We start from the raw sequence: 72,089 nt of genomic DNA, 5'->3' as shown, positions 1-72,089 counted from the left end.
TCACCTGCAATGACCAACTCTGCCAAACACCTACACCCCACCCACCCCCACTCCCAACACTACAAAACCCATTTAATCCGTTATTTTATGGCATCAGTGTGTGATTTAGGAAACATCAAGACACAAAATGATGGACGAATAGACTGACTATTGTTTACGGACTTGCATGCCTAAAGAGCGTGCGTGAAGGAAAACATCCTTCCATTTCAATTCTAACTAAAACATGATCCAGAGGGATAGAGAGAGGTGAAAGAGCACAATTTCATAAAGTGTGAGTAAAAACAAAACACGCCATCCTTATTATACAATGTCAAGACCAAGAGACACTTACGTTTTCTTTCTGGTCTATTCTCTTTTAGAAGGTAGTATGAAATTTCACATCAGGGCCAACGCATCGGCTCACATTGTCAATTTTTCCATTTCCATGTTTTTACTGGCACAAGTTCTTCATCATCTTCAATTTCTTCTTCTTCTGAATCCCTCTTCTCTGTTTCGTCTTGTTTTTGTTTCTTCTCTTTTCTCGTAGGGCACTCTGAATTCCAGTGTCCTTTCTCCTGACAACGATATTAGGTATCTTGACTTTTGTCTCTCTTTCTTAGACGAAGCAGGTATTCTGGAGACAAATACCCATTTACCTTTGCAAATATAGCAAACTTCATTAGCACTTACACACTTTCGTATGACTCTCATCAAATCAACGACCAAAAGAGTAAGTTTTGTTGCCACTTTCGCATGTGAATTATGCTTTCGTATGACTTTTAGCAAATATTTGACCAGCAGGTCGATCTGTGCTGACTCTTCCATCTTCTTGATCGTTTGAGAGCGGAATGAATACTCTGACGCTAAGACACTCTCCTTATATACATGGACCTGCTGCGTATGAAACCTAGTCAAATGTAATTTTGCAATAAGATGAAACGATTTCATTGAGGAAGTAAAAAGCAATGATGTACCGTATCGCCTCACACAAAACCTGAAGTTTTAGTTCAAATCCGTGTCAGCGATTTCGAAGACGACATAACTGAGCTTTAATCGATGCTCTCCAATTATGCCACAAAACCACGAGTCCTGATTCACGCCAAAAGAAATTTCGTTCGGTCCATAAAAAATAGTATCACATCTGAGAAACGCAAAAACGAACTTCCAGAAAACTGAGAACGACGGCTTACACCTACAACGTAAATGTGTGAGTTCAAGTAGTGCGTAAAACTTAGTCAAATTAGATTTTTATAGTCAAGACGAAACGATCTCTTTTCGAACAAGAAAGCAGACACCAAGCGACAATGGCGATCCGTGTCACACAACACTTTTCAAAATGTATATTATCAGAGGTTTGTTCTAGCGATCTGCACGGTTAAATTAAATGTTGATGTATTTTGCAATAAGACGGACACAATTTCCATGGGATCGCCCATGGTACGATTGTTCGTGCATTAGTTTAATTTTTAAAAATATTTTTTTATATAAATCGCCTATAGGATAGACCCAGTAAAGCATGGCCATTCTCGTCACTGTCTGAATAGCTACTCAAGTCAATTCGAAGCGAACGCGGTAAGAAAATAAGTATAGCCAATGAAATGGCTTACAACGGGTGATGCATTGTTTTGTTCTAGGGCTGTGTGGCATAATAATCCCTATGTTCTTGCGTTGTTACCATTACAGTGCAGACAGACTGAAATGTGAACTTACAAGCCCTCTTTGTGTGTGTTGTACCATTTCCTCTTACCACATCAAAATGCTGAGCGTCACAGTATTGGTTCGCGTTTTCAAGCTGACCATTTTTTTATATCTCACTTAAACATTTCGACATAAACACTCACATCGGTAGAGTCAGAACAGACGTGTTACAGTATTGAGGGGCATGTTATCTTTTCTTTTTCAAACTAATAAATTTGGGGTTTGTATGAAGTAAAGAACCGAAAGTACAGTGAAACTCAAGGATGATGACCCAATCTGTCTGTCTATTGATGCGTGTATTTACTTAAGAAGAAATATGACCTCTAAAACACAAAGAGATACGGCAAGCATGATTAGATTAAACACAACGATGTTTTCCTTCACGCCCGTGTAATTTAGAGTTTCAATCGTCTTTGAAGACAAACTTGGTCTCCTTTTGTAGGGCTTGAAATAATAAAAAAACTGAAAAATCTTAAGCACTTTGCTATAGATAATTTCATCAACAGACCAAACAACATAAATACCGTTACAACAATAGAAAGCCTTAAATCTTCTTTCAAAAAGAAATGCATGAAAAAAATTAAAGATTAACGATAACTAACCAATGAAACCGAATTTAACAAAGGCAATGACATGTGAAGAAATGCCTCTCACTTTGGAAAGGTAGGCGAATGTACTCTGTCATGCACCGTCAACTTGAAAAAAAATTATAAACAGAGAGAAACCTGAATTCAAAATTCAGTTGTTTCTTTTTCTTCAAAATTATTTCGTTTCTTTTTTCTTTTTTTTTTTTTTGGAACAAATCTAAGCACTAATATAGAGTGGAAAAGGGAAAATGCACATACAAGCTTTGATATTTCTGAAAAAAGGAGGGGATATTCCTAACGTTCATAACTACCTATATATGCTTGGACTTGTCTGTGACTTATCCACAAAACAAGATATACATATTTCTGGTCAAGCTGCAAGTGTGTACGTGTTTTGAAAATGGTAAAAAGAAACACTTATTCACTTTTTACAGAACATTACTATTTTTAAAATTTTGATAAGCGACGGAAACGAACAACTTAGAGTCACACTTTCTAACCAAGATAAAGAAATCATGTGCTGATAGACTCACTTCTGTATTTTTTCTTCTAACTGACTAACGTATCATAGGCAATGGAATGTGATTTCTTTTCGAGAGTATGGGGTAGCCCTGAAATTTTTTTTTGGGAAGTTGAAGCTATGGCGATCGCTTAGGTTATAAGATGACGGCCTCCTCTGACGACAGGCTTTCTCACAGGATAAGGTCTGCTTCTTCGGAAAGAGAAGAAGAACTCTTTGGTGTCGATAATACTGTTAACAAAGCCTCTGCCAGGTTCATGCTGCTGCTGCTGTTGCTGCTCTCTCTGCTGTTTATGAAGTCTGTACTTCTCCGTCCATTCTTCTTTCTCCTTCTTGAATTCCTCCTTGAAGAGCTCTTCTTTCAGGTCTTCAGTGACTTTCAACATTATGATATTGTCTATCTCTTCAGGTCTCGGTATCAGACTTGTCATGACCCTATGCAAATTCACATAGGCTTCGTTCAACTTGGCTTATCTTGAGCACATCTTCGTAGGAAGATGAGTCGACAATGGATGGACAGACTGGAGACACAACACAACACAACAATTTTGAATTCAAAGAGTACTTTACCACGCTCGGACAGAAAAATGAGTGTGTGGTGAGACAATTCCCACTCATGTTTAAAGTCTTTCAGTCAGGTTGTTAAGGACTAGTTAGTCCTACACCTGAGTGGCTAAATTTAAAAATAGTCTGTGAGTACATAAAAGCCTGGGGGATGAGGCTCTCTTTCCTTCCCCAGGAGTAATTAAAAATCACGCGGTGCGTTATTAAACCAGTGATACATGCTCCATTAGAGCGAAAATCACTTTAATTCAAGTAAGCAGGCAAGCAAGTTCGGGTACCGTCTCTAGCACTCTTGATGACACCAACTGTCTGGGTTATTTTCTTTCTTGCAAGCCCCTATGTTCCACTTCTGTTTGTGATAATAACTTGTGATACTTCACATTTTCTAAAGTAGAAATCTTTACAAGCCGTACAAAATACAAAACTTATATGACTTTGGCTTTTGACACTTGCACAGACTCTTCACTTTATAAGTGTCACGAGAAAATTGTATATCCAATTTTTACCATTTTCAAAAACACGCACACACTTGCAGCTTGACCAGAAATATGTATATCTTGTTTTGTGGATAAGTCACAGACAAGTCCAAGCATATATAGGTGGTTATGAACGTTAGGAATATCCCCTCCTTTTTTCAGAAATATCAAAGCTTGTATGTGCATTTTCCCTTTTCCACTCTATATTAGTGCTTAGATTTGTTCCAACAAAAAAAAAAAAAAGAAACGAAATAATTTTGAAGAAAAAGAAACAATTTTGAATTCAGGTTTCTCTCTGTTTATAATTTTTTTCAAGTTGACGGTGCATGACAGAGTACATTCGCCTACCTTTCCAAAGTGAGAGGCATTTCTTCACATGTTATTGCCTTTGTTAAATTCGGTTTCATTGGTTAGTTATCGTTAATCTTTAATTTTTTTCATGCATTTCTTTTTGAAAGAAGATTTAAGGCTTTCTATTGTTGTAACGGTATTTATGTTGTTTGGCCTGTTGATGAAATTATCTATAGCAAAGTGCTTAAGATTTTTCAGTTTTTTTATTATTTCAAGCCCTACAAAAGGAGACCAAGTTTGTCTTCAAAGACGATTGAAACTCTAAATTACACGGGCGTGAAGGAAAACATCGTTGTGTTTAATCTAATCATGCTTGCCGTATCTCTTTGTGTTTTAGAGGTCATATTTCTTCTTAAGTAAATACACGCATCAATAGACAGACAGATTGGGTCATCATCCTTGAGTTTCACTGTACTTTCGGCTCTTTACTTCATACAAGCCCCAAATTTATTAGTTTGAAAACGAAAAGATAACATGCCCCTCAATACTGTAACACGTCTGTTCTGACTCTACCGATGTGAGTGTGAGTGTTTATGTCGAAATGTTTAAGTGAGATATAAAAAAATGGTCAGCTTGAAAACGCGAACCAATACTGTGACGCTCAGCATTTTGATGTGGTAAGAGGAAATGGTACAACACACACAAAGAGGGCTTGTAAGTTCACATTTCAGTCTGTCTGCACTGTAATGGTAACAACGCAAGAACATAGGGATTATTATGCCACACAGCCCTAGAACAAAACAATGCATCACCCGTTGTAAGCCATTTCATTGGCTATACTTATTTTCTTACCGCGTTCGCTTCGAATTGACTTGAGTAGCTATTCAGACAGTGACGAGAATGGCCATGCTTTACTGGGTCTATCCTATAGGCGATTTATATAAAAAAATATTTTTAAAAATTAAACTAATGCACGAACAATCGTACCATGGGCGATCCCATGGAAATTGTGTCCGTCTTATTGCAAAATACATCAACATTTAATTTAACCGTGCAGATCGCTAGAACAAACCTCTGATAATATACATTTTGAAAAGTGTTGTGTGACACGGATCGCCATTGTCGCTTGGTGTCTGCTTTCTTGTTCGAAAAGAGATCGTTTCGTCTTGACTATAAAAATCTAATTTGACTAAGTTTTACGCACTACTTGAACTCACACATTTACGTTGTAGGTGTAAGCCGTCGTTCTCAGTTTTCTGGAAGTTCGTTTTTGCGTTTCTCAGATGTGATACTATTTTTTATGGACCGAACGAAATTTCTTTTGGCGTGAATCAGGACTCGTGGTTTTGTGCCATAATTGGAGAGCATTGATTAAAGCTCAGTTATGTCGTCTTCGAAATCGCTGACACGGATTTGAACTAAAACTTCAGGTTTTGTGTGAGGCGATACGGTACATCATTGCTTTTTACTTCCTCAATGAAATCGTTTCATCTTATTGCAAAATTACATTTGACTAGGTTTCATACGCAGCAGGTCCATGTATATAAGGAGAGTGTCTTAGCGTCAGAGTATTCATTCCGCTCTCAAACGATCAAGAAGATGGAAGAGTCAGCACAGATCGACCTGCTGGTCAAATATTTGCTAAAAGTCATACGAAAGCATAATTCACATGCGAAAGTGGCAACAAAACTTACTCTTTTGGTCGTTGATTTGATGAGAGTCATACGAAAGTGTGTAAGTGCTAATGAAGTTTGCTATATTTGCAAAGGTAAATGGGTATTTGTCTCCAGAATACCTGCTTCGTCTAAGAAAGAGAGACAAAAGTCAAGATACCTAATATCGTTGTCAGGAGAAAGGACACTGGAATTCAGAGTGCCCTACGAGAAAAGAGAAGAAACAAAAACAAGACGAAACAGAGAAGAGGGATTCAGAAGAAGAAGAAATTGAAGATGATGAAGAACTTGTGCCAGTAAAAACATGGAAATGGAAAAATTGACAATGTGAGCCGATGCGTTGGCCCTGATGTGAAATTTCATACTACCTTCTAAAAGAGAATAGACCAGAAAGAAAACGTAAGTGTCTCTTGGTCTTGACATTGTATAATAAGGATGGCGTGTTTTGTTTTTACTCACACTTTATGAAATTGTGCTCTTTCACCTCTCTCTATCCCTCTGGATCATGTTTTAGTTAGAATTGAAATGGAAGGATGTTTTCCTTCACGCACGCTCTTTAGGCATGCAAGTCCGTAAACAATAGTCAGTCTATTCGTCCATCATTTTGTGTCTTGATGTTTCCTAAATCACACACTGATGCCATAAAATAACGGGTTAAATGGGTTTTGTAGTGTTGGGAGTGGGGGTGGGTGGGGTGTAGGTGTTTGGCAGAGTTGGTCATTGCAGGTGAGGGCTTAGGTGCTTTCAAAAAACTTTTTCTTCTTCACTCTGTGTTGATGGAATATAATGGGTTATTTTCTTCACTCTCTGTTGATAGCATATATATATAAAGGGTTATTTCTTCACTGCGTGTGGATAGTGTATAATGGTTTTCTTCTTCTTCCCTCTGTGGTGTGCGTGTGTGTGTGTGTGTGTGTGTGTGTGTGTGTGTGTGTGTTCGCGTACGTTGTGTAGATTGCATATTTGGTTGTTTTTCTTCTTCTTCCTCCCGAGTGTGGATAGTATATTTGCGGTTTGTATGCGTTAGCGACGTTGTGTGGATAGTATATTTGGGGTTTGTATGCGTTCGCGTACGTTTGTGTGGATAGTTTATTTGGGGTTTGTATTATCTCCCTTCTGTGTTGATAGTGTATTTGGGGTTTGTATGCGTTCGCGTACGTTTGTGTGGATAGTTTATTTGGGGTTTGTATTATCTCCCTTCTGTGTTGATAGTATATTTGGGGTTTGTTTTTTCCTCTTCCCTCTGTGTGTGTGTGTGTGTGTGTTCGCGTACGTTGTGTAGATCGTATATTTGGTTGTTTTTTCTTCTTCCTCCCGAGTGTGGATAGCATATTTTGGAGTTTGCATGCGTTAGCGACGTTGTGTGGATAGTATATTTTGGGTTTGTATGCGTTCGCGTACGTTTGTGTGGATAGTTTATTTGGGGTTTGTATTATCTCCTTCTGTGTTGATAGTATATTTGGGGTTTGTATGCGTTCGCGTACGTTTGTGTGGATAGTTTATTTGGGGTTTGTATTATCTCCCTTCTGTGTTGATAGTATATTTCGGGTTTGTATGCGTTCGCGTACGTTTGTGTGGATAGTTTATTTAGGGTTTGTATTATCTCCCTTCTGTGTTGATAGTATATTTGGGGTTTGTATGCGTTCGCGTACGTTTGTGTGGATAGTTTATTTGGGGTTTGTATTATCTCCCTTCTGTGTTGATAGTATATTTCGGGTTTGTATGCGTTCGCGTACGTTTGTGTGGATAGTTTATTTAGGGTTTGTATTATCTCCCTTCTGTGTTGATAGTATATTTGGGGTTTGTATGCGTTCGCGTACGTTTGTGTGGATAGTTTATTTGGGGTTTGTATTATCTCCCTTCTGTGTTGATAGTATATTTGGGGTTTGTTTTTTCCTCTTCCCTCTGTGTGTGTGTGTGTGTGTGTGTGTTCGCGTAGGTTGTGTAGATCGTATATTTGTTTGTTTTTTCTTTTCTTTCTCCCGAGTGTGGATAGTATATTTGGGGTTTGTTTTTTCCTCTTCCCTCTGTGTGTGTGTGTGTGTGTGTGTGAGTCTGCGCGCGTATGTTGTGTGTGTGTGTGTGTGTTCGCGTACGTTGTGTAGATCGTATATTTGGTTGTTTTTTTTTTTCTTCCTCCCGGGTGTGGATGGTATATTTTGGGGTTTGTTTTTTCCTCTTCCCTCTGTGTGTGTGTGTGTGTGTGTGTATGTGTGTGTGTGTGTGTGTGTATTGGTCTGTTTGTCCCTATAAAACTCACTTTATCCCTATCAGATACACTCTACCTACCTACCTACAGTAGCGCGTATTCAGGTCAGCCACTTGCAACACTGTTGCCATTTATCCCCTAGTGTTCAGTACAGTGACGTCACTGACGCTGGAAATGTTGAGACTATAAATATCGACTTGGGGATTTCCACATTTTGTAGCTATACATATATACTAGAATTCATAAACAGGAACGTCACTCAAGCTGAGGCTATAAAAAGATAGTGGGATTTTCCAAAGGAAAAACCCACAAGTTGGAGCTATAAATAGATAGTGGGATTTCATAGGAATTTCAGCTGATGATAGATACATAGGTATTTATCCACGATCGTCACAGAAGTTGATATTGTAAGTAGTTACTAATTTTATCCATTTTAGTCTACACCATTGTAACTTAATTTTCGGGGATATGTTTATTTTCCTTTAAATTCTGGGACAATTTCGTCATTTTAACGTTACTTTTAGTCACATTCATTTTGTCGTTGAGCATTTCCTTGATTATAGCTATTTATAGCATCATTACAATTATGCAAATTTTTGAACACCCCAGCAAGATTTCAGGTCTTGGTAATGCTTTATATATAAATCTCACGCTTGTACTAGTGTATGTATGTTTGTGTCTCTGTTGTGTTTGACCTTCTACCATCATTGTCCCTAGACAGTCCCACCATGTTCAATTCCCCTTGACGCTATACAGATCCACCATGTTCAATTTCCATATGTTAAATTCCCTTGAGGCTATATCCCCAGGGGTTTCCGTAATGTTAAATTTCCCATTGTCCCTAGACAGTCCCACGATATATTCCCCATGTTAAATTCCCATTGTCCCTAGACAGACCCAAACTCTATTCCCCATGTTCAATTCCCATTGTCCCTAGACAAGCCCAAACTCTATTCCCCATGTTCAATTCCCCTTGTCCCTAGACAGACCCAAACTCTATTCCTCATGTTAATTTCCCTTGTCGCTAGACAGACCCACACCATAGTTCCATGTTAAATTCCCCTTGTCGCTAGAGTGACCCAACAATTTTCCCCATGTTAATTTCCCTTGTCGCTAGACATACCCATGATTTATTCCCATGTTAATTTCCCTTGTCGCTAGAGTGACCCACGATTTTTCCCCATGTTAAATTTCCATTGTCGCTAGAGTGACCCAGGGGTCTCTGTAATGCTAATTCCCATTGTCGCTAGGGTGACCCCATTTACTACTCACATGGACCTCGTTCCTGCACAAAAATTCAAAAAATTTATAGAGTCATTTTGGAGTCACCCCCTCTGATGGTGTCACCCGGTGCGGTCCGCACCTCCCCCACCCACCCACCGCTAATGATGCCACTGCTTTTTTATATGTATGGATGTTATGGATTTATAGTCCTCGTTCTCCCGTAAATGTATACATATATACCTCAATATAAATTTATATGATAGATAGATAGATAGATAGATAGATAGATAGATAGATGTACAGACCTATACGTCCATTTATAATTAGAGAGATATAAACATGTTGAGATATTTAGATGTTCCCGGACCAGGCACTGTCAAGAAAATACAGGTGGCTAAGATACGCGAGTTGGATCTACATAGAAACAGTCTAACTGGTTCAGTAATATGCACGTCCATCTGCCGAGAAAGCCTTGTAACGGATTGTGTGTGTGTGTCTGTGTGTGTCTGTGTGTTGGGGATGGGCAGGGGTAGGGACCTGTCGAGAAAGCCTTGTAACGGATTGTGTGTGTGTGCGTATGTTAGGGATGGGCAGGGGTAGGGACCTGTCGAGAAAGCCTTGTGGCATATAGTCATGTATACATAAAATATTAATGCATGCAAACATATCAACAAATACATTACGTTGAACAAAGTGGCATATATATATATATATATATATATATATATATATATATATATATATATATATATATATATATATATAAGTTCATATTCAGTTTAAAATAACGGTTTTGTTTTCCATGTATATCTTACCTTAATCAAACCTGGTTTAGCATTAATGATAACGACTGGAAATAAACAGATGAGCAAACAAAATACAATATGTTTTGACATATTTGCAATGCAAGCGGATGCAATGTTGTAAGCTACATTAAGTAAAATAAAATGGGACTTCCTATACTGTTTTAGTTTATCCCCTTTTGTTGCTCTGCCATAATATGGGCAAATATGCCTTTAAAATAACTTTTTAAAGAACTTACCTAAAAACCCATTTGATCACGGGCTCTCTTTACCTAGCATGCATTTCAGACTTACGGTTGCTACTGTTAAACTCAAAGGACCATTTAAAAAATTCTTTATGGGCATTGTCTAGTTTAGGAATTTCCCTAAACTTGATGATAGACTCAAGATCCATTGGATCTATTGCGTAATGAGGCTGTATGCTCCGATGACATAGATTGCTTTCATCCAGAATTTCTAGCTGATTACCTCTATATGTTCCTTCTGATTCTAACCAGACATTATTGTGTTGATGTAGTTTTTATTTTTCATAATACGGAACTATTATGATACCCGCTGTCCTTTTTCAATGCCAATTGCCTTTGATCTTCCTCTACCACCTCCCATTATTTCCTTCAATTTTCCACCAATCGATTCTTTTTGCTCCCTAAATTTTTAATTGATAAGTTTTATTAATTTAGTCCGAATAATTAACTTCAGTTGTATGCTATGTCTCCAGTGCTACTTCTTGTCATTTGGTCAAAGAGAAAAACGATTGTTTACCACCCTGCCGATTTGTAACAGTGTCATTTCAAATCTATCCCACAAACTGTAATTAGCTATCCCACAAACTATAATTAGCTATCCCACAAACTGTAATAAGCTCAAAGTTAATAGTAAGGGTGGAGTTCTGAAATTGTCCACCAGTTTTGATTTGTTTAAATATCATGGTACCCCTGTACGAGAACAACTATATAAAAAAAAATACATTTCTAAAACGGTCAACCAGTTTAATTATCCTGAAGAAGCTATTAATTTGAAAACATCAAGGAGTTGACACGTATGAAAATATTATAGTAAAATTACAATAATACGTAATATATCTAAAACTGAAATTCGAATCTGTTGATTTTTTAAACAGCGTCGTTTTGCAAAAGACATTTATGAAAATGGGTAGTATCGTCGGGTACAAAAACAATTTAAAAAATGCCAGCGACTCGCTTATATCTTGTTTGAACCTTAATATCAATACCGTAATCACACACATATATATAGCCAATACAATAAAACAGACAGAGGAAAAAAATCAAAGTGGATGGCAATTATATAGAGATAAAGGATTGTGGTTACATGATGTTCTTCTGCTAGATTCACTAGTGCGATCCGATTCTTAGACGTTCATTGGGCACGTGATATTCACGATTTGTCGAGAAAATCTAATTTAGAAACGCCAGTAAACAATATCGCCAGTTAAATAAATCTTCATACCAACGGTTGTGTGAGCTGCTATAGTGTGCATTTTTTAAGAGTGATCTTGTGGAGGAAAGCTAGTTATACGGGCGAAATACGGACAGGTTACGAGTACGGACAAGTTACGCGTGCAGAGCAAAATTAAGAACCTCTAATACTTCTAGATAATTTGCTCACATCTTAGATTTAAAATGTCAGTTTTAAACCCACTAATGCCAAAACAAGTAATACAATATTTTAAGTAAGTTAAGAAAAAGTATTCGCGGGACTCCTAAGCAGACAATTTACCCCACAACGTGTAGTTTCAGGCAAAACTGCTTTCGAAATGTTCAATTGTCATAATTATTTCTGACCTAATAATGTTTGCATTGCCTAATACTTTTTACATGTAATATATTTTCTCACAAGCTTTAGTTTGTTCCATAATAAGGGAATGATATACGTTCACGCAGAGAATAATACACGTCCACACAGAGAATAATACACGTCCACGGGCCTGAACTATGCATGTCTACACATGACGGATATATGCATCCGCACAGGAAACAATATGCGTCGACACAAGACTGGATTATGCATGCCCACACATGACGGATGTATGCATCCGCAAAGGGAACAGTACACGTCGACACAGGACTGAATTATGCATGCCCACACAGTACAAGTCCACAACAACAAAATATCCTCTATCTCCACAGAGGGGAAAATTATGTTTCTTTATTTGAATTACATATCTTACTTGCTTGTCGGGTTCATACGCATGATGCGGCACAAAGGTGAGACTATCCGGATGAACATTAGCAATATCGTAATAGACTGACAACCAAACTAGCAAGCCACATATGAATAAACTCTCAGGCTGAACTAGGTACTAAAGTATCCCTAATCCTCGTGAAATTAATTAATAAATTTAATACTGTTAATGTGCAAACCATTTCCTAAAAATAAACATTGTGCTTCATTACTCATCCAATGTATATAAGTTGTCAGCAATTTAAATCAGTAACATTTATTGCTTAAACGATTACCGTCAAGTCAATGGGTACATAATAAACGATTACCTTCAAGTCAATGGGTACATAAGATGCATACAAATTATTGGCCTAGAACCTAGAGCAATGTTGACGTTTTACCAGACATAAGTAAAGGATACATTAACATTCAACTCAGATCAATTGGCACGAATTCGCTCTAATCAAGGAGAGAGAAAGACGGATCAAAAATATGGCTGAGCCTATTTGGTTACATGAAAACATGTACATTTGGATCATCTAAATCTAAATCGATAAAGGAAATATAATTTCCAAACACAAACCAATCTTTTTATATGACAAACTTCCTAATTTAATTTACTGAGGAAGTATTTTAAATGAGGCAATTACGTTTTCGCGAGCAAAGAGTATGCAAACTTGTGGATCTAACGATAATTGATACAAAGGGTATTAATACGGTAATGGATACAAAGGGTATTATAACGGTAATGGATACAAAGGGTATTATAACGAACGAGAGATATACCTATACGTCGACCAGATGAAATCATTAGACCAGTGATTCTCAAACTGTGTGCCGCGGCACACTAGTGTGCCGCGAGAGATTTGCAGGTGTGCCGTGGGAGTTTTGAAAACTATTTAAAATAGCGTTTTGAAACTTTGAACATATCGAAAAATTAAATTGTAAATCAATGTCACAAAGTTAAAAAAGTAACATATATAAAAACGAAAACTCTGTCAGTCTGTCATTCATTGGTTTCTTTTGCAACGCGAGACTTGTGCGAGATCTCGGGAGAACTCGATCGCTCTAATTATAATAATAGTGTAATAATAAATACATGCAGCCCATTATACAGGTGTGCCGTGAAATTTTTTAGATTTTTTTGGTGCGCCGCAAGACAAAAAAGTTTGAGAAACACTGCATTAGACAATTAAAAAAATGAGAGAAGAAGAATACATAATTAGTAAGGAACAATTTTGAACTTTCAAAACATAATGAGTTTACAGAATGTGTCAGATGTGGAAAACAATAGTGCATTAGAGCACAAAGAAGGTAAAGCCTGCACAGCCTGATAACGCTCGTCAATCACAAACACAGAGAGAAAAACGAAAATACACCCAAACCATGGCGGGTTAGCGGGATAATAAATTATATCACAGAATAATGATCAAGAGATATTTCTCAAAAATATGAAGTTAGTTCCAAAGAGCTATAAAAAAAACTGCCAAAAAGATGGTCAATGAAAGATTTGAAAAAGATAAAAGGTAGTAAAAATGGCATCAAGTTCTTTAACAGTTTATTCAATGAAGATTTACCTGCTTCGTGACAATATCAGACACACTTCATGGAGTTACTATTTTAGGACAGCAAGTTTACGAATGAAATAAAAGCGTTCAACTAAATTTTAGCAACGGATATCAGATTTCAATGAGATGTGGACAACACTCTTCTTGGTGACTTTATCCTCTTGTTATCGAGTAACATTGTTATAACAACGTGTAGCATTGCTGCAAAGAACAATTTAAAGAAATCAAAGAACTCGTTTATATTGGAATTACAACCTGATTTTTATTACAGATGAGGTAAATGTACATAATTAACAACCTGTAACTTTACAAGAAACTCCAAAGAACAGAATAAGTAAATATTAAATAAAACGAATTATGATGAGATATTGTTTTACCCTTTCATCTAATTATAACTTTTGCAAAGCAGTTTAATATCTTGTCATGATGTTTCAGTCAGATACCTGTCAAATGCGCAAATCAAGGATAGTGCAGACATTCACTGTAAACGGGATACATGAGTGGTTCTGCAAAGCCTGAAAATATAACATTTGTAAACCAGCCTAACCTTCCCACCAAAACGATTCATAACCATCACTGTAATTCAACTTTTATCAAGCACGAGCTAAATATCATGTAGCACCATTTTTATACATGGCTGCGGATCAGCATGTTAACAACTTCGATGAAGTTCATCGCAGCCGAGTATGAGGAAATACTGCAATGGAAAGGAAAACGCTGGGATAAAAAAAAAAGGACAGACGGAGAGGTATGTAACTTTTGATAGATAGATAGATAGATAGAGAGATAGATAGATAGATAGATAGATTGAGAGAGAGAGAGAGAGAGAGAGAGAGAGAGAGAGAGAGAGATGACAATTGCAATAAATAATGCTAAACCACATTATAAATCCAAAGTTAAAGTGCAAAATAAAGTAAATCTTAAGTATTGTCATTTAAAGATCTCAGTTATTCATTCAAATTATTGTACAAATTGAAAGCTATTATTGATAACTGGTTTTGTTGAAACAAAGGAGGGTGGGACAATATTTGGAGCGGTTTAGTATTACGCATTCACGACATTTATACTTTATCCAACACGCTTTAAGACCTATTGCAATCGAGAAATTTAATAATCTCCGTTGGTCACATTATTCGGATCGCAAAAAAAACAACGCTTTGTATATTGTCATTATGCTCCCTTTCCTATGAGCTTCAAAAAGAGGTATTCGTCAACTGATAAGAGAAACGTTAATCTTTACATGAATCTTCTTTTGGATTATTCTGTTGAATGAAATGTATTTATTTTTGTTGTAGAACCTGCTGTGGGTATAATCTAGTTTGAATAACTAATGTATTGATACATGCCTGGCTGTATATGAACATTTATTTGTATTCATTGAATAAACTTAATTGAAAAGTAAATATGTAAGTAACAACCTATTTTGGCTATAGTAGTAGTGCACTTGAACTTCCTTCTTTGCATAACGACATGGTTATCAAAATGGGTAGTATCGTATCAGAAATCTGGTGACTCGTTTAAACTTGATTTTGAGCCTTAACATAAATGCCGAAGAAATATAGAGCGATATTCTAAAAGCTGATAATCAACAGTAAAAAAGAACGATTGAGGACAAGAATGTCAAAGTGGGTAAAATTAATGAGGGAAAACGTATGATGGCATGCCGTTCCTACCATCAGATCCATTAATGCGATCCGATTATCATATACTCAATGGACACGGAACATTCGCTAACTGTGGAAAAGATTCTATTTAGAAACGCCAGTGAGCAATATCGACAACGTAATAAACAATAATTTATTGTTGTACTCGTGGTTGTGGGAGCTGCTATAGTTTGCTCTATTTAAAGATTGTTCCTTTTGGATAAAAGTGAGTTCTGTTGAAAGCAGTCGTCATACCAACACACTCGTACAGAGCAACGTTAAGAACCTCACGCACTTCCAAATGAGTTGTCTACGCCTTTAATCAAAAATACAGTAACAAACACATAAATGCGAAAACAAGTAATAAAATATGTTCTGTAAGTTAAGAAATATGTTTAGCACTCCTAAACAACTACACTGCCACACCACCTGTAATTTCAGGCAAAACTGTTTCTGCTTAATTGGTTTAAAAAAACAATTAGCTAAATTTGATTTATTAGGATTAGGAGGTTACAGCAGGTGAATTCTATCTACTCCACCACCAGCAGACAGAACTACTATTAAGGTTTGTGGTTGTATGGGTTTAACGCCATTTCTGAACACATTCAGTCACTTTGAGACAAATTGCTAAATTTGATCTACTTCAAAAATAATGTCACTCATAAGTATTTTCTTACCTTATTTCCCAAATTCGTTATATCATCCCATATTTTCCAGTAACGGCATACCTCCAATATCTGGTATTTCCAGTAATTACATGCCTCCAATATCTGGTATTTCCAATAATGGCATATTTCAGTACAGATGTATGTTGAAATTAAGTCTCTTAGTCCAACACATGATTGTTGTTGTTGTTGTTGTTGTTGTAGGGTTTAACGCCATTTTTCAGCACACGATAGGCTATACATGGCGGCCAGTATTAATGGTGGAGGAAGAACCTGGGAAATCCCCAGAAAGAACCACCGACCCTCGAGAAGTTACTGCAAAGCTTTCTTACATACCTACATTGGCCGAATCCGAGACTCGAACCTACGCAGACAGCGGTGAGATGGCAGTGATCCGTAACGGAGAGCGCTTTAGACCATTCGACCACTCGGGGCCCCAACACAAGATTGTGTCACATTTACTCCAAGCAGCAGTAAACTTGAACAAATATTAGTTAGCAATACCAACGATAACTTTCAAACTGTAATGCACCCATGTAGTTTAAGAGCATTCTTTGTGATGAAGATGAAAGAATATGCTTGCATTAGATTACAGTGGTATAAAATTTGGGTAGAATGCTCGTGACAGAATCCACCATTTCATAAGGATATGATGATATTTTCAAGTTGAATAAACAAAAAGATTTATGGTTACCTATTTTGGCCAAAAGAAAAAAGTAAACATAAGAAATGATAAATTACAATGACCATAATCCTGAGCTGGTAATGCTCCAAATACTGGTGATAAATCTGTTTAGAATAACACTTGACTTCCAGATGGTGATAAATCTGTTTAGAATAGCACTTGACTTCTAGATGGTGATAAATCTGTTTAGAATAGCACTTGACTTCCAGATGGTGATAAATCTGTTTAGAATAGCACTTGACTTCCAGATGGTGATAAATCTGTTTAGAATAGCACTTGACTTCTAGATGGTGATAAATCTGTTTAGAATAGCACTTGACTTCCAGATGGTGATAAATCTGTTTAGAATAGCACTTGACTTCCAGATGGTGATAAATCTGTTTAGAATAGCACTTGACTTCTAGATGGTGATAAATCTGTTTAGAATAGCACTTGACTTCCAGATGGTGATAAATCTGTTTAGAATAGCACTTGACTTCCAGATGGCGATAAATCTGTTTAGAATAGCACTTGACTTCCAGATGGTGATAAATCTGTTTAGAATAACACTTGACTTCCAGATGGCGATAAATCTGTTTAGAATAGCACTTGACTTCCAGATGGTGATAAATCTGTTTAGAATCCCACTCGACTTCCAGATGGTGATAAATCTATGTTCAGAATACAACTTGACTTCCAGATTGTGAAAAAATCTATGCTTAGAATAGCACTTGACTTCCAGATGGTGATAAATCTATGTTCAGAATAAACTTGACTTCCAGATGGTGAAAAATCTGTGCTTAGAATAGCACTTGACTTCCAGATGGTGATAAATCTATGTTTAGAATCCCACTTGACTTCCAGATGGTGATAAATCTATGCTTAGAATAGCACTTGACTTCCAGATGGTGATAAATCTGTTTAGAATAGCACTTGACTTCCAGATGGTGATAAATCTCTGTTTAAAACAGCACTTGACTTCCAGATGGTGATAAATCTATGTTTAGAATAGCACTTGACTTTCAGATGGCGATACATATTTTCAGAATAGCACTTGACTTCCAGATGGTGATACATCTGTTCAGAATAGCACTTGACTTCCAGATGGTGATAAATCTCTGTTTAGAACAGCACCTGACTTCCAGATGGTGATAAATCTATGTTTAGAATAGTACTTGACTTCCAGATGGTGATAAATATGTTTAGAATAGCACTTGACTTCCAGATGGTGATAAATCTATGTTTAGAACAGCACTTGACTTCCAGATGGTAATAAATATGTTTAGAATAGCACTTGACTTCCAGATGGTGATACATCTGTTTAGAATCCCACTTGACTTCCAGATAGTGATAAATATGTTTAGAATAGCACCTGACTTCCAGATGGTGATACATCTGTTCAGAATAGCACTTGACTTCCAGTTGGTGATACATCTGTTCAGAATAGCACTTGACTTCCAGATGGTGATACATCTGTTTAGAATCCCACTTGACTTCCAGATAGTGATAAATATGTTTAGAATAGCACCTGACTTCCAGATGGTGATACATCTGTTCAGAATAGCACTTGACTTCCAGATGGTGATACATCTGTTCAGAATAGCACTTGACTTCCAGATGGCAAGTGATCATCGTTCACTGAATCCATGTGCTCGTACTCAAAATTTCAGATTTAATATTACACTAGCAAAAGCAGCTAAGTAACGTAAGAAGGAAACTAAAACAATGGACTAGAAATTATTTGTTAGCAGTACAAAACAGGTAAGTTAAAGAATTTCAAGCATAAAATATACATACACAATGTATAGTAAAAATGGGCAGATATTATTAATACCATGTATTTTACAATTTTGTAAAATTTCTGCATGTTTGTTTATTAGACTAGATTGTTCATATTTAGTTATAAAAAAAAAAAAACTACTAATTGCTCCTGGATACTATTCATTCTGGTCTTCTGTCATGGAGAGAGTGTAATCTTGAATTAGCCTAAGTGTAGTCTTGAATTAGCCTAAGGAAGCAGCATTTGCAACATTCACATGCTATTGTTTTCAATAAAGAAAAAAATCCTGGTCTTTTCCTCAGGAAAAATAATTGTTTCTTTTAGGTTCACATATGAATTCTTATACACTGGAATCGACAACATTCAGGCACATAAATTAAACTGTTTAAAATCAAAAACAGCTTCTTTTATGAGACACTCCCATAACATCCAGGTTCCAACCTGAATTAGAGAGTTGAAAATGCACAAAAAACAGTATTAATAGACAAAGGTATAACTGCAATGAAACAAATATAACTGCACTGATATATGATGATATACGATTTGAATTGTGCTGTATAAATCTGTTTAATACACAACATACCATATATATATATATATATATATATATATATATATATATATATATATATATATATAAAGACCACATACATTAAAACTAACAATGCATTTAAAGTGTTGGTATAAAGCAATTTGATATACCAATACTATTGGTATATCAATCTGTGATCGCCCATAGCGCAATAATACGCATATATAAACATTCTCGCAAGCGTGTGCAGCTGATTCTATATCAATGATTTCCACACATTATTCATTAGTGACATATGAAAATAATGAAAAAAAGTATTAATAATCCCAGTTTTCTAAATGAATTTAATATGTACACATTTTCATCCCAATTCTTTCTGCTTTCTGTTCCCCCTTCCCCTCTCATGCATAATGGGCAAACTAGGCAGAAATGTGGAGTGAGAGAGAAAAGGAATTTGGGCTGGATTAAAACCTTGAAATTGAATTACACCAAGTAACCTACAAGAATATGGTTCATCATAACAGTATCTGTGCACTTTCCTTGGGATTTATCTACAGTGTTTATCAATGATACAAAGTTACAAACTATGTCGACATTATTCGGTAAATTTCTATTACGTGGTGCCCATACTGTGATGTATTTAATGTTTTGTTGTTGTTGTTGTTTCTTAAACATACTGTAATGTTCTACAAATCGATTATTATTAATTAGATATGAAAATGTCCAAAGGCCTCTCTCTCTCTCTCTCTCTCTCTCTCTCTCTCTCGACCATCATAGCAAAATATGGGCTAAAATCTATGAAATGATGAGTGTAGAGGAATTTCGTTTGTGTAATCCAATGATGTCTCTGGACTTATGAATGATGGTAAAAGTCAAACAGAACAAAGGATGAGAGAGACAAAGAGAGTATTTATGGTCAGTGGTACTGTTACTAAAGTAGAATAATGACTTAGATCAATTGTAAATATATTAAAATGTCTTAATTACCTCTTGTTGGTTCGTCATTTTGCTTTGTTACTATTCCACATTAATTTCCATGCGCCAGTATGTAAATGGCTCAACTTTCATGTGAATGGTGTAGCTAACCATGTGTTTGTAGTGCTCTACTTTTATCATTAAAGCCGTCTTTCATGTTTAAATCATAAGTGTGTATTATATTGATTTAATCAAAGCTATGAAAAAAAGAAACTAAAAAAAGAAAACAATCAACCTATCAAGCCTTGTTTCCTTTTAATGAAAAATGTTGATGTTGTTGTTGTTGTTGTTATAGGGTTTAACGCCATTTTTCAGCACAAGATAGGCTATACATGGCGGCCAGTATTAATGGTGGAGGAAGAACCCGGGAAAACCCCGGAAAGAACCACTGACCCACGAGAAGCTACCGGCAAGCTTTCTCACATATCCACATTGGCCGAGCCCGAGACTCGAACACAAGCAGACAGAGGTGAGATGGCAGTGATCCGTGACAGAGAGCGCTTTAGACCACTCGGGGCCCCAATGAAAAATGTATACCTCTCTTTGTATATCATTGATACAGTATACGTACTATATATACATACATACACACACATACAAGTCTCATTGCAAACAACATAGACCATCACATAATGTGCCTGCAGATCACGGTCAATGTTCTTCTTGTTCTTCTGATTAGTACTAACAAACTGCATAAACCCAGATGATCCGCTGGCACAGTAAGTGATGGCAGATGAGGATCTATGCAGTTTACCATTGAATTCAACTTATAAGTGAGTGCATAAGGTACTGTTTGGGATGAAGAAATAATAAATAATGAACAAATGACAAGGCTTTTGTTTCTTCTCAACACTTTTAATTCAGAAGTAAGACTGACCAATTATAAATCATGACAGCAGTATTAAGAACAAGATGGGATAAGTTTATGAATGCGAAAACAGCCCTCCCCTTCCTATTATTAGAATCAACGTCATTCTGTAAAAGGATATTAGGATAAATCTGACAACTATCCAAAAATGGGTCAGGAGACTAAACTCTTTAACAAAAATAAAATACAGATTTGTGCTTTGTAAAAACACCGTTAACCAAACAAGTACTGTATATACAAAGGATTATAATTTTTATAATGGGATTAAAATTTAATCAAGTTACCTATGTGCACCTTTAAACGTGAAAGACAATTTGTATTTCTCTACCATTCATGGTTTTTACAAAACTGTACCATCATGGTTTGAAATAAAAAATCAATGTTCAAAAATAAAGGGGAAAAATTAAATTGCAATAACAGCCTGATAACTAATCCACCTAGCTAAATAACAATACAAAATAAGCATAGTTAATGTTATTTGTTTACTGAGCTAATTTTGCTTAAGCATCTTTACAATGTTTGTGCAAAGAAACCAAAACGTTTAGAAGTCTATGAAAGTGATAACAATATTAAATATTAATACAAAAAGGATACTCAAATTTATTTTACCTATCACTAGATAGTTTTGCCTAGAATTACACACTTCCAAGGATTTGTTAAAAAAAATACACAAGTCCAAAAAGGCAAAATCTATTTAAAAAGAAAGAAAAAAAGAAAATTGTCTCAAATTCTAATCAGGTCATCTACATATTAACACAAATATGTATACCAGTTGATTTTTCTACACTTTAAGCCATTTCTGCTTAAATATGCTAACGTTCTTTTTGTCAATAAAATCTGAAATCACAAACATGCAAACAAAACTGAAAAAGTTCAGAAGAAACCAGAACAGATCACATCCTAGGATTCCAGACCTTCCAACCCTAACAAGATTGTCTCAGAAAGGCAGCTGATTTTTTTTTTCTGTAAGATTAAACACTTGCACAAACTTCAGTTACAAACCCTATGCAGCTCAATGGCTTGATGCTAGCTCTCATCTTGACATAACTCTTGGATTTTTTCATCATTTCACATTATAGCAATTGTATCTCCCGCCATGTGACATACTCAAATTCACATGTCCAATAAACATAATTGTGTCCCTTCCTGCTTTTATTCAGAACAATCTGAATATTCCTTTTCATTCTTTTGTACTGATTAATAAAAAAAATTTAAATTATTATTTTTTCCTTTTGTTTTTAATATGTATCAGTAGCTGGACACCATTTTTAAAAACTTCTGTAATCAACAGTTAGATCATGCAGATGCTTTTCATGGAAAATCATGTGCAGTTTAAAGTGTCTGAGGTACTAAGATCTGCATAATTCTACTAATTAAAAGCTAATGTAAAACCCGGATCCTAATCAAACATGGACAAACCAATTATCAGGATTTTACCACAACAATCATATTTCTGTAGTCTTTCCTTTTATTCCATCAGTCAGTAATTTAAGGATCAGTTTTGTAAGACTTATGGCAAAATCATAGTGGTTGGCACGTCTGGGATTCATCCAAGGTAACTAAATATAAAATATGACCTGGTTTGACTCCATAGCAAGTCAGCTATCTTGATTACAAGAAAGTGTAATGGACGGACAACATAAAAACAATGTCTCCCTCCCTGGGGGTAGACATAACAGGGGCAAGCACATGTATAAACAAATGTAAACATTTACATGACACTGGATACAAAACAATCTTGTAAACACTGGACAGTTGTACTTATAAAAATCAGACAAAAAGGATTTTGTAAGTACTATCAGTTGTTATAAAATAACGTATATCAGTCCTGATGTAAGTAATACAGCTCTAATTTCCTTTTTTGTTTCCAACAATTTCAACTAGCTTTACCTGCTATAAGCAATGTTTTTTTACATATCTAATCATGAATGCCTCTTGTGACACATATTCATGGCTTACTAAATAATCATAAAACACTGTCTATCATAACAGTCCTTCAAACTGGGGTGGGTGGGGAGAATGGTCATCTCACAAAGCTATAATAGCAATTACCTGCATACAAAATCTTAATGTGAGAGTCAATTTGTATATTACACTTAAATGTTTATTTTCAATTAAATTCCATGGATAGAAACATGCTTGGAAACAGTGATTTTTGCATGCATGGAAATAAACACATTTCCATTGAACCATGCTTCAAAAATTAACCTCTACATGGATGGTAAAAAACTGTCCCCATATACTGGTCTTTGTAACCATGCCAGATAATTCATTATTTATGAAGTACACTTTCGTCACTTTTTAATATGACTGAGGTTGTATGAATTTTTGCTGCTGCTGCAAGCATTGAGGCCTAGAAGAAATTTGTTTTGATGTGTCTCAGAGTCACTTTAGCAGTTTTCAAAAACATGTGATTTAGTTGATAGGACATGATGCAGATGGAGAGTTGACGCTTTATACATTAAACGATTAAACGCTGGATTTGGCGTGCGTGATGTTGTTGTTGTGGGGTTTAACGCCACTTCTCAGCACACAATAGCACATACATGGCGGCCAGTATTAATGGTGGAGGAAGAACCCGGGAAAACCCCGGGAAGAACCACCAACCCACGAGAAGCTACTGGGAAGCTTTCTCACATACCCACATTGGCCGACTAAACGATTGAAGAGTAATTACATAATTACAATTATCACTGATGACTGGATGTAAAAGATACTGACTGAGTGGATCTTTGTTCTAGTTAAGGGCTTAGTCAAATTATGAAACCAAAATTGTTACTCCCTCACATTGGTCCATTTTAGTGCATTCTCAAACACTGATACGGATGGCACTTTTCTGCTAATGCAAAGTTTTACACCAAAATGCAATATTTCTAGTCTCGCAGACCCCTAGGAGGGTCCTTGAAACTTTTCCATTCATCAGCTTTCTGACGTTTGATAAGGATCAACAGGAAATATACTCCTTATATGTGTAGCCAGGCCTATGCAACCATACCCCAAATATTTTGCCCAAATATATTAATCAAATCCTTTAACTGAGACAAATCTGCTGATATTAAAACCACTTAATCTACATTTTGCACACATTTAGGACTTGAATCCACACATTCTATTTTATGCACATAAAATGGCCTTCTTGAATGTTTAGAGTACCATTGGTTACCAAAAATATGTGACTTTCCTTCCCATGTATTCTCAAAGAATTTAAACATTTCTCAATTACTTCAATCTCTTCAGGAATTTCCAATATGAAATAAGTCGAACAGAAAAGTGGAAAATGAAATGAATGTAAATATAATGGCAACATCCACATGCATTTATCTCAGTCAAGATCCTTTTTGCAGTGTGTTTTGTTGTTGTTGTTGTTAGGTTTAACGCCATTTTTCAGCACTAGATAGGCTATACATGGCAGCCAGTATTAATGGTGGAGGAAGAACCCAGGAAAACCCCAGAAAGAACCACTGACCCACGAGAAGCTACTGGCATGCTTTCTCACATACTTACATTGGCTGAATCCGAGACTTGAACCCATGCAGACAGAGGTGAGATGGCAGTGATCCGTAACGGTGAGAGGTTTAGACCACTCGGCCACTTGGTGCCCTGCAGTGTGTTTTGTTTTAAAGGTAGATTTGGCAATGTGACACATATAAGACAGTTGCTAGTTGTGAAAACAGACAACAGCTTCACTAACTAGGCAGTTTCTAACTCATTAGCACTAAATCTGTCTTCATATCAGAAACAGAGTTCATGGCCACCACTGAGAATCTGTGCATGACAATTTATGGAATTCAAAGAGATTACAAGTATTTCTGCAAGAAATAGAAGAGAAAAAAGATGACACTGCAGTTTCATGTCTGGTGAAATTAAATACCATATTTTACTGAATTATCCTTCTGTAAACTGAAACAAATCATAGGCAATTCCATCCAGGGAATCACTTTCAATACTATCACAAAATTAATCTGAATTTTAGTGACATCTATCTTTTTTTTAATTCTTTTAGGGGCTTTGCAGCTCTCTTTAAATTCTGGGCTATAAGACTGTTAAAGAGTTGCAACTCTCTTTGACTTTTGGGCTATAAGACTGTTACAGAGTTGCAACTCCCTTTAAATTCTGGGCTATAAGACTGTTGCATAGCTGCAACTCTTTTTGACTTCTGGGCTATTAGACTGTTACAGAGTTGCAACTCTCTTTGACTTCTTGTCTATTAGACTGGAATCATACTTTTGAGGATCCACATGCTCCACCAGTACTGTAATGGGCCACTTCAGAACATGTCATCATCATATTCCACTACATCTCTTTTGTCTTTGTGAGATCCTTTCTGAGAATTACTTGAAGCTGAAATAAAGTGCCAGGAATTTTTATGAAACAATCCGACATTATAAAATCTACTATGAACATAGCTATTCCATGCTGTAAAACCTTTTATGAGATTAGTGATTATATTTTACACAACCTATTATGAATTCAGCAATTGCATGTTATAAACTCTAATATAAATTCAGCGATTCCACATTATAAACGCTATTATGAATTTTGTGATTCCATGTTATAAACTCTATTATGAATTTTGTGATTCCATGTTATAAACTCTATTATGAATTTTGTGATTTGATGTTATAAGCACTATTATGAATTCTGCAATTCCATGTTATCAACTCTATTTATGAATTTAGCAATTCCATGTTATAAACACTATTATGAATTTAGCAATTCCATGTTATAAACGCTATTATGAATTTTGTGATTCCATGTTATAAACACTATTATGAATTTTGTGATTCCATGTTATAAACTGTATTATGAATTTTGTGATTCCATGTTATAAACTCTAATATAAATTCAGCGATTCCACATTATAAAATCTATTATGAATTTTGTGATTCCATGTTATAAACACTATTATGAATTTTGTGATTCCATGTTATAAACACTATTATGAATTTTGTGATTCCATGTTATAAACTCTATTATGAATTTTGTGATTCCATGTTATAAACTGTATTATGAATTTTGTGATTCCATGTTATAAACTCTATTATGAATTTTGTGATTCCATGTTATAAACTCTAATATAAATTCAGCGATTCCACATTATAAACTCTATTATGAATTTTGTGATTCCATGTTATAAAACCTATTACAAATTTGGACATTCCATGTTCAACTTCAGGATATAATGTTATGCCTGAATGGATCCCAAACTGTACATGGATCAAATTAGAATGTCTCCTTAGAAGGTAGAATTATTTTGATGAAAGGATCATGCAATTTCCAAATTCTTAATTACAGCATTATGCATGAATTCAAAACTAATAAAATGTAACAACTATTATTGTATTTATTTATGAGAGCATGATCCTGAAATGGTGTTTAAAATGTTTATCTCTTTTGCAGCAACAAGATTTTATTTTGTTGTTGTTGTTGTTGTTGTTCTAGGGTTTAACTCCATTTTTCAGCACTAGATAGGCTATACATGGCGGCCAGTATAACTGGTGGAGGAAGAACCCTGGAAAACCCAGGGAAGAACCACCGACCCACGAGAAGCTACTGGCAGGCTTTCCCATGTACCCACGCTAGCTGAGCCTTGGACTCGAACCCACACAGACAGAGGTGAGATGGCAGTGACCAGAATGGTGAGCGCTTTAGACCACTCGGCCACTCGGGGCCCCACCAGATTTTAAAATGTAAGATAGTTTAATTTTTTAATACAGTAACACCTCACTATTAAGACCAATAATCAGAATGGAAGAAAGCGATCTTAATTGGGAGGTGGTTTCTTTTTTGGAGGATACTTTGATAATTTTCATAGTGAATGGCACTTAACAAGTGATCTCTCATGACTAAAGACCACTTATAAACAGCAACCACTTTTGTTAAGCTGTAATCCTCCAATATGAGACCAACTCCCAATTATGACCTCTGACTGGTTTATCTTAATTGTGGTGTCACTCTGGAGTCATATTACAGAAATCAGGAAATTAGTATAGATAGGTACAGATATACACCCAACAGAGCCGTGTATTAGAGCTAATTCCTGTGTTGTCATGTGGGTGTGTATGCTATGCATGAATGCTTATACCATATGTTCCATTAATTTGTGGGTGATGTGTGCATGGTCAAGGGGGTATAGTAGTTAGTGTGTGCAGGCATGTTTATCTTTTACTGTAACCCATAGACCCAGGTTCAAATCTCAGGAACGAATTAAAAATTCCCTAACATATATAATATCATTTTTACACACTCTATCATTTCATTGTATAAATTAATATCAAAACCCGTCAAGTAGGATCCATGGATAATATTTCTCATTCTGTCTATTATTGAATGTTTGTGATTTGGATTTTTAACATAGCTTTAAAAAAATTTCAGTCATATCGCTATGATTTCTGCAGTGTGACAGCTTATAGTGATGTCTAGCACTGGGGCATCATGCCAAAGACATGCAGCACAATGTCCCACCCAGTCACATTATCCTGACACCAGGCCAACCAGTCCTAACACTAACTTCCTAGCGCTGAGTGCCAAGCGAGGCAGCTGTTAGTACCATTTTTGTAAGTCTTTGGTATGACTCGGCCAGGGATCAAACCCATGACCTCGGGCTTACGAGGCAGACATTCTAACCACTAGGCCACCAGAGCGGTCTAGTACTCATTTTGCAAATATATATATATATATATATATATATATATATATATATATATATATATATATATATATATATATAAAGCTATAAAATCTCTCATCATTTTCAAAGACCAAGCTTAATGTTTTCATTAAATTCCTTTTATTTAGAAAACTCCCTCCCATTTTAAAATGGAGGGTATAATTTCCTACCTAAATTTTCATTTCTTGGATAGACCATGCATGTTAAGCATTCTACAAAATGATTTCAAAAATATTTAAGCGTCAAAATCTGTACATTTCCTGTAATATATATATATATATTTGTCAGTTGTGAGGGGAATAATTCTTATTTGGTTGCATCAATTCAGGAGAAATGCATATAAAGATTAAGAATCTGAATTCTTATTAAGCAAGACAGCTAAGCTGTTATATCCCTTGTCATATATTAGTTGCCTTTATTAACAAATCATTCCCTTGCAGACAAAGGTTAATAGATTATTACCTATAGATGACCATGATGTTGAGGATGGATCCTGGTTGACTTGGTCAAAAGAAGGCTGTCTCCTAGCCATGGAAACCTGCAGCTGAACGCCATCTATCATTCCACCATTCACCTTCAGAAAACAATTGGTTGATAGAATGAGAAATTTTAAAAAAACGTATTATATCAAATCTATTCTAACAACCTTGTAGTTATAATCTATGTACTCTAGAGAAAACAGTTACAATATAAATGTTCTAGCAATGACTCCTATAATCTAAGTCAGGGGTGCACAACCTTTTCCAGCCATGAGCCAGATTACAATTTCTAAGACCACATGAGGGCCACAAACACTAATTTCTTTAATATAATTACTGTTCACAGGCCAGATTTCTATGTTTTTTTAATTTGCACTGAGAGCCAGACAGAACACATTCGCAGGCCAGATCTGGCCCACAGGCCGGTTGTTGTGCACCCCTGATCTATGTACTCTAGCAGCTGACACATATTAATCTAGCAGCTGACACCTAATATCTAAATGTTCTAGCAACTGACACCTATAATCTAAGTGTTCTATAGCACCTGACACTTATAATCAAAGTGTTGTATAGCAGCTGACACTTATAATCTAAGTGTTCTAGCAACTGACACCTATAATCTAAGTGTTATATAGCAGCTAACACATATAGCCTAAGTGTTGTATAGCAGCTGACACCTATAATCTAAGTACTATAGCAGCTGAAACTTATAATATAAGTGTTATATAGCAGCTAACACATATAGTCTAAGTGTTGTATAGCAGGTGGCACCTATAATCTCATTACTATAGCAGCTGACACCTATAATCTAAGTGCTACAGCAGCTGACACCTATAATCTAAGTACAATAGCAGCTGACACCTATAATCTAAGTATTATAGCAGCTGACACTTATAATCTAAGTGTTCTATAGCAGCTGACACTTATAATCTAAGTGTTTTAAAGTAGCTGACTCCTATAATCTAAGTACAATAACAGCTGACACATATAATCTAAGTATCATAGCAGCTGACACCTATAATCTCATTACTATAGCAGCTGACACCTATAATCTAAGTACTATAGCAGCTGACACCTATAATCTAAGTACTATAGCAGCTGACACCTATAATCTAAGTACAATAGCAGCTGACACATATAATCTAAGTATTATAGCAGCTGAAACCTATAATCTAAGTGTTCTATAGCAGCTGACACTTATAATCTAAGAACTATACCAACTGACACTTATAAACCAAGTACTGTAGCAACTGAGACCGATAATCTAAATGTTCTATCACAGCTGACACTTATAATCTAAGTGTTCTAGCAACTGACTCCTATAATCTAAGTGTTCTATAGCAGCTGACACCTATACTCTAAGTACTACAGCAGCTGACACCTATAATCTAAGTGTTCTACAGCAACCAACTCCTATAATCTAGTAACTATAGCAGCTGACACCTATACTCTAAGTACTATAGCAGCTGACACTTATAATCTAAGTGTTCTAGCAACTGACTCCTATAATCTAAGTACTATAGCAGCTGACACCTATACTCTAAGTACTATAGCAGCTGACACCTATAATCAAAGTACTATAGCAGCTGACACTTACAATCAAAGTGTTCTATAGCAGCTGACACCTATAATTCTAAGTAATATAGCAGCTGACACCTGTAATCTAAGTACCATAGCAGCTGACACCTATAATCTAAATACTATAGCAGCTAACACCTATAATCTACATGTTCTACAGCAACCAACTCCTATAATCTAAGTGTTATATAGCAGCTGACACCTATAATCTAAGTACTATAGCAGCTGACACCTATAATCTAAATGTTCTACAGCAACCAACTCCTATAATGTAAGTACTATAGCAGATGACACCTATACTCTAAGTGCTATAGCAGCTGACACTTATGATCTAAGTGTTCTATAGCAGCTGACACCTATAATATAAGTACTATAGCAGCTGACACTTATAATCAAAGTGTTCTATAGCAGCTGACACCTATAATCTAAGTACTATAGCAGCTGACACCTATAATCTAAATGTTCTACAGCAACCAACTCCTATAATCTAAGTACAATAGCAGCTGACACCTATAATCTAAGTACTATAGCAGCTGACACTTCTAATCTAAGTGTTCTATAGCAGCTGACACCTATAATCTAAGCATTATAGCAAATGACACCTATAATCTAAATGTTCTATAGCAGCTGACACTTATAATCTAAGAACTATACCAACTGACACTTATAATCTAAGTACTGTAGCAAATGAGACCGATAATCTAAATGTTCTATTGCAGCTGACACCTATAATCTAAGTAATTTAGCAGCTGACACCAGTAATCTAAATGTTCTATAGCAACCAACTCCTATAATCTAAGTACAATAGCAGCTGACACCTATAATCTAAGTACTATAGCAACTGACACCTATAATCTAAGTGTTCTATAGCAGCTGACAACTATAATCTAAGTATTATTATAGCAGCTGACACCTACAAGCTAAGTGTTGTATCGCAGCTGACACTTATAATCTAAGTAGCAACCAACTCCTATAATCTAAGTACTATAGCAGCTGACACCTATAATCTAAGTACTATAGCAACTGAGACTTATAATCTAAGTGTTGCACAACAGCAGTCACTTATAATCTAAGTACTATATCAGCTGACACCTATAATCTAAATGTTCTAAATCAACCAACTCCTATAATCTAAGTACTATAGCAGCTGACACCTATAATCTAAGTACTATAGCAATTGACATTTATAATCTAAGTGCTGCATAGCAGCTGACACTTATAATCTAAGTACTATAGCAACTGACACCTATAATCAAAGTACTATAGCAAATGACACCTATAATCTAAGTGTTTATACCAACTGACACTTATAATCTAAGTACTATAGCAAATGACACCTATAATCTAAGTACTACAGCAACTGACACGTATAATCTAAGTACTAAAGCAACTGACACCTATAATCTAAGTGTTCTTGCAACTGACACATATACTTTTATAATGTATGTAGTTTATCAACTTTGACACTCAGAATCCAAGTATTTTTTTTCTTTAAGCAAAGAAAAAGAATGGCATTTAAATGTCTGTAACAATTTCTTATGTGTATTCTTCATTATTTCCACTTGTATGCTAACTGATTGATTGATTGTATTTTTATGGTGCACCAGCACTGTTAGGCTATTTAGCACCATAGAAATGGTTATATGTAGGACCATTTAAAAGTGATAAAAGGTTTTTATCAACCAGCGATAATTAAAAAAAATGGTTAAAAGTAACATGATAAGATGGTAAGGATAATATATAAAGCTTCCCGATCAATGAGAATGTGAATGGTATAAGTTAATAAAGATTTAGATGAAAAGGTACTGAATATAAAGGATAGTAGATACATTACGTACAAATGCTCAAGATGATAGCAAAAGTTATATCTTAGAATAAATGTGCACTTCTTTCAGATTATTTATAACACAAGAGATGTTTATTGTATCAAAATGATCCTTCATGTCATGCACATTGTAGTACTGAGTGCACGTAGGTTGAAGGTCGAAACACTCTATCACAAAGTGTTTAACAGTGAATGGTTCATTGCAAGAAATGCACTCTGGTGGGTCTTTGCCTTTTAGCATGTGGGAGTAGGTTATATAAGATTAACCATTTTTAATTCTTGCAATGTCTACCTCCTCCCTACAGATGGTTCTGTATGAAGGAGTCGATTTTCCTAGGGTTGGCTCGACTGCATTAAGTTTGTTAATCACTGCATCATTTCATGATGCCTGTCACTTCTGATGTAAATACTCTTCGATACTAGGTTCAAAATCAGTATAAGGTTATCTTAAAATCAGATGGTTCTAGGGATAGACCATTTTAGCAGCATGATCTGCTTTTTAAATGCCTTTAATACCAATATAGCTGGGTAACCAAAAGTACACTATATTGTGGGAGGTACTCAGCTCAGTACTTTTTATGGAAATATTGGTTAGTAATGTGTTTTCCAGTTTTCTGTTGTGTAGTGACTGAAGTACTGATAGTGAGTCAGAGAAGACGATGCTGTTTAAAATACATTTGCTTTTGATATATTGCAAAGCAGGTTCTACTGCTCTGGTTTCAGCTGAAAAAATCGATGTACTATTTGGTAAGTGAACTTTTGTTGTGTTTTCCACTAATGAAGACTCCATCAGTATAAATTCTTGTGTAGTTTATCAGTTCAGTGGGGAGTTCATGATAAGAGCTGTGGAAGATTTTTTCTATCGTGTAGCATAAAAAGTACTTTTGGTTGCTTAAGTAGCCAGGGAGTTGTTTCGGATATGGATATTTTCTGAATTTTAGAAAGATCAATTTTTATAGGAAGGTATGGTGTTTGGTTTATTTTTGTATAAGGTTTTGTATTTGGGTTGAAAAACAGCTGAAAAAGCTGGGTTTAGAGTGTTTGATCTTAATATGAGAGCATACTGTATGAAAAGCATTCCTCTATGATGTGATAAAGGTGGCTCATTCACTTCAGCAAGAAGGCTTTCACACTGAGATGTCTTAAATGCTTCCAGAGCGTGTCTTATTCCTTGATGATAAATTGGGTCAAGCATCTTCAAGTAGGACTTTCTAGCTGAACCATAAACAAACATTGTCCAGTTTGGAGCGAATAAACGTTCTATATAAATTGAGGATGACTTTTCTGTCAGCATCCCAGTCAGTGTGCGCCACTACTTTAAGTAGACCATGTGATTTCTAGCATTTAGCTTTCAAGTTCTTGATGTGTGGAATAAAAGTCAGTTTTTTGTCAAAGATAATAACTAAAAAATTTGTTTCCTCAACACTGACAAAATCATTTGTCAACACAAAATGTCCAATGTGTGTGATGTCATACAGTTTTTTGACACCAGTTAGGATAGACAATTCATGTTAACACCAAAGTGTATCAGTTTATTCCATTATTGGGATATTCGTGTTTAAGGATTATTATTGGATGCAGAAAGTCCCAGATTTACTGTAATGTATTAGAGACCGGAGATTTGCATCATCTTATTTGGAACAATAGACTAGAGAAGACGTAAACAAATTTTATTAAAAGTTGAAACTGCATCAAATAAGATACATTAACTCATTTAAGCTACTTTACCAGGTAAAAATGTTGTCGTAGGATAAAATTCTCTCACTTGGGAGAAATGATTATGTCCAATCTTTTCTGTGAACAGAAATAAGTTTTTTATTCTATAAGTTAACTTTTAAACAACACTTGTATATAGGGCACATTCTGTGTTACAGATATACCTCCCACCCACCCCCCTTGCCAGCTATCAACTGACCGATACCCTTAGTTTTAGTTTTGTTGTTGTTGTTCTGGTCTGGGGGTTTTACGACATTTTTTCAGAGCATGATATGCTTGCTATATCCCTTTGGGGTAAATTGACCACATTCAGACAGATGTGATGACTGGTTTCCAATTCCATTCCAGGAATTGATTAAAAAAATGGTTCAAAAAATGGCTGCCAAGATGCTGATAGTAATAATAAAAACAGAATGTTCCAGAAGGTTGGGTTAGGAAAACTTTCCCACAATCACAGCCAGTCAGTAAAGAAAATACTGCACACAAATTTCATGGCTTATTTGGACCAATCAGAATCACACAAAATGTTGTAACATCAAAAATATTAAACTGCACACACTCTAGGTAAAGTGTACCGACTATGTGATAAATATATATAGATGACAAACATATAGAGATATATAAGAAGGTGACATTTTATATGACAGACATACACCCCTATATGATTACTTGCTGTATTAAACAGCCCATCTATGGCTAAGAAACAAACTTCACCTACTGGCTGTATTAGCCATGATGTTTACAGGCAAATGTTAAATGAAGATTGGAAGGAATCCAAACTGGTGATTTCTATATCTCAGTAGTAGTTGTACCAGGTTTGACTTGAATGCAAATTATGAATGTACAGCTAATTACTTACCTCTTGTATAGCAAGGTCCGCTGATTCTGTCTTATCAAATGTTACAAATCCACAACTGCAAGAAAGGAGAAATTCCAATGAAATATATGGCTCACATGTTGCACTGCTTAATACAGACACATGTATGTTTTCACCATCCACTTAATACAGACACATGTAGGTTTTCACCTTGACCTGACTGTGTACCACAAATGGGAAGGAATGCATGGATATCAAAGAGCAAAGCTTTTAAATTCTACAGTTAAATATGATTACTAACATTCCAATAGTTTGGGAATTAACATTTTATACCCATAGTAAAAACTTTAAACAGAATCTTAACCATGACCTTCAAATGACATTGACCTTGTATGGGAGTGAGGGCAAAGGTGTATGGATATGAAAAGGCTTAACTTCCTGATTCTACAAGCCAAGTATATCATCTATTTCTGGAGAAGAAAATAAAGTCCATTTCTTTTGTCAACAATCACTTGTGCTGCAGTTGAAAGAGTTATATAGATTAGTCAGTTCGAATAGAATTGAGCAGTTTGATATGTATCAACACAGCATTAAATTACCTCAACATATACACATGCATGAGTACTGAATTATGTATGTTCTTTACCTTTTCTTACATAACTATTTTTACTGGTGTTATCTTTTATCTTTTATTTTATAAACAGTGTACAGAATCAAACAACTTTATGTTTTATATTATGCCTTACTGTATTTAATTTTATACATTTATTTGTAATGGTTAATTTTCCTACATTCTTTTCAATTCTTAATTTTTACAATTCTAGAAATTCATCTTTAGATGTCACAATATTACCACTATTTTGCTGAGGTGCCATGAATTGCTACTAAATACTACCTCATTCTTTCAAAGAACATTGGAGTAATATCATCTATCTAATCACAATTAAACTCAAATTTGGACAATTTAGAAGCATCCATATTATTGGGGGAGGGGTGTTATACCAAAAACTAAAACAAAACAAAAAATAATAAAATTAATAAACATAGAGTTGGGAAGTACATGGATACAATGAATCAGGGGTTGCAAATTCAATCAGGAAAGTGAATGTACCAAGTACTCAGCCAGTCAGGCAAGTGAATGTACCAAGTACTCAGCCATTCAGGCAAGTTAATGTACCAAGTATTCAGCCAGTAAAGCAAGTGAATGTACCAAGTACTCAGCCAGTCAGGCAAGTCAATTTATGAAGTATGTAGCCTATCAGGAAAGTGAATTTACCAAGTACTCATCCAGTCAGGAAAGTGAATGTACCAAGTACTCAGCCAGTCAGGCAAGTCAATGTATGAAGTATGCAGCCTATCAGGAAAGTGAATGTACTGAGTACTCATCCAGTCAGGCAAGTGAATGTACCAAGTACTCAGCCATTCAGGCAAGTGAATGTACCAAGTACTCAGCCAGTCAGGCAAGTGAATGTACCAAGTGCTCAGCCAGTCAGGCAAGTGAATGTACCAAGTACTCAGCAATTCAGGCAAGTGAATGTACCAAGTACTCAGTCAGGCAGGCAAGTGAATGTACCAAGTGCTCAGCCAGTCAGGCAAGTGAACGTACCAAGTACTCAGCCAGTCAGGCAAGTGAACGTACCAAGTACTCAGCCAGTCAGGCAAGTGAATGTACCAAGTGCTCAGCCAGTCAGGCAAGTGAATGTACCAAGTACTCAGCCAGTCAGGCAAGTGAATGTACCAAGCATTCAGCCACCGGTGCATCTTTTAGACCTTCCCTGATCAGTGGAAATGACACAACTACCGCATCGACTACAGTATAAGACATTTAGAAAATGGCTTGCAAAACAGGAAGGAATTATATATCCTAAAGGAAGTGAAATGTCCAACACAGAGGGCACAAAGCCAAAAGTTAATAAATTGAAGCTAACAATCTCTACTTTAACTCAATTGGTGAAATTACAAACAAAACAAAACACAGAAAAAGAGGACTGCAATGATTTGTCTGTGATTCTTCATGTCTGTCATACTTTATGCATCTATAATCTATCAAAATCATCATTTTTTAAACTTTTGGTACAGAATACTTAATTCTTAATCAATTTTTGTAAGTTTTGTGCTTTAAAAATGATAACTTTTAAAAACATTTTTACTTTAAATTTTATGTACATCAAAGAAATTAATTTTTGGAACAAAATAAATGTTTTTCAGTGATACTTAGCTGATCATAATAACTTAGGAGCACATCAACTACTTTGCAAGCACAGCCCTCACAGGCTGCATTAGTAACAAATGTCCTAGAAAGTCATATACTTCCTATGTGAAAGTCGGATGAGAGTAGTCTCTCAATGAAATGAGCTATTAATGCCAAATCCCAACATTTATCAATAGCTAAAGGAGAAGATTTGCACACTTTTCTACAGATGTAACTGTCGAAAGGGATTGGGAAACTATATCCATTACTTCAACAATTGGTTTCTTTTTGAAAGCATTACCCAATACATATTACCTCTGGAGAATGTGTGCATTTGTGTTTTCAGATTTTTAATGTAGCTTTAAGAATTTGAGTCACATTAATACTATGTCTGTAGTTTGACAGTTTGTAATGTGTGTGCGTGTTTGCATTATTAATGTAGCTTTAACAATTTTTCAGTCATATTGCTATGATGTCTGCAGTGTGGCAGTTTAAAGTGCTGTCTAGCACCAGGGCATCATGCCAAAGACATGCAGCATGATGTCCCACCCAGTCACATTATCCTGACACTGGGCTGACCAGTCCTAACATTAACCTCTTAATGCTGAGCACCAAGCGAGGCAGCAGCTAGTACCTGTTTTACAAGTCTTTGGTACGACTTGTCTGGGGTTCGAACCCACAACCTCTCATATGAGGCAGAAGCTCTAACCACTTAGGCCACTGAAACAGCTTCAAATCATGTGTGACATACAGGCTGTGATCAGCACCAGTTTATGAATAGATGCAATTTGGATACTGGATTTCACTTCTGTAAACTGACACAAAGTAGTGTAACGGATGTCATCACAAAGCTGCTGAATGTTCCCAGAAGGTAGCTTGATGTACCACTGGACAGGTATAGGTCCCACCATATCCAACTGAGCCCTTGGGAAAATAATGTAAAGTAAGACTTCAGCATCTTGTCTCTGACTTCCATACAATGGCTAGGACAATGTCAGTTTGGAAACAGTTGCATTTAAATGCTACAATATTGATGATACGCACATGGAAAGTATTGGTCCTGGGTTAGTTTCTCATAAGCTGAGCAGATAACACAATATATCCAGGATGATACATCCTGAGTATAAATTAAACGAGCAATATCTCTCACTTCTGGTTGGCCCAGTTCACTTGCATCCCACTTCCAAGTCCATATGGGGTTCTTTTGATACCTTTGGTGCTTAGGTGATGAGTCCAAGGAATATAAAGATTGCAAGAGAAAGACTGATCTTGAAAGGAAGCCTATCTTGGCATAAAAGCAGGAGAATGACACCCTTGAAAGAGAGCCTATCTTGGCATGAAAGCAGGAGAATGACACCCATGAAAGGAAGTCTTTCTTGGCATTAAAGCAAGAGAATTACCCCTTTGAAAGGGAGCCTTTCTTGGCATGAAAGCTGGCAAATATCCCTTGAGAGGGAGCCTTTCTTGGCATTAAAGCAAGAGAATGACCCCATTGAAAGGGAACATTTCTTGGCATGAAAGCAGGAGAATGACCCCCCTGAAAGGGAGCCTTTCATGGCATGAAAGCAACAGAATGGCCTACTTGAAAGAAAGCCTTTTCTTGGCCTGAATGCAGGAGTCACCCTGAACTATCATGGTGGAACTGCCAGTAGTTCAGGTCAACCTACAAGTCATGTATATCACTGATACTTCCTGATGTAGCAAGGGATAGGAAGCAGGTCTGTACTATTGGATAGTCAAGGAAGTTCTGATTGCTTTATTCAACAACAGAAGATTCCATTTCAGATGAAGTGCCGAAGCCTTTGATAAGGTTATAGATCTCGTTGTTCTAGCCTATATCCCCCCTTCTATGAAGATGGAATGTATCTAAAATTGTGGAATGGTATCTCTTGAAAGTGACTGGGTTAACTTTTCACCTCTTAGAGATCAAAGGATAAAGTATGTTACAGGTAGCACCCTGGGGATTGAGTGAGAATGTATTTTGTCTCGCACAAATGGAAACTTTAATCTCCTTTTCCCCAAATTAACTTTAAATGGCATTCCACCACTTGTTCCAAAAATCCTATTTTGGGTACAAGCTTCTAGATATGACCCAAGCATTTAGGTTCAGCATTTCTTGGTTGTTGGTTTAAACCCAGGCCGAGTCATACCAAAGACTTTAAAAAAATGGTACTAGTGTCTGCCTCGCTAGGCGCTCAGCATTAAGAGGTTAGTGTTAGGACTGGTCAGCCATGATGTCAGGATGATGTGACTGGGTCAGACATGATACTCTATGTCTGCGGTATGATGCCCAAGTGCTAGACACACTGCAGACATCGTAGTGATATGGCTGAAAAAGTTGTTAAAAATAGGTTAAAAATCCAACACACACATATACACATAAACACACACATACATTTCTGGGTATATATGGCACACCTGCATTCATGATTGCTTGAGCTGTCTGCTAGGACACGCAGCCTACTTGGGGACAAAATCTGCTAAGACATTCAGCCTGCCTGAGGACATAGTTTGCTAAGACATTCAACCTGCCTGTGGACTGAGTCTGCTAAGACAGTCAGTCTGCTAGGACATTCAGCCTGCCTGAGGACATAGTTTGCTAAAACATTCAACCTGCCTGGGGACAAAGTCTTCTAAGACTATCAAAATCAGATTAGAAACATAAACTCTACAGTGTTCACAAGCTCAGCCAATCAGTCTTGAGGATACAAGCTTACATACTAAATCTGATCAGAAACATGTGTTAATGGATGGAAGGATGCATGGATGGATAGATGGAGAATGAGCCATGCCATAAGCTCATTGGGCTTTTGGCGAGATGAGCTAAAACTTGGAAACCCCTTGAGAATCTAGCTTTTGGAGGATTTTTTGTTGTTGTTGTTGTATGGTTTAATGCCATTTTTCAGCACAAGATAGGCTATACATGGCGGCCAGTATTAATGGTGGAGGAAGAACCCGGAAAACCCCCGGAAAGAACCACCAACCCACGAGACGCTACTGGCAAGCTTTCTTAAATAACCACATTAGCCGAATCCGAGACTCGAACTGACGCAGACAGAGGTGAGATGGCAGTGATCCATAGCAGTGAGCGCTTTAGACCACTCGGCTACTCGGGGCCCCCGCTTTTGGAGGAAAAAGGAACATACGATTTAGACAGGCTTGATATAGGGATATCCTGATTTTAGAGCACTGCTGTTTCTTTAAGACCAACTTAAGTTTACACTATGTCACACCATGCAACCTGCTTCATGACCAACTCAAATTTACACTGTCACACCATGCAATATACTTTAACACTAACTCATGCTTACACTATGTCACACCATGCAACCTGCTTCATGACCAACTCAAATTTACACTGTCATGCCATGCAATATACTTTAACACTAACTCATGCTTACACTATGTCACACCATGCAACCTGCTTCATGACCAACTCAAATTTACAGTCACACCAAGCAATATACTTTAACACTAACTCATGCTTACACTATGTCACACCATGCAACCTGCTTCATGACCAACTCAAATTTACACTGTCACACCATGCAATATACTTTAACACTAACTCATGCTTACACTATGTCACACCATGCAACCTACTATAAGACCTACTCAAGGTTATACTGTTACACCATGCAACCTACCATAAGACCTACTCAAGGTTATACTGTCACACCATGCAACCTGCTATAAGACCTACTCAAGTTTATACTGTCACACCATGCAACCTGCTATAAGACCAACTCAAGGTTATACTGTCACACCATGCAACCTTTCATGCTCTTGCTAGATAAGAACTAAACATGTTTTATTGGGGGGGGGTGTACTTTCAATATACTATTTTGACTATCACTTGTTAATTTGTCAGGAATGTGTGCAAATTAATCTTTCAATAAACATCAATACTGGTTTAGAAAACTCCACTCCTGGGATCTGAATTTTGTGCCAAACACTCAACAAAAGGCATATGAATTTATTAAATGTTACACTGATGCATATGAAGGATTCTTTTTGTCCTATACTCTATCTACCCTTTACATATAGGTTTCAGTGTATAGACTTGCCATCTAGAGGCCTCTATTACATATAGGTTTCACTGTAAGACTTACTGTCTGCAGGCCTCTATTACATATAGGTTTCACTGTAAGACTTACTGTCTGAAGGCCTCCATTACATATAGGTTTCACTGTATAGGCTTACTGTCTACAGGACTCCATTACATACAGGTTTCACTGTACAGGTTTAATGTCTAAAGGCCTCCATTATATATAGGTTTCACTGTACAGACTAAAAGTCTAGAGGCCTCCATTACATACAGGTTTCACTGTATAGGTTTAATGTCTAAAGGCCTCCATTATGTATAGGTTTCAGTGTACAGTTACAGTCTATAAGCCTCCATTACATACAGATTTCACTGTACAGACTTACAGTCTAGAGGCCTCCATTACATACATGTTTCATTGTACAAACTAACTGTCGAGAAGCCACCATTGCATATAGGTTTTATTGTACACACCTATTGTCTGGAGGGCTCCATTACATACAGGTTTTATTGTACACAGTTACTGTCTAGAGGACTCCATTAAATATAGGTTTCACTGTACACAGTTACTATCTGGAGGCCTCCATTGCATATAGGTTTCATTGTACATAGTTACTATATGTAGGCCTCCATTACATATAGGTTTCATTGTACATTGTTACTATCTGGAGGCCTCCATTGCATATAGGTTTCATTGCACATAGTTACTATCTATAGGCCTCCATTACATATAGGTTTCAGTGTACACACTTACTGTCTAGAGGCCTCCAAATTGATGTTCACGATTGTGCCGATGTTTGAGAATGCCTTCCTTAAAATATCTTCTGTAATTCCAAAACCACGGACATAAACTGTATGACCCTTTTTAGGTGGCTCTCTGTCCCTTTCTGGTCTTTCTCTGCGTTCATCATCTGGAACAAGAAATGCTAGTTATTTTTTAACTATAAAATGGGGAAATCACTAGAAAAATGTCTCTGAAAATTATACACTCTTTCAGTCAGTAACATTCAACTGGCAGGCTAACGCCACTGAAAAGGTTTCGATTTGGTGGTAAAATGCCATGTGGAGAAAACTATACCCTCATTTTTTTAAACACCAAATTCTGAATTGTGGTTTCCGAAATATCTGGCCTAAAGCGGTTCTGGTGCAGATTTTGAAGAGTTTGTAAAGTATATTTGGGAAAAACACTGAGACTCTTTATCTAAGTTACAGAGCACAAAACTAATTAATTTTAAAAGTAATGAACATTCATTATTGGAAGAACCTCAATCCATGGCAGCCCATCTTAGGTCCAGGCAACTCATTTCTGGAACAAAGACATTACTGACTTTCGTTTTCAAAACTGTACATAAACCATGTTGTTCGTAAAAGCTGGAAATCAGCAGATTTCTTCTCTTCATTATGATTTATTTTATGTCAACTAGTTTCATCAAAACCTTTATTATCCTGGTAGTCATTAAAAATATCTATCAAATTAAATAACACTGCATTTTTTCTTATGAATGAAACAGATAAGTATTAACTGGTCCTCAATTCTAAACAGACCAAAACTTTCTATATTAGAAAGAAAGAAAATTTTGTATTAGATTCAAATTAAAGTACATATATAATCACATACAAGTTGAGTCAAAAGGCAAACAACATAGACCCTGACATGCAACCCCATAATGTACTGGCAGATCAAGGTCTGTGGTTATTGTACTGATTACTCCAAACAAATATAGACCCAGACATGCCATCCCATAATGCACTAGCAGATCAAGGTCTGTGTTTATTGTACTGATTACTCCAAACAAATAATATAGACCCAGACATGCCATCCCATAATGTACAGGCAGATCAAGGTCCGTGTTGATTGTACTGATTACTCCAAACAAACAGTATAGACCCAGACCTGCCAAAACATTATCCAACAACAGATCTGGGTCTATGCAGTTAGGCATGCTGTTTCTCCTGATTTATAAGCAAGTATGTTTATAGTATTTCTTGTATAAAAATTGGTTTCTATACTGCCTTTTCCAAAAAATTTCCCATTGTTCAGAACCTTTCATAAGTACCTAGAGAGCAAAGCATTTAAAAACTTCATACTTATCACTGATTTATTTTAAACAATTATATGGGCTATACAAATACAGAGAAAGATAAAACAAAAAAAGAATGAACAAATCAAAACAACAAAAGATGAAGAATATAAATTATATAGGGTCCATTATAAAACATAATTTTAGCAACATTATATTTCACAAAGCATTTTTTACAAATTATTTTAGCAAACCTTGACTTTGTGATTAAATATAAATTTAATCTCTTCCAGAAAAATTCTTTTAAGTGCTTCTTCAACGCTTGACCAATTTTAAACTGTGAAATGTGAAATCATCTTTAATCTATAATCAGTGTATTTACTCACTAGAATCCAGTCTTTCCCCTTTAACAAAGTTTTCATATAAACCTCTCATCCTTCCTCTGGGACGCTGAAACAAAAATTGAGAACTGTATTAAACCTTTTTTTATTGTTGTGTGTAACCAATTAAAAGTAAAACAACTGAAATCAGGGCTCAAATTTTAAACTACAACTGCCCCCACCCTATCCCACCAACTGACCAAGAGAAAATCGTGTGACTAGCTTTTTAATCATTGCTTAGAAGAAACTGATCATCCTTACACACCCAATGGTTCTCAGTTACATTTTTTGAGGTCTGTACATGTAAATCAAGTACTCACTAGTACACACACTAGTTGGAATGATAGTATGTGGTAGCCTACTGGAGGCCTGTACACACAAGTAGAGGCCTGGACATTTACATGAAGTATGCTCAATAGTTTGAATGATAGTGTGAGGTAGTCTCTTGAAGGCCAGTACATGTATATCAAGTACACTCACTAGTTTGAATGATGGTGTGAAGTAGCCTCTTGGAGGCCTGTACATGTATAAGTAGAGGCCTGTACACATACATGAAGTATTCTCACTAGCTTGAATGTCAAAGGGAGGTAGCTCCCTGAAAACCACTACATGTACATCAAATACACTCACTGGTTTGGAGGACAGCGAATGGCAGCCGCTTGAAGACCACTACATGTACATCAAATACACTAACTGGTTTGGAGGACAGATTCAGAAAGAATTATGAAGGCCTGTACATGTTCATCAAGTACACTCAATGGCTTGGATGACAGTGTTTGTACATCAAGTATAGTCCCAAAAATGTGTCAGAGGTAATTTACCTAAACTAATGGAAATTAATACATCATTTATACATTGATACAAAGCAAAAATCAAATGTTATACGTCGTATGCACATTTTGTGTAAATATAAAATTTAGGATGCATTATTTTTGGCAATATGCATAATATGCGATTTTTAACCAACAGATCTATAATAAATGAATATAGGTACCATACTGTAGAAGAAAATTATGGGCAATTTTAACTGTGAATATAGGTAACATAGTGTAGAAGAAATGAAGGGCAATTTTAAATGTGAATATAGGTACCATAATGTAGAAGAAAATTATGGGCAATTTTAACTGTGAATATAGGTACCATAATGTAGAAGAAATGATGGGCAATTTTAACTGTGAATATAGGTACTATAATGTAGAAGAAAATGATGGGCAATTTTAACTGTGAAAATAGGTGCCATAATGTAGAAGAAAATGATGGGCAATTGTATCTGTTGAATATAATTACTATAATGTAGAAGAAAATGAAGGGAAATTTTAACTGTGAATATAGATAACATAGTGTAGAAGAAAATGAAGGGCAATTTTAACTGTTGAGTATAGGTACTATAAAGTAGAAGAAAATGATGGGCAATTTCAACTGTGAATATAGGTACCATAATGTAGAAGAAAATGATGGGCAATTTCAACTGTGAATATAGGTAACATAGTGTAGAAGAAAATGAAGGGCAATTTTAACTGTTGAATATAGGTACTACAATGTAGAAGAAAATGAAGGGCAATTTTAACTGTGAATATAGGTACCATAATGTAGAAGAAAATGATGGGCAATTTCAACTGTGAATATAGGTAACATAGTGTAAAAGAAAATGAAGGGCAATTTTAACTGTGAATATAGGTACTATAATGTAGAAGAAATGATAGGCAATTTTAACTGTGAATATAGGTACCATAATGTAGAAGAAAACGATGGGCAATTTTAACTGTGAATATAGGTAACATAGTGTAGAAGAAAATGAAGGGCAATTTTAACTGTGAATATAGGTACCATAATGTAGAAGAAAATGATGGGCAATTTCAACTGTGAATATAGGTACCATAATGTAGAAGAAAATGATGGGCAATTTTAACTGTGAATATAGGTAACATAGTGTAAAAGAAAATGAAGGGCAATTTTAACTGTGAATATAGGTACTATAATGTAGAAGAAATGATGGGCAATTTTAACTGTGAATATAGGTACCATAATGTAGAAGAAAACGATGGGCAATTTTAACTGTGAATATAGGTACTATAATGTAGAAGAAATGATGGGCAATTTTAACTGTGAATATAGGTACCATAATGTAGAAGAAAATGATGGGCAATTTTAGATGTGAATATAGGTAACATAGTGTAGAAGAAAATGAAGGGCAATTTTAACTGTGAGTATAGGTACCATAATGTAGAAGAAAATGATGGGCAATTTTAACTGTGAATACAGGTAACATAGTGTAGAAGAAAATGATGGGCAATTTTAAATGTAAATATACTTTATTAAGCGCAGTCCCGATTAAAAATTAAATACATATTTAAAGAATAGAGAGGGGCATATTTTATCCATTTAAGCTTCATCTGGATCTGATAATGGGCCAAAAATGGCTCTTACCATACTTCCCCATTAGTTGTGTCAGCACGTTCTGAAAAGAGATCATTTATGTAAACAGCACACCATATTTAATTGCAAACATTTTTAAAGCCTATATTCCTGGATGATGTCATATTTGGTCAAACTGCATGGTTAGTTTATAAGAAACTATGCAAAGGTTAATCTGATTTTAGTAACTGCAGCTATATTTGATGGTTGGCTTACATCATTAGCCCTTTATGCTAGGAAATTTCCTTTCATATTTAGCTCTACCAAGGGATTAAAAAGTTTAAAAAAACTGATGTCCAACTCAGGAACATAGACAAATTAGGTATGCAGAGCCAAACCACAAGTTCAAATGGCTTTTGGTCAGGTGAGAAACAAAAGGCCCAGGTGGGTTTAATATCACTCATCTGTTTACATAAGAACCCAAACTATAAGTCTTCATGTAAGCAATTTTCCTAAAGAATACTGAATTTTCACTACCAAACACAAAGTCTGGTATTACAAGTCAGTCTGGGTGGGATTCAAATTTGTGACATTTGACTTGTAAGCCAACACGCTAACCTCCAAGCTACACTGCCTTCTAATTCTCTTGTAAAGTACATGTAGTTTGTAATGCATGAGTGTCAGAGTTTACATATTTTACTTATCTACTGATTTACCCTCTCAAAATCTTCAGCCTTATCATCCCTTTCCTCCTCTGGATGAGTGGCAGAAAATGGCTGAAATCCAACAGCTGTTGTAGACTTCTCTGGATCCTAAAAAGAAGAATGGACAATGTAACTCCAGTGTACATTTCATAGAAATTTGATGAAAGTAGTTTCAAATTAAGTTTCTTCAGTTTTGCAACCTTTTAACAAGAAATTAAAACATTCATAAGGAACAGATTGCTTAATGACCTGAAAATCAAAATTTTATCATCAACATACACAAAAAGGCGTAACTGTGCCAAATTGAATTTGTCCATGTTGAGGAATACATAATCGATTCTTGTAACCATCTCTTTGATCTTGATTCCAGAGTCATCCTTAATATGGACAATCTTTCAACAACAGCAAAGAACTTTTCTTCAAAGGAAGTCAGTACCAAACTTAAATAAAAGTGATGGAATCTGATGGATTTTTGCATTTTCCAATGTGACTGGAACACATTAACTGTGCTGTGAAAGTTTCCTTTTTGTAGGGAAAAAGTTTATGTTTACGAATGCTACCAACGGCAGCTTAAAACACAAATGAACTTTTACCGACTTGGAACGTTCTTTAAAGTAAATGTGTTTCATCATTCATTACGTGGATGTGTTACGTTTTTTCACTGAATTCAGACCAAATTGACCTGTTACAAAATTAAAGAATATTTTAAAGCTGTTTGTGCATATTTTCAATGGAATGACTTGTATTTTGGATTCAATGTATATGATGAGGTTTGCAGGTGAGTACAGGGTGTTGATACTCTAGTCATGCTATACATTAGACATTTATATATAAACAGGATTTACGTATATGTACCAATTCATGGTTCTCTAAATAAAGTAAACTATTATATCTCCTCTGTTTTCACTACAGGTGTATTTCTCATTGAATAAGCATCAATTTAAGATGGCAACTGTGCCGACGAAGCATGTATTTTACCGTCTGCATTTATTACCCCCACACAATTTTTTTTTGGGAGGTACATTTTTTTTCAGCTAACTGACTTGGTTGCATATAACACGGTTTGGTATATAACACGGTTGGGTTTATGGCTCCCAACTACTGTGTTATAGCGGGGTCACACTGTACCTAAGGCCTGAGGGGCTTTCATGGCAGAGTGGTATAAGATGCTTTTCTTGTAATACAGATCTGAGGGGCTTCCATGGCAGTGGTACAAGATGCTTGTCATGTGATTACTTGCCTCCAATGTGTAAATGAGAATGTTGCCAGTTACTTGTGGAAGATCAGTGGTTCTACATAAGTGGTGTTTGGTGTCTCAAAAGGACTTGGATTTTCTTCAGCAGTAAAACTGGCTGCCATATATAGATTCTCTTCATCTGAAAATGGTGTAAATGCCATAATGATCTACCAAAACCTGAGATCTCATGTCTAAATGACTTCAGCTATTGGAGATAAACGTCAAATCAACAGAGGCTCTGTGTGCCCAAGTGTACTAAGGTGCTTGCTTTTACATCACTTGTACATCTCAGAGTGAGTTTGTGTCACAGATCAACCAATTTAGGTTGGTGGTCTTTCAGGGTTCTTCCTCCACCTAATATATTGTTTAAAAATCAACAACAAAAACAAATCAAACCTAACTAAATCAACCAACTAATCAACCGTGGCAACAGCAGCAAAGGTACTAGTCAATCATTTTTGCCACAGCTGTATAAGTTTATAACTTTCGACTCAAGTAATTTTTGTAGACCTTTGAATATTGTCAATTATGCCTTTCTGGCAGTTACCAAAAAGTTATCATCAGTTGGTACAAACGAAGTCTTGAGCAATCCTGCATCACACACTGCCAAAAGTGTTCATTGTTCCAGCTAGAACTGTTATAACTTATTCAAGCTATATTCACCAATATCTGGTGATATGCATCTGTAATAAATATTTGTAACAACGTATGAGAATGCATCAGTGTTTTTCAATGATGCATTTGAATTGAGCAACAACCACAATCAACAAACCAAGAAATAAAATTATTCACATCTCTCAGGCAGAAGTAGTATATAATCATAATCTGCCAAAAGATTTTTAAATTTGCAAATATTTTCCCAACCATACTGATTCAGTGGACATATCACCAGAATGGACAGAAACAGACCAGAATGTTAAAATCAATTTGACACATCTTTTAAGTAGCTAAATTCATATTGGTTTAGTTAACTGTACACCCTTTATTGTCTTCCTTTTGATGAAATTTCTTACTGAAGCTGATAAAATAATGTTACACACATAAAAAGTGTGGCACACTTCTACTCATTATTGTTTTTTTTTCTCACTTACTTTTCCTACTACTATATAAATGTTCTGTGAATATGCATATCAGTGTGAAATGCAATGGGGAGACTAAATCCAAGATTGAAAACCTCTAAATTTCTGGATGTATTCTGCTTGGATTACATATTTCTGCACAAAACTCACGAGTTCAGGACTCTCTGTACTAATTCAGTTCCCACTGTAAACCTGTGCAAACACCATGATATTAAAATTCAGTAACTTAAAATTTTGAGTGCTCATGATCAAATTTGTATCAATATAGACACATCTATGATGACAGCTTTTGTGAAAAGAAAACCATAACAGCCGCACCATTTCCTGGATCTATACAAATTTGAAATGTGTGTTTTCAATACTGCACCAAAGAGTCAGCTGCTGATTTCAGTAATGAGTCATCCAAACTCGGGTTTGTAAAGGGACGGAAATTATGTTAATAAAACAATGTCCCTCACTTTTTTCAGTTACAAGTAGAACAAGCTCTCAAAAGATTGTTTTTACTAAAATCTTACATTCATTATCAACCAATCAGGGACAGTCAAACCTGTATATACTCTAATTTATCTTCACCGATTTATAGTATGGTTCTTGTTCTTTCACATCTGTAGTAATGTGAGTCCTTTAACAACTCTCAATGGTTGTAAGCCTTTTTCGACCATGCTGACTGGACACACTGTAAGATAATGCTCAAGTAACAGAAATACCATGGGATAACCAGATACCAATAAAATCAAATAGTCAAGTTATCTCCCCTGCAGGGATGCTGTCAGGATTTCAGGATTTACTCAAGTTTTGTGTGTGTGTGATCTCCAATGAGGAAGTAGTGGTGGGAGGAATATCCATTGTTAAATATCTCCCTAACACTTAAATACCTGTCACTCTTTCTTACTGTTCCACTCTGTTACAGCTCTACTGAAATCAAAATTCACGAAGAGATGTCATCCCTAGTTGTATAGCGATTATTACTATGATGTCATTGGGCATGGTCACGTGGTTGTGGTGGGGTCTTGGCTGGGATGGCAGAAAGACCATAGGCTTACTCCATATTTCACAGCTAATTACGACGTTGTCAAAAGAATTAAAAAATTTCACAACAATTCAGTTGGACTTGGATACTTGATTCATAGTCAATGAACAGGTTCTAAAATTGATGTGTTTATTTTGGAGCTATGTTCCTCCATCACATTCAAGATCTGGATGTACTAAAGGTGAAATTAGTACAGTTGCATCCTAAACTACTATCGTGGCTACTTCAAATGTTATTTAATGTGAGACTTTACTGCAAGAACTCATAGCTTCAGTGATTTTCTCGTTAAAAAATTAATTTCTTCTCAAACAACTCAATTTGGTGCAGATTACATTGTTTTTTCATGATACTGTCAGAATTCTTGATGTGTAAAAATTGCGCAAGAAATGGACATCAGATCAGAAAATTACTACCACTGGGAAAATACTGATAGGAATATACAGAAATAATGGTATTATTATTTAAGAAGAATATGTGGTGACAATACAGGCACTAGTTCTACAACTTTGCAAAATACATCTTGTACAACTATTCTGTTGTTTCTAACAACACTGTAATATGGCAATAATTTCTGCCCACTTTATACTTTAGTACCCCGCTAATTAATAGTTTTAGATTTTACAACACTAAGCACATTTTACCTTTTGACAATAACACATTATAAATATTTAGATTGCAAGAAAATAGAAGTTACAATTTTATTAAACGCACTGGTACCAGTAAAACTAAAGGAGATGGTAAAATAAAAGAATCAGGATGAACAGATTAGTAGTGTAGTAAAGAATCCATATATCAGAATGACATCAAATAGTTTTTCATCAATTTCATCATTAATTAATGACACTGCTTAAAAATGTAGTGTACTAGATAATAGATTTTTTAGTTATCCAATTTGTAATACAAATACAAAATGATGGCTTGGAACCAAGCGCCAAAAGGTCTGCAGAAAATACCACCATGATCAAAATATACATAGGAAGATCTGAACACAAACAGGACAAATTTTATCCATCTTGCTTTGAGTTTACACAGATCAGTCAGTCTCTTATGTTTAATGTCATTTAATTTTTGCACATAGAGAGCATGTACTTCATTTGGTCATACATCTGCATGATATAAAAGTTGGTCTCTTTCTTCTTTTGTTGCCATAGTGGTTCTGCCAACTTGAGATCTACACACACTTAATTATGTTGTATGGGGATTCTCTGATGTTCCCTATGAATAGCATTAATCTGTTAATTGTTTCTGAATTTAATATGATCCTCCTCCTCTGGGTACGAATATTATTCTGTACTGTGAACTCCTTTCATTGCCTGCTGTGTGAAATGCATATGCATAACTAGCTTGAACAAGTTACTGTTCTTTATGGTTGTGCAATTTTCAACATCTCACAGGTATGGCCCTATGGATATTCTCTCTTGTATATGTCTGTTCCAAAAAGAAAAGTTTTGAACCAGAGGTCTCGTTAGGATTTTAAAGCTAAGAGTCCATGGCTCCCATTTTGGTAAAAATGAGTCCCACCAGCAAAAGATGCTGTCCCCTCCCAGAAAACTATGCAAATTATAAGAACTTTTGGTTGCCATAAATTTTAATTTCTACATTCTTTACAACACTGACATAGCTCATGTTTGTCCATCAGAGAGAGTATGAATTTTTTTGATCCATGAAAGGTCTTATTCAAAGCACTAAGCTAGGCATCACACACTTTCTTACACTTGGCTACTGTCCCTTTCAAACTATCAGTTCTAGCAACTTTATCTCATTACAATCTTCGTCAGTTTGCCGTTGAACCCAAAATACTCATTCAAGTCTATGTCTCAACATGTCATGATCCCAAGGTCATGTGCACTGCTTATTCCGTTACACTCGGAAATGAACACAATAATGAAAGCTAAAGTTGTTTATATGACGTACTGTAATAATTGACCACATGTACATCTCTGGGTCTTCCTGCCTCTGAATTTAAGCACTGTAAATATCAGTAGATTTTCCCACCCAGCTGCCAGTCAAAGCCTTTGATCTTGCTGCTCAGCTATAACAGCATGTTCTTTTGATGTACTCTTATAATGGTGACAACTTGGGGGGGGGGTTAGCCACTAAATTCTGTCATTGTCAATATCAGCACAGCTAACTGATCAACACATTTTCCCACTATGCAGGTGACTGAAGCAGGACTGGCAAGTCTTTGAATGTTACCGCCCACCTAAATAAAAAAAATTGGCATCCAAATATGGGTGATTATAAGCGTTTCCGAGACCTCTGTCAGTTTTCACTAACATGAACCCTGCCAAAGATTCACTTCCTTGAATCAGTGCTTTGCTGCCTCTTATGCCAGATTTTTCCCTTCCATAATGCTGTATTAGGGTTTTAAGTCCAACATTCCCATAGTCTGCTTGTTCAGACATGGGTATATTTAATAAATATAACTGGCATATTGTCCATCCAACACGTACATCGGACTTGCACTCAACATCAATTTTAGGCTCAAATTCACACACTGGTGTTTCCAGTGACATTTTTCCAATGTCCAACAGACTGATATACATGAAATTAATTGTCATCATAGCTATCAACAGCCAGTATTTGCCGACTGAAAGCGTCATCTGAAGACAAACAGTGTTGTGATTCAGCCATTTTGGTTTCCTGTGTGGCCCTTATTCGAAACACACATTTGTAAAACTTCCATGATGAAAGTAAGACTATAACTGCCATAAAATGCTTGTTACAGGCCCAATGAACCAATCAAATTTAGTTTAACAGACCTTCATGTCAATCTGAAGTATCCAGATATCTGGATGTCGCATCAAGTGCTGTGAGGCAGCTGTGGCATCACGAATTACATCGCAAAATGCACTTTTAAAGTCAAAAGTTTAATAAAAATTGCATACTGCGCAAAGCACATTTTTTATATCCACGACGTTGACGTAATTTGCTGAACGCATATCACTGCTTTAAAAGTACACTACTTTGTACAAATTACGTGCACTTGCGTGCACTGGCATCATTTTCTGACCCAATGTTTTATTCTTGTTAGACCGGTAGGAGGTATGCGATTTTAAATATATATTCGGTTTTTTTTCTTCTGACAACACCATCAGCGATTTCTTATTTTGTTAACACAACCCACAACAGAAGTAATTTTCCTAACCAACCTTCCACTGTCAGAATCAAAACAGTTTGAAACACAACCTCCTACAGAAGTTTTTTTGAAGTGCCATCCCTGGGGAGGATATATGTTTTACTGGAACAGCCCTAAAGATTTTAGATTTTTTTATTTGTATTTTTTATAAATAACTTATATGATAAAACCTATTGAATTCAATTAGTAGTGTGTAGCCTACATTACTTATGAGTCTGCAAACAATGTCAATATTGGAAGCTCTCCAAAACGAAGGTGCATTAAGAGTCTGCAAACTTTTCGATATTGGAAGCTCTCTAAAATGAAGGTGCATTAAAAGTCTGCAAACTTTGTCGATATTTGAAGCTCTCTAAAATGAAGGTGCATTAAGAGTCTGCAAACTTTGTCAATATTGGAAGCTCTCCAAAATGAAAGAGCATTGTCTCCCTGAATGCAGTCCTGTTGACTACAAAATATATATAAGATTTGCTCTTGATATAGATTGATCCCATTACATTAAGCAGTAAACATACATCAGAACTGCATAACGGAATTCTTTTCGAATAGGTTTTACCAAGAAAAACGAGTGTTACCTTATTAAGACAAGTGCATGCATTATGATGACATCTAATCAAAATTTGCCAGAGGCAGAATTGGAAAGTATTTTAAGTAAAAGAAAGGTCTGAATTAAAATTTAGAAAATTAAATTTACTTATTATGCATACCTGTAGTTTCTTCTCCAGAATTCTGGATCTCTTGAAATTATGCTTTTCATGCTTTTCCTCAATCCTGATTGCCTGCATAAATAGTGTTAGAATCATGTACAAAAAATATCCAAGCATACCAATGAAATACCATATTTGTCACTGAAATGACACCATATGTTTCTAACAATTGTTTCATTAAATCCAGATTCAAGTTTTCACTTAGCTGATTAACATATGCAACTATTTTCAGTTTTCATTTTTTTTTTACCTCCATCCCTCTCTTTCTCATAATGAAATGCTATGTTATCACTAATATTTCCCAAGTAGTCACCAAATTATACCCTTGAAACCTCCCGATATGTTTGAATACTATGCGTTGCTTACAAGTGTTATACATGTAATATGAAAGTAACACTTCAGGATTATAGTATCATTTGATTTCAGTCTCCAAATGCTAACTACAAGTGTTTTCTTTAAATTGAGCTGCTTTCTCTGAAATTTCCTCTCTTAGAAAGTAAACACTATCATGATAATATGCAACATGGTACTTTAGTGCAAGTTTTATTCTTAAATAATATGGTTCATTATATGAGAATATGTCACACCAGTAGATATCAGTTACCTTGAGACTGGATATCACTTACCTTGAGACTGGATATCACTTACCTTGAGACTGGATATCACTTACCTTGAGACTGGATGGCACTTACCTTGAAAATGGATGTCACTTCCCTTGAGAATGGATGTCACTTACCTTGAGAATGGATGTTGTGTACCTATTAGTTACCTTAAGACCAGATGTTTGAAACAATGAGAGTGGATGTCAGTTACAAAGAGAGTGGATGTCATCTACCTTGAGAGTGGACGTCATCTACCTCGAGAGTTTATGTCAGTTACCTTGGAGTAGATATCAGTTATATCAAGTGCAAAATCCAGTATAAAACAAGAGAACCCTTGAATTTTCGAATTATTAAATGTGTTTTCATTTAAATGTATTACAATTTTGCATATTTCAATCATGTTTGGCAATTATTTACTTTGAATATAGGTAATGATGAATAAGATAAAATAAGATAAGAAGCAACAACACTACAAAAATCTTAAGATTACTTATTCTGCTTTCAGGCAAGAGACATGCCTTTTTTGTCAGTCCCAACTTATACTAACTAGAGTTAACACATTAACACCTAGTGACAAGTGAACGTGGCAGGAGGTAGTAGCCTACTGCCGAGCGCAGTACCGTCATGGTCATGCATGATACACTAAAGTATAAGGCATTATTGAAAGGAAGACATATGTAACTCTACATTTAATACTAAATAATATGGCATTTCCTTTTGCACTACAAAATACAGAGGGAAAAATCTCATTTTTTTTACCCGATTTTTTTCTACACAAATTTCGCCTGTGGTCGGAATCTGATTTTGTGTTCGGATTTTAGACTTTTTGGTCTCAGACCTAAGGCAAACTGGTATGAACTGCAACAGCCAGATGAACCTTTGCAAAAAGTAGGATAAGATGGGCATTTGGAATAGAGTGGTCTCAATAAAAAAATAATGGCTCCATTTAGCACCAAAAAAAAGAAAAAAGAATTCCAACATTTACCCTTCTGCTCATGCATGAGCCAAATAGCCAATGATAAACAATGTTTCTAATACAACTAGGCAGTATGTTATCGAAAGATCAAATGGGATTTGGTGTTTGCTGATCTATTCAGAAATAGCTTTCAAAATGTGTTTCTACTCGAATTTCAAACAAAAATGACAAAAACCTCCAGTGGTTAATGTGTTAACATACCTAAATACTTGAACACTGAGGACTGACATACAGAGAGACTCACAGATTCTTAAGTCATCAGTGTTGAACTTCTGCCAAGTCAGACTCACAATTAACACTGAGGACCAACATACAGACAGACTCACACAGATTCTGAAGTAACCAGTACTGAACTTGTGCCTAGTCAGACTTCACAATTAACACTGAGGACCAACATACAGACAGACTCACACAGATTCTGAAGTAATCAGTATTGAACTTGTGCCTAGTCAGACATCACAATTAACACTGAGGACTGACATAGAGACAGACTCACACAGATTCTGAAGTAATCAGTACTGAACTTGTGCCAAGTCAGACTTCACAATTAACACTGAGGACTGACATAGAGACAGACTCACACAGATTCTGAGGTCATCAGCATTGAACTTGTGCCTATTCAGACATCACAATTTACACTGAGGACTGACATAGAGACAGACTCGCACAGATTCTGAAGTCATCAGTATTGAACTTGTGCCAAGTCAGACTTCACAATTATAACTAACTAGAAGATACATGAATTATTTATTGATACATGAATCATATGTAAATATTTCCAACAAATAGGTCTCAAACTATTTTTTAAAGACTTGTGTTGGTGAAACTGAGCACAGGCCTGGATTTCATCAACAGAACCTAAGTCTATAGTATAAACTAAACTTTAGAATTCAGATATCGGATAACTTAAAACTGACCAATGCAATGTCTAAAACTGACACTTAAATTTTTAAACCTGCTGCTGAAACTAGAGCCACAACATGAACCCTGAAAGGTGCTTGTCACATATCACATACTGAATGTCTGTGCCAGGAGATCTGATTTAAACTGGATAGCCTCCCCTGACTTGTGCATCTGCATGTACCAGGGGTCTGTGTTTGGTTTTCACATTAAAATCTAGTTCACTATATTTCATGAAAATGGTTCAAATGAAATGACATGGATTTATGTTTAGAATCAACAAGACATCAAACAAGTGTTTAAGGCTGAACCATACTTCTGACTGCAAGTGTTTTAAGGCTAAACCATACCTCTGACTGCAAGTGTTTAAGGCTGAACCATACTTCTGACTGCAGGTGTTTAAGGCTGAACCATACTTCTGACTGCAACTGTTTGAAGGCTGAACCATACTTCTGACTGCAAGTGTTTTAAGGCTGAACCATACTTCTGACTGCAAGTGTTTTAAGGCTGAACCATACTTCTGACTGCAAGTGTTTTAAGGCTGAACCATACTTCTGACTGCAAGTGTTTTAAGGCTAAACCATACTTCTGACTGCAAGTTTTTTAAGGCTAAACCATACTTCTGACTGCAAATGTTTTAAGGCTAAACCATACTTCTGACTGCAAGTGTTTTAAGCCAAACCATACTTCTGACTAAGTCTTTTAAGCTAAACCATACTTCTGACTGCAAGTGTTTTAAGGCTAAAGCATACTTCTGACTGCAAGTGTTTTAAGGCTAAACCATACTTCTGACTGCAAGTTTTTTAAGGCTAAACCATACTTCTGACTGCAAGTGTTTTAAGGCTAAACCATACTTCTGACTGCAAGTGTTTTAAGCCAAACCATACTTCTGACTAAGTCTTTTAAGCTAAACCATACTTCTGACTGCAAGTGTTTTAAGGCTAAACCATACTTCTGACTGCAAGTGTTTTAAGCCAAACCATACTTCTGACTAAGTCTTTTAAGCTAAACCATACTTCTGACTGCAAGTGTTTTAAGGCTAAAGCATACTTCTGACTGCAAGTGTTTTAAGGCTAAACCATACTTCTGACTGCAAGTGTTTTAAGGCTAAACCATACTTTTGACTGCAAGTGTTTTAAGGCTAAACCATACTTCTGACTAAGTCTTTTAAGCTAAACCATACTTCTGACTGCAAGTGTTTTAAGGCTAAACCATACTTCTGACTAAGTCTTTTAAGCTAAACCATACTTCTGACCGCAAGTGTTTTAAGGCTGAACCATACTTCTGACTGCAAGTTTTTTAAGGCTGAACCATACTTCTGACTGCAAGTGTTTTAAGGCTGAACCATACTTCTGACTGCAAGTGTTTTAAGCCAAACCATACTTCTGACTGCAAGTTTTTTAAGGCTAAACCATACTTCTGACTGCAAGTTTTTTAAGGCTGAACCATACTTCTGACTGCAAGTGTTTTAAGGCTGAACCATACTTCTGACTGCAAGTACTTTAAGCCAAACCATACTTCCGACTAAGTCTTTTAAGCTAAACCATACTTCCGACTGCAAGTCTTTTAAGGCTAAAGCATACTTCTGACTGCAAGTGTTTTAAGGCTAAACCATACTTCTGACTGCAAGTGTTTTAAGCTAAACCATACTTCTAAGTGTTTTAAGCCAAACCATACTTCTGACTAAGTCTTTTAAGCTAAACCATACTTCTGACTGCAAGTGTTTTAAGCTAAACCATACTTCTGACTGCAAGTGTTTTAAGGCTGAACCATACTTCTGACTGCAAGTGTTTTAAGCTAAACCATACTTCTAAGTGTTTTAAGCCAAACCATACTTCTGACTAAGTCTTTTAAGCTAAACCATACTTCTGACTGCAAGTGTTTTAAGCTAAACCATACTTCTGACTGCAAGTGTTTTAAGCTAAACCATACCTCTGACTGCAAGTGTTTTAAACTAAACCATACTTCTCACTAAGTGTTTTAAGCTAAACCATACTTCTGACTGCAAGTGTTTTAAGCTAAACCATACTTCTGACTGCAAGTGTTTTAAACGAAACCATACTTCTGACTGCAAGTGTTTTAAGCTAAACCATACTTCTGACTGCAAGTGTTTAAGGCTGAACCATACTTCTGACTGCAAGTGTTTTAAACTAAACCATACTTCAGACTGCAAGTGTTTAAGGCTGAACCATACTTCTGACTGCAAGTGTTTTAAACTAAACCATACTTCTAACTGCAAGTGTTTTAAGCCAAACCATACTTCTGACTAAGTGTTTTAAGCTAAACCATACTTCTGACTGCAAGTGCATAAAATCATCATAAGATGATAAAGTTTGTCCTACCCCTGACTTGAATGTCCTGTTTTCTTACCCCTGACTTGAAGGTCCTGTTTCCTTACCCCTGACTTGAGAATCCTGTTTTCTTACCCCTGACTTGAAGGTGCTGTTTTTTTTACCCCTGACTTGAGGATCATGTTTTTTACCTCTGACATGAGGATCCTGTTTTCTTACCCCTAACATGAGTTTCCTGTTTTCCTATCCCTGTCTACAGGGTCCTCTTTTCTTATCCCTAACTTGAGGGACCTGTTTTCTTATTCCTAATTTGAGGGACTTGTTTTCTTATTCCTAATTTGAGGGACCTGTTTTCTTATTCCTAATCCGAGGGACCTGTTTTCTTATTCCTGAGGGTCCTATTGCTTACTCTGAACTAAAAACAATGTTCAATTACCTCTGGCTTGAGGGTCATGTTTACATACACCTGACTTAATAGTCATGTTTACTTATCCCTGACTTATCAGTCATGTTTACATACTTCCTGACGTGAGGGTCATGTTCACTTACCCAACTTGTGGTTCATGTTTACTTACTCATGATATGGGTGTGATGTTCACTTGCCCCTGTCTTGAGAATAATGTTTTCTTACCCCTGACATGAGGGTCATGTTTACTTACCCATGACTTGTGGGTCATGTTTACCTACCCATGACTTGTGGGTCATGTTTACTTACCCCTGACCTCAGGGTCATTTTTACTTACCCCTGACTTCAGGAGTTTTTTTACTTGCTCTTTAGCGTCATCAGCAGATTCAGCAGCTGTAGAGTACAAACTACTTGTTATCAATTTATACAAAGTCAATGGTAAAATATTAATTCAAGATTTATCTGTCTTTCTATTTAATGAAAAGGATGTTCTGTCAGGAATATTCATGACTAAATTAAAAGAAAGTCTATAGATTGTACTAGAAGTTTGTTTTCCATTTATTTTGATTAAGCTCAAAATTAGTAAACACTTAGCAGATAAAGACCAGACAGGTCTCAGTTTACAGATACTTAGAAATTCAGTTAAAATGGTCAAAGAACAGGTTCAGGAAAACAACACTTCAAATGATCAAGAAAATGGAAAAGTGAGAGACCTTGTGGGAGACTTGATGAACTTTGATCATGATATGAAAGTGATTTACTGCAACATTTAATAATAATAAAATAATAATAATAAAAACAATCATAATAATATAAAAAACAAGAATCATAGTAGTAGAATTTGTGTAGACGATCATTTTAAATATTAAATTATTATGGCATGAACCTGGTGATACAATTACATCAACAATATTAATATCTTACATCAATATAACATGACAATGACATTAAAAAATATTCTCGTCAAACAAATATATTTGTACAATTAATGTTTCCCACCTGATACTTTGCAATATACATAATCAAGGAAATGAAACATTCCAAGACAATGAACCTTCATCATCAAGAAATTCTAAGTGCTTTGATGTAATCAATAAGTACTTTGGTAACATTGATCACTTTCATTTATGATAAAAAGAGAAATTTAGAAAACTATTAAATGTCACCAGATATTCATTCTGTTAGGGGAAGTTAGAGTCAATCCAATCACTTGCAGCACCGCACTTCATCTTACCTTGGAATGTTAAATCAAACAGATTTTGTCTTTAATTTCAGTTTTGAAGTCATTACAGTCGACTCCGGTTAACTGCACAGCCTCGGGTCCATCACAAGACTGTGCAGTTAAACGGAGTGTGCAGTTAACCAAAGTACCGTACAGTACAGCTTTAAATCAGCAAGGCACGAATATAGGTGAAGAATAACGTATAAAGATGATTAGAATCCACTCTTTCAACGTTTCCTTAAATGAAACAAGAGTCTACAATGAACAGCACTAACGTCATATTGTTAAATCAAACACAATGAAATTTACGATTTCCGAAATAAATCGGCAATTGATGTCTGCACACAAGTTTTACTAATAAGTTGGTGAATTGCCGACTCTATTTTGTAAAACAGTTCAAACAGCTCACATTCTCTCTGTTCCATGAATCTGTGTAAATTCTGGAGTGACTGAATAGTGACTTTAGATGAAACCTGGTCATCTACTGCGTCGTCATCATCATTTCTTTCATCATTTTCTTCTTGCTTTGTCTCTGTATGAGCTGCAATGATGGTTGAGTCATCGATTTCACCTTCTGTCTGAAGACCGTCATCTATTGCAACATATGATTGTTCCCATGCTATTGCTCCCTGGTGGGCGGGAATATACATGTATTTACCACCTATGGCATCCTTTACATGTCAATCATTTACAAAGTTGCATTTACCGGCTTGATTGTCCACTTATCTGAAGCACTACAGCAGTGGACTGGCAATAACTGATCCTGAATATGCACTGTGCAGTTAACTGGAGTAAAACTGTAATGAACAATGTGCCACGGGCAGAACATTTATCATGCTATTATCCGGAGTGTGCAATTAAGCGAAGTGCAGTTATCCAAAATTTGTTCCCATTGAAAAGCATTGGGAAAAAACGGGACCGGTGTGACTACGTGCAGTTATCCGGAGTGTGCAGTTAACCGATGTGCAGTTAAGTGGAGTCGACTGTACTTTGTGAAACCCTGTTAAAGTATGCAGGTCAGGGTCAACAAAGTTCCAGCATGCAATGTACTGCATCATGCAACATCCAACCAAATCAAACTAAAGAAAATATTACATGTGGATCATCATCATATACAGATGGAGGGGGGGAGCACAAAACTATGGACACGAGTGACACAGTTCCCAACCTTTCACGAATATCAAACAAGAAATACTAAAAACAATTATTACATATTTAATATTTAATAGTCCCATCGAAAATGTGCACAATGAAGCCTAATTCTGGAATTTTTCTCCAAATACTGTACTTAATTTCTTGGTACTACACTCATGTCAATTTATGTACATGTCCAAAGGGCCTGTTTTTTCATTGACAATAAAATGCACAAATCGGACATTAGAAATTGTTAAAAAGAAACTTGAATTTAGAACTGAAAACTGCTTTAACTGAAATTCATATAGGAACTCAAGGGTAGTAACCTTTAATATATTTTAAATGAACAAGTCAACAGGCATACAAAAATGCCTTGAAAACGTTTGGGAGTATAACCATCCGGTTTTATGGGTAAAGTTTCATTTTCAACAAAAAAAACTGTGGAGATATTCTCTAAAAGAAAAAGGAGAACATATATTCATTTAAACTTTGCACTACTGCAGTATAACAACAGGGAGATGTCTTAACATAACAACAACTACATCCACCCCATCAACAAAGATTGTTCTGTTTCAGCCAATGGTAAGGAATACAGTGACACAGGAGGATGACAACAGTGGACCATATCTCATTTGAGACTTACCATAAAAAAGACATGTGTAAGTTTATGAGACATTTTTCACACCAGACTATTTCAAATTATGTTTAATGGTTCTTGAGCTACATGAATTGTAAAGATCTGAAGTTAACTGTCAAGGGAAATAACCATAACTGTCAAGGGAAATAACTATAACTATCACGTGAAATAACTAACCAAAACGGAATTGATGAGACAAAACCCACATAAGGCATATCTAGCTATATGAGACAATGTACACACCAATTTGCATTAAGAATATATCACAATGATCTTCTTTGGAGATTAACACTTATGGAATAAGGGCAATAACTACATCAAAACTGGACCAGAAAAGACAAAATCTTTTAAACGGAACATCTACAGATAAAAAGCAATTCACCTAAAAAATGCCAAGTAGATCTATGCTGGTTACTAGTAGCATTTCATGTGAACATAATAATATTTTAATTGACAAGGGACATAAGTCGTTCCAAAATGGAGTTGATGAGAAAAATTGTTTTAAAAGGCACATCTAAGTCTATGAGACAATGTACACACCAAAAGGCATTCAATGTATCCACTGGTTCCTGAGCTATACTTTTTTACAGGAATATGCTGTAGTGGATATGTAATACTGATGGTGACAGGGCAGCAGTGCCCTCAAAATTACATCTAATAAGTTGAAGCTTTTATATGATAAATCTGTATGTAATAGGTAATTTACCTACAAACAGTTAGCAAGGGTTGCACAGCTATGCTCGTTACAAGCATCATTCAATTTGAAGTTAAATTTAAAATGCCATCGGCCATAACTCTTACCAAACTGGAACTGACAAAACAAAACAAAACAGAGTGAAGTGTAGGTCTATGAAACAGTCTACACACCAATTTACATCAGAATATGTAGAACTGTTCCTGAGCTATTGTGGTTAAAAGTACCTCCTGTGATGGAGATGCAGTAATTATTAAAAAATGTTAATAGCTCTATTAAAACTAGACCCAAAAAGATGAAACTTATAAAAGATACCAAAATGCAATAAACTATTCACCTACCAAAGAAATACAATGTTGTGTAAGGATTACAGAGCTATATTGGTTGCAAAAAATGTGAACAAATGGAAAGCGGATAGGAGGAGGGATGAAAAAAGTTGATTACTAAAGGCCTAATGCACCTTAATGCTGGGCCCTGAGTTACGTACTGTAATAGTGATGTTACTAAATTGTAACCAATATAGGCATGTAAATAAGTAAGAATGTTACTACAGTCCAACCCACTTATATCGACATCATTTATCTTGACCATCCGCCTATTTCGACAAAAAAATGAAAACCCCCAGTCCCATTGTCTACTATTGCAACCAAAACTGTCATGCTTACGTCGATGTCAAGATAAAAAAATTAATGTACATGTCGACGGAAGCCCTTGGTCCCAGCTTGAACAACTCCTTTGTTTTCTAATCATTTATGTCGACAAGCTGCCAGTTCCAACCCATACTTTGTTCAAAAATTAGTTGATCTTGCCACCAGGCTTTAATTTTCCTGCCTAACTATTTATGTCAGCAAGTGGCCAGATCTGACCTGTACTTTATTTAACAATTAGTTGATCTTGCCGCCAGGCTTTAATGTCGCGGTCAGATATAAAAAAAAACAGGCTTTTGTTTGGTCCTTGATAAATTAAATTAAATTGTATTGTAATTTTATGCATTGATTATGCTACAGATAATAATCTCAATTACATGTACATGTATTTGTCATTAAATCTTTTACTGCTACATGTATCTGTATTTTGAGATAATTCATAACTTGTTATTTCCAGGATGTATTTTAAATGTATACCACTTGAGCTGACATTTTTACAATATTGTATTGCAAGAATCATATAATTTGAATTCCTCATTAGCATGTGTCAATGTATGCAATATTACGCCTTCATCAATCATATCAGCCGCATATCTCTTGTTTGCTTTTACGTACTTTTCATGATGACTTCTGTAACTAAATACACGTACGGTTTAAACCAACTTCTTGACAGGTTTTCATTCCACTGTGAATAACCCCATCCCGTTGGTAGCCTCAACAAGATGGGAATAGATTGACCAAAATCTAGGCCAATTAAAGTACATGTACTTGAAGCAGGTAAATAACAACTATGCAACCATGTGCTAATGCCGACACTGAATATCGTAGTGAATGTTTTTCATATCAGGATGTGACCAATGCAATATTTTATTGTGGATTTTATTACACAAAGGTAACCAAAATGTAATCTGTCAATATACAACTGTATTTCAGACTGATTTTTCTTCAAGTACTCAGAATTTCCATTGTTTGTTTTCTCAAAGTGTAAATGCTACACACTGACGACAGATCACCCCTTACTGACGAATTTAACTTGTATCTTTTCTCAGACCCACCCCCCGACACTTATCTTGACATCCGCCTATGTCGACAATATTTCCTCGGGCCTGAGGATGTCGACATAAACGGGTAGGACTGTATATAACATTTTCCAAAATAAGTGTTCATACTTCGTTTAACTGGCTGATCTTTGATTTGTTCCTTCTCTGGCTTTGCTGCTTTGAGAGCCTGGAGTGTCTTTTTCTGGTTAAAAAAGAAATAAATGAGAAACTTGTCAAGCACATAATAAAGTTGCTTAAATTATATTTTAATATTCATGAACTTCAAATCTTACATAGCTTTTACTATAGCAGCCTGTATCCAATTTATTGTTCTCAATTATAACATCTATAAAATAGTGTGTGTGTGAATTTTGGATTTTTAACGTAGCTATAACAATTTTTCATTCATTCTGCTACGATGTCTGCAGTGTAGCAGTTTTTAGTGATGGCTAGCACTGGGGCATCATGCTGCAGACAAGTAGTGTGATGTCCAACCCAGTCACATTATCCTGACATCAGGCCTACCAGTCCTAACACTAACGTCTTAATGCTGAGTGCCTAGTGAGACTGCTGTTTGTACCATCTCTAGAAGTCTTGGCATTACTCTGCAGGGGTTCGAACTTGAGACATCCCACACCTGAGGCAGAGCAGTCATACAAACAGAATATAGTTTTAAAAAAGTACTGATTAAACGATAAAAGTTACATTAATTTGTGCCCTAACTATGTTTCTGAAAAAAATCCACTTTTTATAAAAGAAATAAAAGAAATAATGGAAAGTTACTGGGCTGATCAGTTAAAGTAACAGTTAAGAATACCAAGACAATAGCAAGCATTTTCCGTCAAATAAAATCTCTTTTGAATGATAATCTCATAAAATAGAATGGATGTTGTTTATACTTTGTTAACTATTATATATAAATAAAATTTGAAGACAACAGGATACAGTTAATAATGTGCTGCAAGTACCCTAAAATAGCCAACATTAAAACAGTGGGAAGCATAACTGTTAATAAATTTATTAGAAAGGAAAATTAATAATAATTTATACGGGTTATTTAGATAGAACTATCTGGCATCATACCAGGTTCACCAAGCAGAGAGCACATGTCAATGCAGTAGTCATGTGATATAAACAAAAACATCAATGATACATGCTCAATGCTTGATGAATCTGACTTTCTCCAGGCTGCTGCAAGAGTTACAGGTTTCTGGTCACTGTTCTGAGCATAAATATGTTCTATGAACATTACACGACTTTCATTTATATTTTTCATATGTTTTCCTACATCAACATTGAAAATGGATTATTGTTGCTATCACGTTACTATTGGACTTCTGCTTTCATGATGAGATTTAGGTAATCATGTGACTAGCAAGACAACTGGCAAGTTCCAGGTCAAATCTCATCAATGCTGCAGTTTCTTCTCACCTGTCAGCAGATTAAATACATACCGGTACTGATGGCAAGTTCCAGGTCAAATCTTATTAATGCTGCAGTTTTGTCTCACCTGCTAGCAGATTAAATACATAATGAACCTTGTACTTGCAATCTCTGAGAAAATAAATCATCGTCCTATTGCAAGTAAGATCATTTAAGAGTGAGCAGCTAACCTATGCTAACACTGCACTGTGTTGACTAGTCCTACACTGAAAGACATACCACCTAATATTCATGTTTTTGGGTGCTATGTCTTTCTTTCTAAATGACAGTGTTGTGAAGCATGTTCCCAAGTTGACTGACAGGAGACTGAAAGGTAAAATTTCAAATATCTCGCACACTAAGCAGCCCATGTCGACACTCTTCCACAAATTTGTCTGATACACTTACTCTTTATCCTCACGGAATCGAAATCTGGATGCAATTTCCTGTTCTGCTGACATAAAATTCAGTTGTTTGGAAATGCCATGGAAGCCAGGAATACCAAAATCAGATTAAGTTGAAGAACGCTTCCTTAATTATATCATTAGAAATATAATAATATTGAAGACAGTGTTTTGATTGTTTCATTTTGTTCAAAATGCATATCCTTGTAACTATTCTTAGCATTCCCAGCTTCTATCGAACTCGAACCAACTGAAATGTAGGTCAATGGAACCTGAACTTAAAAACATCTTCATTTGCTTAAATGAGAATCTGAATTTTTTGGAAAAAACACATCCAGGTAAAGTCCAACTAAAGCAATATGGCTTTAATTTGTGGAAAAGTGTCAATATGTGCTGCCAAGCATGAGACATTCCTGAAAATTTGACCTCTAATTATTATGTCAGTGATCATGGTTACAAGATACACAAATCCATTACTTAGGTAGCAAGACATAACACCCAAAAACATTGATATCAGGTGATTTATGTCTTACACTGTAGGACTAGGTGTCAACGAATTTCAACTTTTCAATAGACAACTAACACTGAACCTAGACCCCAATATAAATGTCCAGATAACAAAATGGTGTGACATGGATCAGAGGAAACTCAGATTACCAAAGTGCACACAGAATAAAGTTTGTGATTACAAAATAAATAAATAAAAACAATGACCTTCAAAATATAATATATATCTATTTATTGATCTCTGCTCATATTAACATGCATTTAATTTTCCAATATAAATCAGATGACTGTGGTTAACAATCGATAAACAGATGCCATGTCGATTCCAGGTTAAGTAAGGGGAGTTACTCTGATATTACGGTAATACTGAAAATATACTTTTACAATGGCATATACTTGTCCTAATATTGGGAAATTGATGTATATGTTGCAAAAAGTTTAAATCAGCTTGAAAAATGTTTTACTTCTATGGTACACATTTTGTCACATGTGCCATCCAATAGAACTATATGAGAAAGAATTAAAGAAATGCATCTGTAACCACCCATGATGGGAAGAATAGCATGAGGATGGTTGCTGAAAATGGATCACTAACATGAGCATGAAAGTATGTAGACCTCAGACTGTTTAAACAACTCCCAGTTTTCCATTGCAAAGTAATAAATCATGTATAACCTGTCAATTGTGAAAGCCATCTGAAAACAATAACTGTCCATACTTCATATTTTGACTCTTATATGTTACCATAGATTCAACCTCTTGGCTTATGACAAATACTGTAATCATGTGATCTGACTCTTGCATAACATCAGTGGCCACTATCAAACGACAAGCTGGTAAGCTGATTTGTCGCAGTGACAGCAATTTTAAGAAGGTATAGATTCTATCTGAGAACATGGGATACGGCCATTATTTCGAAACAGTGATATTCATGGGTGTAGTTTTAAAATAGTGTACTTGTCAACAATACCGACATTTTCCAAAAATCAGATGGTGATACAGAACTAGTAACTTATGATCATGTAGCATATATAAGTATACGATAGGTGGGGTTAAGCAGAAAAATCTAATATCACGATACCATAGAACCCAAGATACCAAAGAAACCAGCTAGTCCTACAATGTAAGACATTATTTTTGTTTTTAGTGCTATGTCTTACTACCCAAATAACATGCATGCATAGCGTGTTCCAATGTCGGTTGACATCAGAATGAATAATCACTGTTTGAGTAATATCTCATACACTTGGCAGCAAATGTCAACACTCTTAGCCAAACTGATATGTAATCAATATACTCACTGTATATTTTTTACCCTGGTGGAATCAAAATCTGACACTAGCAAATGTTCCGTTGTCATACATCTGAATTTGCTGAAATGCGGCGAAGTATGTCCAAGTAGTTTTATGTGGGGGATTTGTTTTTTGGACGAAAATAAATGTTGCTTACAGTTTCAATAAGCATAATATATTTTTATTTGTTTTGTTAAAGAATAATATTTCAACTTAGCCCAATTTCGGCATTCCGGGATTTCATTGCTTTCCAGCCAAATGAAATGTAGGCCAACAAAACTTGAAAACAGGTCCATTTGTTTTGTGAGAATTTGAATTTATTAGAGAAAAGACATCAGAGTAAGTAAAGTCTGACTTAAACATTATGACTTCACTCTGTAGAAAAGCGTCGTTATTTTAGTTGCCAGTTGTGTGAGTTATTCCTGAAAATTTCAATGTCGTTACGATGTTATAGTCTGACTTTAGTGACTATACGAACCCATTTGTTTATCACATTAAATCTTTCGTTATTGAAATCGGCAGGTGTGTACAAATAGAGATGTATAGTCAGACTATAGTCGACATCAAAACACGCTACACAGCGCCGTTAGTGAGGCAGTAAGACCCTGACGCACACAAGATAAATATCAGCGTCGATGGACTAAGGAACCAACCAGATATTTTCGATACCTCAAATCGAAATTATGTGACACACTCAGATCATTTCAAACTTTTACAAATAACATCTTCAGTTTAACTAAAAAGACGAGGAAAATTGCCTTTTTGCGCAGTTTTGCATATTTCACACGAAGCGCTTCCTCCTCTTCAGTTAACGTAGATGGTAAATTCGTGAAAACCATTTTCTCGCACTGGTATTACTTCCAAATGGAATCTTCTGCGTTGGAGATGTAATTGGTAATGTTTGGATCATATGAAAACTTGCGGACAAGAGCAAGTTCCGCTACGGAACCCATCGCTCTGCAGAACCACATACACATGCCAGTCATAGTGAAGTGATTGTGGGCAAGAAACGAAAAGGTCACTGATTTAAAAATACAAATGTAAAAAAATGCATATATATATATATATATATATATATATATATATATATATATATATATATATATATATATATATATATATCACTACACTACTTAGAGCATAGAAAGTTCCAGCTGCAAAGAGCTCTTCGAGATTACTAACAAGCTAATGTCAAGGAACAAATCTACACCACTTCCAACTACTTTCTCTCCAGTCTACCTTCCGGACATGTTTGCAAATTTCTTCCGTGACAAAGTACAAACCATTAGAGATAAGCTTGACACCAAATTTTCAATTGTTGGGATACAGAATTTGAGCGGCAACCATTAGCAGCATTTGAACCTGTCTCTATGGATTTCGTATGTACAGTCGCGACGAAGAGTGCACCAAAGTCATGTAAACTTAATCCAGTTCCAACATCACTGCTGCTTGAGTGCTTAGATCCAGCATTGCTTTCACTAACTGATGTTATTAATACCTCTCTCTCATCCTGGGAATTCCCATCATTTTTCAAAACTACCATTGTAAAGCCTCTGCTGAAAAAAACAACACTAGACCATAACGATTTAAAGAACTACCGCCCAGTTTCTAATCTCCCATTCATATCAAAAATCTTAGTAATGGTTGTCCTATCCCAGCTTGTATCTCATCTGAATTCAAACAGTCTTTTTATCAATGTACAATCTGCATATCGCCCTTGCCACAGTACTGAAACTACTCTTCTTAAAGTGGTTAATGACATTCTCTGTGCGCTGGATAGCGGAAAGATTACAGTCCTCACCCTCCTTGATTTGTCTGCAGCATTTCACACAATAGACCGTTATATATTACTTCACCGTCTTCAGCATGTATTTGGCATTCATGAAACAGCCTTACTGTGGTTCAAGTCATACTAGGTCACCAGGACACAAATTGTATCTGCAAATGGAGTACTCTCCAGCCCAGTTGATCTATTTTGTGGTGTTCCACAGGGGTCTGTTCTTGGACCTGTTCTCTTCATTCTGTACACTCAGTCGCTCTCAAGTGTCATAGATCATCGTCCAGTATCTCACCAATTATACGCTGATGACATTCAAATATACAAATCTAGCCACCCAACTGAAGTTGATAATACCATCCAAGGTGTAGAGAGGTGCATTTCTGATGTGAAATCATGGATGACATGTAACAAGCTGCAAATGAATGATGATAAAACTGAGGCCATTCTGATCACAACACAAAAACTCTCATTCACATCCTTTACCTCAAACAATAAATATCAGCAACACCAACATTAAATTCACACAATCAGTACGAAACCTAGGTGTTACTCTGGACAGTACTCTCACATTGCACCAACATGTCATGAACATATGCAAGGCTGCATATCTTGAGCTGAGACGCATCAGCTCAGTTCGCAAATATCTTTCAGTATTCCACTAAAACACTTGTGTGTTCATTAGTACTTTCAATACTGGACTATTGTAACTCAATTCTGTCTGGTTCATCTCAATATCTGCTCCATAAACTTCAAAAAGTTCAAAACACAGCTGCTCGGATCATACTTAGAGTACCACCGCTGCTCTGTACCCTATACTGGCTATCCATTCGATCCAGATCAAACACAAAACTTGTTCTCTGTGCTACGTTTTACTGACGGACTCTAGTCCAAAATACCTATCCGACCTCACCCATGTGTATACACCAGCAAGATACTTACGCTCCTCTTCTGACAATCGTATACTCATTATTCCCACTATGAAAACAAAGTCATATGGACAGCGTTCTTTTGCATACCAGGGCACAGCAACGTGGAAGGAATTGCCCACTGAACTTAGACACAAAACACAGTGATCACATTAAATACACACACACACACACACACACACACACACACACACACCATCTTTCTCACGTTGGCATGCCGATCTAAGCTATTTACATAGTGCATTATTGAATGTTATCAACTGTAAAGAAATATTGATTAGGGTAGATTAGACTCCACCAAGCCTATCGATTTTTTTCTGCCAGCCACTTTTGGAATATTTGTTTTCAGTTTACTTCCCGACACTCTCTCCCCCCCCCCCCCCCGTTGACCCCCCCCCCCATGCTATTTCCGTTATACAATCGGAAAAATACAATTTAGTTGTCATTCTGACAAAGGCGCAGGTAAACAACAGGTACGTCATTAAAGTAAGAGAAATGGTATATACAAACAACATAACATCACACATTAAAGACACAATGGATTGCAGTACATGACCTATTAGCTAATAATGAAGAGCACACTAAAGACATACTCGCACATCATTATTTTATGTCCTTGGATCACATTATAGACATTATACACTAGAAAATGAGTGACATTGTGTCATTTGGACTTTTAACGGAGCTTCAGCAAATTTTCAGTCATGTCGCTACGATGTTTGCAGTGTGGCAGTTTATAGTGATGTCTAGCACTGGGGCATCATGGCACAGACATGTAGCATCATATCCCATCCAGTCACATTATCCTGACACCAGGCTGACCCGTCCTAATACTAATCTCTTAATGCTGAGGGCCTAGCGAGGCAACTGCTATACCATTTGTATGTGTCTTTGCTATGGCTCTGCCGGGGTTCGAACCTGCGGCCTCCTGCATCAGATGCGGACGCTCTAACCACTTAGGCCACCGGGGCGGTTACATTAGAAAATGACGAAAATATGAACTAGAAATAGAACAAGTAAAAATATTGATCATCGCAAATAATTTTTTACAAAGCCACTTGTCCAGGATAAGATACTCTGAAAGAATTATTTGCTCTAAACAGTATTGTCCTGGACAAGTGACTCTAGAAAAATTATTTACTCTGATTTTTGTGGTCTTGGACAAGTGACTTTGGAAGAATTATTAGTCCTGATCTGTTTTGTCTTGGACAAGTGACTCTGGAAAAATTATTTACTCTGATTAGTGTGGTCTTGGACAAGTGACTTTGGAAAAATTATTTACCCTGATTAGTTTTGTGTTGAACAAGTGACTCTCGAAAAAATATTTGCCCTGATCACTGTCGTCTGTGACAAGTGACTTTGGAAGAATTATTAGTCCTGATCTGTTTTGTCTTGGACAAGTGACTATGAAATATAATTGATAGTCTTACAATTTGTGATAGATTTCTCAAACTTTGATATCAGTAATAGGTGGATAATAATTTGCCTCATTTCACTGATGCTATCAAAACGAAAACATAAAGATGATCTTTAAAATAGAAGTGATTATGTATCACTTTTTATTACAAAGATGCTCGTTGAAAAGTTTTTTGCCAATTATTAATTCATTTCTGTTTAAAATCAAGTGAAACTGCTTCAGTTAGGAAACCACACAATTGTGTACACCATGGACATCTGTCCTTTATATATAAGATAACTATTTAACCCAAAACATATGCAAGTTATTGAGGTATCAACAAACCATGTCTCATTGCATAGGCATGGAGAATTAGTAGTCGCATTTGGACGAGTATTACTATAAAATTTTTCATGTTACACAGGATCGTCAAAAGCCCAACTTTTCTACCCCACATAAATGCCAAATATGAGGGAAGACACTCGAATGTACGTTTAACATCTTTTCACCAAATAATGCGTACTTACTTAAAGTTTGCACGTGCACCTTGTGGACCCCACCCCACTCAAAGCCTGTACGTTCAGTTTCATAACTGTGTGCTTATGAAAATGGTATCGTGTGCATTTTTGAAACCGACGAACCTAAACATAATAAACTTACCTGACTTATCAGGAAAATGGCAAGAAAGTTTTCAAGCAGCCACCAAACTGTTTTCAAACCCGGCCACTTCCCCACACCAACCCAAAAATATCAGCTAAATTTAAACGCCTAAAATGAAATTAAAAAAAAATTACAAAAATGAAAGATTATAGGTTTTACTATTCAGTACCAAAGTATGGGACTAACCTTCACCCCAAACAGAGAGACAGATAGAAAAGTTAAAACATTGCAGTAATAATTTATCCATAAAGAATATTAATAGTGGACATAAAAAGGATGACAA

The 72,089-nt window shown here is 35.9% G+C and overlaps 1 protein-coding gene across 1 annotated transcript; it reads right to left on the bottom strand.

Annotated features, from left to right (window-relative positions):
* Positions 1-20,866: 20,866 nt before the first annotated feature.
* Positions 20,867-67,923, bottom strand: LOC149779049 (negative elongation factor E-like). Its single transcript, XM_089939618.1, has 10 exons — positions 67,803-67,923; positions 63,549-63,621; positions 58,383-58,438; positions 52,871-52,942; positions 45,694-45,789; positions 42,629-42,692; positions 40,976-41,132; positions 34,028-34,082; positions 28,033-28,144; positions 20,867-25,241 (listed from the first exon to the last, which is right to left on the bottom strand). Exons 1-10 carry the CDS (start codon positions 67,881-67,883, stop codon positions 25,168-25,170), a joined length of 840 nt encoding a protein of 279 aa, XP_089795744.1. The 5' UTR covers positions 67,884-67,923; the 3' UTR covers positions 20,867-25,167.
* Between the last annotated feature and the right edge of the window lie 4,166 nt (positions 67,924-72,089).

Source organism: Sinohyriopsis cumingii, chromosome 17 (assembly GCF_028554795.1).
Source record: "Sinohyriopsis cumingii isolate HCF-2022 chromosome 17, ASM2855479v2, whole genome shotgun sequence".
NCBI lineage: Eukaryota > Metazoa > Mollusca > Bivalvia > Unionida > Unionidae > Sinohyriopsis > Sinohyriopsis cumingii.
The sequence above is the reverse complement of the archived record's forward strand: the minus strand, read 5'-3'. Positions and strand labels throughout refer to the sequence as shown.

Coding starts and splice junctions, on each gene's coding strand:
- LOC149779049 (XM_089939618.1), bottom strand. CDS start 67,883: ATGGTTTTCACGAATTTACCATCTACGTTAACTGAAGAGGAGGAAGCG. Junction 58,439..63,548: donor AGATCAGCCAGTTAAACGAA/GTATGAACACTT, acceptor TGTACTCTACAG/CTGCTGAATCTGCTGATGAC. Junction 34,083..40,975: donor AATTTGGAGGCCTCTAGACA/GTAAGTGTGTAC, acceptor CCTTTCTTGCAG/TTGTGGATTTGTAACATTTG.